The 57,980-nt window shown below is 41.5% G+C and overlaps 5 gene segments (V, D, J or C); all 5 read right to left on the reverse strand.

Annotated features, from left to right (window-relative positions):
• Positions 1-6,519: 6,519 nt before the first annotated feature.
• LOC132869156 (immunoglobulin heavy variable 3-74-like) lies at positions 6,520-16,286 on the reverse strand (the record flags this gene model as incomplete). The annotated part of the segment is given in 3 exon segments: positions 6,520-6,536; positions 15,813-16,103; positions 16,202-16,286. Coding segments are annotated over 3 exon segments (348 nt in total), but the record flags the coding sequence as incomplete, so codon positions are not given.
• Positions 16,287-19,685: 3,399 nt separating this feature from the next.
• LOC132869421 (immunoglobulin heavy variable 5-10-1-like) lies at positions 19,686-20,192 on the reverse strand. The segment is given in 2 exon segments: positions 19,686-20,056; positions 20,141-20,192. Coding segments are annotated over 2 exon segments (423 nt in total).
• A 29,396-nt stretch (positions 20,193-49,588) lies between these two features.
• LOC132869422 (immunoglobulin heavy variable 3-11-like) lies at positions 49,589-50,049 on the reverse strand. The segment is given in 2 exon segments: positions 49,589-49,899; positions 49,998-50,049. Coding segments are annotated over 2 exon segments (351 nt in total).
• Positions 50,050-51,781: 1,732 nt separating this feature from the next.
• LOC132869423 (Ig heavy chain V region 5A-like) lies at positions 51,782-52,250 on the reverse strand. The segment is given in 2 exon segments: positions 51,782-52,101; positions 52,211-52,250. Coding segments are annotated over 2 exon segments (360 nt in total).
• An 808-nt stretch (positions 52,251-53,058) lies between these two features.
• LOC132869424 (Ig heavy chain V region 6.96-like) lies at positions 53,059-53,526 on the reverse strand. The segment is given in 2 exon segments: positions 53,059-53,372; positions 53,475-53,526. Coding segments are annotated over 2 exon segments (366 nt in total).
• Positions 53,527-57,980: the final 4,454 nt, after the last annotated feature.

The following is a 57,980-nucleotide window of genomic DNA, read 5'->3' on the forward strand; positions in this document are numbered from 1 at the left end:
TTGAGTCACCAGTTAACCTAACCTGCATGTCTTTGGATTGTGGGGGAAACCAGAGCACCCAGAGGAAACCCACGCGGACATGGGGAGGACATGCAAACTCCACACAGAAAGGCCCTCGTCGGCCACGGGGCTCGAACCCTGACGTTCTTGCTGTGAGGCGACAGTGCTAACCACTACACCACCGTGCCACCACACAGAATACATGTCACACAAATACCAGGAAGAAATCCAAACACAGCCGGCAAATGGTAAACTGGAAAAAACAGAATCCAGGTTCAGTCACAGTCAAACAATCAGAAAACCAGGGAGAAGTAGCAGAGAAAAACCAAAAGCATGAATGAGACAAAACCTGATGCCGAGTCTTTTTCTCCATGCCGTATTTATACAGAGTAATTGAAAGCAAATTCAGAGCAGGTGTGCTAGCACATCATGTGGAGAACAGGGAAACACGGTGTGGAACACAAATGCATGTGTCAGGACTTGGAAGTTCTGGGCTGGATCATGACAGTACCCCCCCCCCACAGATGCTTCCAGGTGCCCCAGACAGAGTTTCCGCATTCTTATGGTGGACGTCCCTGAGGATTGAAGGATCGAGGGTGAAGTGTGCTGGCACACAACACCTCTCCTTCGGGCTGTAATCCTTCCAGTTGACCAAATACTGTAACCGCTGACCACATTGAAAGACCTCAAGTAGTTTACTGATCATGTAGGCCTTGCCTCCATCTGTGATATGAGGGGGAGGGGCCTCAGTCACACAGAGACACAAAAGGACAGGTGGATGCACTGCATGGACTTGGGCAATGACAATCGAACTCCTGTGGTGTTAATGACCTTAGAAATAGGAAAGGGACCAACAAACCCTGGGGCCAGCTTATGGGAGGAGACCTTCAGGGGGAGATTAGCTGTGGACAACATGATCCTCTGTCCCAGATGGTAAGCAAGAGCTGGCCTGCAATCCTCTTGTACACATGACTGGAGCGTAAAAGGTGACGTCTGGTGTGCACTGACACTCTGCGATAGCGTCAGACAAAGACTTGGGCCGATGGGACAGATGCCTCCTCCTCCTGCTCCGGAAAAAGAGGGGGCTGGTAACTGGGGCAATGCTGGAAAGGGGTCAGCCCAGTGGATGATGAGGGAAGGCTTTTATGAGCATATTCTATCCAAAGGGGAGCCTGGCTCCAGGAGGAAGAACCACCGGATGTCAAGCACTGTAGGGCGACCTCTAATTTTTTATCTGTATGCTCCGTCTGCCCATTACTCTGCAGCTGGTAACCAAAGGAGAGGCTGGGAGTGGCCCCGATAAATTTACAGAATTCATTCCAGAAGTGTGCTGAGAACTGAGGGCCTTTGTCAGATACAATGTCCATGAACCTGGAACACATTGTTGATTCACAGTTCTGCTGTCTCCTTCCGAAGCTGCCTTCAGTGAAGGGATACAAAGTGAGCAGCTTTGGATCAAAGATCGATGATCATCAGGATGCAGGTGTTACACTTGGAGCTGGGTAGGCTGGTGAAGAAGTTCATCACAATGTGGGGCCAGGGATAGCGAGGCACAGGTAAGGGTCTCAGCAGTCCAGCTGCAGGTTAGTTGCTCATCTAGATTCTAGAATAGACATCACAGGCCGCCACAGAAGTCCTGACGTCCTGCTGCATAATTGGCCACCAGAAATGTTGCCAAAGGACAGTGAGAGTCCGAGCCACCCCAGCATAATAGGCTCGAATAGAGCTGTGTCCCCATTGAAGCACCTGGGAGTGCACACAAAGAGGCATATTAAAGCAGTTGGGTGGAATGTTACCTGGTCCCGGATCACTGGACAGAGCATTCTGGATGGCAGGTTCTATAACAAGCTGGGTTGCTGCTACTAGACAATGAGCAGGGATAATGGGTTCAATGGTGCCTTGCTGAGTGTCTGAAGAAAACTGCCTGGAGAGTTCATTTGGCTTTGTGTTCTTATAGCCTGGTCAAAAAGAAAGCACAACATTAAAGCAGGAGAAAAATAATGACCACCTGGCTTGGCATGAGTTGAGCCATTTAGCAGACTTGACAGATTCAAGATGGCAGGCAATGTGAAAAGAATGCATAGGGGTTCACCTTCCCATCCTTGGCTGACCATTGAGACAGGATGGCCCCAACAACCATGCCATCCACTTCAAGGACAAACTGAGTGGCTGCATGAGGGATGATGAGAATGGGCACCATGGTGAACCTGCTCTTTAGTGAAAAAAGGCACTCTCGGCATAGTTTGTTCATGATAAGGGGCACTTCGAGGATGGGAGCTCAGTCAAGGGAGCAGCAGTGGTGCCCTAGTTACTAATAAACCGCCAATAGAAATTGCCAAACCCAAAAAAGTGCTAGAGTTCCTTACGGGAAGAGGGAACGGGCCACTCAGAGACCACCTTGACCACCCTGGGGATATCACAAAGCCCAGGAAGGAAATGGTGCACTTGTGAAACTCGCACTTGTCTGCCTTGGCAAAAAGTTGATTCTCCAAGAGCCATTGCAGGACTTTTCTGACATGGGATCGATGAGTCTCCAGCATGGCAGAAAAGATGACAATATCATTGAGATACCCAAAGGCAAACCAGTTCATAAAATCTCCTCGGACATCTCTGATCAGGGATTGGAAGACAGAGAGGCATTAGTGAACACAAATGGAAGAACTAAATATTCATAGTGGTCAGGAGAAGTGGTGAATGCAGCCTTCCACTCATCCCCTTCTCTTATTTGCACCAGGTTCTCTTATTCAGCATTGCAAAGGTCCAACTTGGCGAAAAACTGAGCCCCTGTAGTAATTTGAAGGCTGTGGACATGAGCGGTAGGGTGTAGTGGCTCTTAACAGTGATAGCATTTTGTCCCCGAGAGGCAACGCAGGGCCTGAGTGACTGAATTTTTTTCTCTCGAACCCCCCACCCCCCACCCCCCACCCCCCGCACCTGCTAGGGAGGACAATGGATGGATAATGACATCCACTAGTGACTCTGATTTTGTCCATCGCCTCTCTCCGGGAACGGGGGGGGGGGGGGGGGGGGGGGACAAACTCCTGGAAGGTGTGGTCTTGGGTATCAGCTTGATGGTGCAATCAGAGGACTGATGGGGGGAAGAGAGGTGGCACAACCTTACTGAACACCAGATGAAGTTCTAGATATTCGGGGGTCACACTGGAAAGATCCAGTGTCTCATCAGGGCTGGTAACAAGAGGGGCCAGGGGAGTCACATCCAAAGACAGGCAGGTCACCAGGCAGCGAATACTCCAGGAGAAGACAGTCCCATCACTCCAGTTGATGTGGGGGTTGTGCAGTCCTAACCACCAGAAACCAAGTACAGTACAATAGGCTAAACCGAGGTGTTCATGGCATAAAAATAAATTGATTCAACATCATGACCTGACAACTTCAAATTTACCGGGTCCATGACATGGGAGATGGGACAGAGTTCAAACCTCTTCAGGGTTCTGGTCACAAGGGGACAATCTAACTCCCGCAATGAGATGCCCAGTTCCTCAGCCCAGGAAGTCTTGATGAAGCTCTGGTCAGCACGAGACTCAATGAGGGCTTGGATAGATTGAATCTTATTCTGAAACATGATTGTGGCAGCGGGGGCATGGCCAAGCATCGGTCTGTGACCAGAGGGCGGAGTCGGGGAAGGTAAGTGGCAGAATCACTGCACCTGAGGTTGATTAATGTGTTTGTGTGTCTTCCCCAGTGACTGCGCCCTATTTAAGGAAGAGAGCAAGAGCAGAGCGGGCTCTCTCCCCAACCTGACCACAACAGATGTGTGTGAGTGAGTGAAAGTTTGAGTGAAAGAAAGCTGAAAAGCTATAATAAACGGGTTTTGTGAACTCAGTTCTGGCCTGCCGTCCTTCTGTGCTCCACCCACCCATCCGAACTGCGACAATGATCTTGACAAGCAACGTTCTTGAACTTAAGATTTCGAAGTTCCAGGCTGGATCGTGACACATTCGAGCAACCTTACTTGATTCTCAATTGCTCAAATGAAGAACAGACTCTTACACAGTGTCTTCGGAACAGTCTTTGTCTGTCATCCAAATGAGCTGACAAAGTACAGTGAAACAGAGAAAAATAAAACTCCAATGACTAACCCCAAGTCATCATGACCAAGCTAGACAGTACACAGCCTGGGTTGGTCACAACTATTATGCGATTATACAGTGGGCAGGGAAGCGGGGGAGTGGTGCAGCCTGAAGAGGTGGGTCTTCAGTCTGCGCTTGAAGGTGGTCAGGGAATTGGCAGTTTTGACCTCAATGGGAAGGTCGTTCCACCAACAGGGAGCAAGGACAGACAGTTGTCTTGAGCAGGCTGGGCAGGAGCAAAGAGGAGGAAGGACCAGGCAACCAGTAGCAGCAGAGCGTAGGGCTGTGGCTGGCAATGTAGAGTCAGATCAGACTCTGGAGGCATGCTGGACCAAATCGCTTGACTGCCTGGTAAGCTAGTGTAACCCAGGTCCCACGTAGCTATGTTGTATATTATCTTGAGTATGTAGTACTATGGGACAGGGCCTGAGTTCGTTGTTGAACTGTTATTAAAATGTATTATTACCCTTTAATTTACCTCTTTTGAGTTTTACCCCAATTTTGATTTCTGAACTTCCTCAGCAAAATTTATAAGGACCACCACACAATGGTACATTGCAATAATCCTTTTACAGGTATTTATTTACAAAATGAAAGAATAAAGTTTGGTCACTCTTTATGAAATAAAATATAAACAAGACTCGAAATGTGATAAATAAAGGTGTACAAAATGAAATATCAGGTTTCTTTAGTTTTCAAACCTCTTCCTTTAAGTTTCAAAAATCTCTTTTATACCGTTATAAAAAAAAGTACAAAATACCTTTTTTATGCTTTTAAGTTACACCAAAATACCTTTTAACTTTCTTTAATCAAAATAAGTACCTTTTTAATAGCTTTTACACAAAATAAATACCATTTAGATACCTTAAATCAAAATAGTTACCTCTCAAATACCTCTTAAACAAAAAATTACCTTTTGAATATGGTTGATATTAACCAAACACAATTGTTAAATCACATACAAACCATCAAAATCACTCAATGTATATCTGTGGGCCCCCACACACACACCCCTTCACTCGTTAATCAAGAAATTTGACCCTGTTGCAGGCCTGATTTGAAGCTGGGGTGCAATGAGGCCTAAAAACTTGAATGGCCGCTTCACTCTGACGTGAGCAGAAAACAAAAAAAAAGCACGTGCAAGTTCAGTTAGTACTCACGATTCCCAGACAAATTGTTAATGGGGATAGCAGTCACCGCTGAGCAGTTAGTACACAGCATCACAGGAATCACAGGAAGCAAACAGCAGAGTCTGTCCCCTGGGAAGACCGGGAAAACTGCTCCGACCTCTCTCTTCACATCTCCTTTCAGCATATTCACTCAGTTGATCCACAATACCAAACGCTATTTCATGGCGAATTAACGTGAAGTCTCTTTTAACTAGGAAGCATTACAATGCTACCGTAACAGTATGATGTCCAGGCACATATACATAGTATGCTAAGCTAACTAGCAGGTCGCTAACTAACATCACAACATCATGTCTTATCACTATAACGGTTAGTTACAGCACAGAACAAAAGGCACATACTTATTTACCTTTTTACGAGTTACAGTCAAGTTATTATCAGGACCACGAGTAGTCGACCTTGTAGATAAAACTTTGAAATACTCTCAGCCAGTGGTTACGTTAGACTTTTTCATTGTCCGTCATTTTGACGGACAGGGTCGTAAAAATTCCGTCATTGTCCATTATTATCTGTCATTTTATTTTAACTTTTAAATGACAATGTATATAGGCTATAAATGCTATATATTTAATAACTTGTGTTTTCATGGACTCATTTTCATTTAAAAATTAATTCACAGAACAAGCTTGTATTATTTAATCATTTATTTATGTATTTATGATGCAAAAAGATGAACAGAGATTCTGACGTTCGGTCACTTGTGAACCCATTTTCCCTCCGCTAAAAACATTGCGGCTGTTGTGCCTTGTACGGGCATATGAACAATGTTATTTTACAACGTAGCAAGACAATTGCAGTTAAAATATGAACAGTCCACTACAACGATTTAAGTGACAATCTAATTTGACCTGTTTGCGTGAGCTCAAACCTTCCTTCTGGCCCGCATGGATTTAAATTGGGAGCTCGCTTGTGCATTATCAAAGTCGTCAATGGAGACTGCTGCCGAGGCAATTGTCATTAAATTTTGCGTCTTTGCCTCGGACAGACGACTTCTCACTGACGTTTTAATTTTATTCTGAAGGCTGAACCCGCGCTCTGCTGCGACACTGGAGACTGGAATAACCAGCGCCACTTCAGCCAACGTTCTGAAGTCGGGAAACATTTCTCCCAGGGAAGTGATCAGAAGCCGGCAAGAGCCTCTGAAGTTGGATTTCCCGACCCTGCTAGTACTCTCTTCATAGGGAGGAAATCCTGCAGCATGCGGTGTTTCTGCACCAGTGGTGCAGCTGCACCCCGCGTCTCGGCTCGGCGGAGCCTGGAACCTGACACGGAAGGTCTTAAATAAAACGAAGTTCTGTTTAAATGTTAGTTTGTCTACCCGTGCTCTCATTAAAATGATAGTTTAGCAGATATTCGAGCAGTGATGTTCCTAAGCTTCCTAAGCTTGCTGGGGAAGAATACAATAAATCGACATTTGTTTCCTTTTAAAAACAAGAAAACAACTAGCCTAAATGAGCGCTATTGTACAGGCAGGGAAACGACACAAACAACCCAATGCATCTCTTTTTTTAATAGCAAAAATGACGCGTCTTCTGCAGAGAAGGGAAACATTAATACACCTCACTGTGCTAGTGGTTAGAAAAGTCAGAGCGCGGTCAGGAGCGCGATGGGCGGAACAGCCTTGCGCAGTGGCTACAATGTATACATGAGTAGGCTATGCACTGAACATCAAGACTGCCGCAACGTCGGCTCAGACTGAAAGTGACGGCAGTGAAGACTATGTATACTGTATATAAGAAAACTCTGCCACAACTTGCCAATCATTTCAATTGTGTGTTTCATTATGTTTTATTATTGTTATTATTAGGCTATTATTGTTATTGGTAACGGTAAACATCCGTCAAAATGACCTTTTGCCTTCAGATTTTTCCGTCATAGCTAAAAAAAATCCATCAATGACGGACAATTGTCGGTTAACGCGACCTATGGTTTTGAGTCACTGTTTATTTCAGTGTTTATAATATACATGTTGAAGGTGTCTGAATTGATGTGTTGAGTGTGTGACTGTTGTTATTGAGACGATGTCTCTGCTCCTAATTCTGAGAGATAATACTTGTGTCTCTTCTCATTTCAGAAAAAAAGTAAGTTTCATGAGTTTAACCTCAGGAGAAGTGAGATACTGCCCTCTATAGGTGCAGAAACATTTACACATTTATTTTTATTTGAAATTAAGAAATGAAAAATGGTTCAATGTGACTAATCTTGGAAGAATGTCATTTTAATGCAATTCTTTGATCAAAACTATTTTTTATATGTTTGAAATGACACAATCAATTAAAACTTCATTGCAGTGAAATTTATTTAAAAGATAGGGAGGAGATTCATCTGATGGAGACTGTGTGTCTTTTCATGGAGCAGAAGCCTCTTTATCAAATACTATAATTTTCAATCAAGTATCAGTGAAATAGGATTGATAAGATTTGTATCTTGTGGACATTGTTATACTGTACACTGTATGAGGTGTTTTTGTAGAGGGATGTTGTTGATTTGTCTCACTGTGGATAACGAGCGCAGTAATACACAGCTGTGTCTTCAGTCTGAAAGTTTTGCCCATGTAAAATCATAGTGTTGCTGGAGGCCTCGGCTGAGAAACGGATCTTGCTCTTGAGTGAATCCTTGCTGACAGTATTACTGGAGCTGCAGTACCCCGATCCATTCCAGCGCGTGTCCTGATGCCTGTCGTATCCAGTAAGTACAGGAACTCGTGGCTGAGTATCCAGTGATCGTACAGGGGACTGAAAATGATTCTCCAGGTTTAACCACCATGACTGCAGGCTGAACCAGTTCAATACATTTAATTCCTGTGAACAACAAACAATTATTCAGGTGCCTTCTTTCGAAAGCAAATATGTCCACAATTATCTGTTTCTCTCAAATTCTCCACATACTTACCAGATGCAGCTGTTAACAGCAGGAGTAGAAATGTTGAGACCATGGTTTGAGTGGAACCTGAACCCAGAACCTCACTTCTCTTGAGTGCACCTCAAATATTTTATAAGGGGTTTGATTTGCATGACAGTGTTGAGGCTTTCATAAAGGCACAGCAGGCTTAAAGACATGAGGCATTTCCTGCAAATGGAAAAACACGTACACATTCACAAAATATAGTTCCTGACTATTTACTGACTAATTCACCAAACAGTGTGGATTCTGCAGCCTGGTTTAATGAGACACTGATTTAATCGATCTGTAAGGTCTTAGCTTCATAACAATGTTGTAGTTAGAGTTTAGGACTTTAATGTAAATCCCAGGAGAACATGTTCTCATATTTATTCCACTCAGTCCTTTGAAGCTCAGCATGTTGGGTAGATGTTGTGTGAATAGAGAAATAGCGCCCCTCACAGACCTTAAAGCTGAAAGAAAAACATCATGTTCAGACATTTCTAATGTGGCTGCAGGATAAATATACAGGAGACACTACAAGACCAAAGGTGGAGGAAACTTGCTAAATTTGACTGTTTGTCAAAAAGGGAAAATAATTTTCACTTCTACTGGTGAGAAACAGCTGCATTATTTTTCTCTGGCTGTTCAATAGCTTCTTGATGGCGGAGAATAGATTTATGGATGATTTACTCAACCTTCCTTTTTCCCCAGAATGCCTTTGGAGGAGAAACGAAAAGTCAGTGGACTAATGACACATTTTCTGATCAAATACAAATTCCACAAAAGGACAGACAACAGAACTGCACTTTTAGTGTTTTGTTGTAATAATTTACTCCACATTATTCGGATGATGCCATGGATCTAAAAATAGCACAAACTTCAAACTTTCTTGCAATGGAACGAAAATTATAACTGAGAGGGCGTGGCAGCGGGGGCGTGGTCAAGCCCCAGTTTGTGATTGGAGGGCGAGGCCGGGGAAGGTCAGTGGCAACATGATCACACCTGTGTCAAATTACTGGTCCGTGTGTGTGTCTTTGTCTTTCAGTGCCACCTGAGGGCTGATGTGGAGGGAGAAAGCACCTCCCTGTGTGCTGTGTTTGGATGTGAAATCATCAAAAAATCTGAAACAAAAATTGCCCTGCAGTGAACCCGCCTGTCCCAGTGCTTCAGTTTTTCACCACCCCGAAAAAAAAAGTGTTACAGATGGTTTACAGAGCTATAAGCACCGAGTTCATGATTGAAGTGAAACTCACAGGATGAAGCTGCCAGCAGCAGCAAAAATGGAAGGAACATCGTTGAACTCAAAGCAGTGCAAAATTCTCCAGAGTCCACAGTGACTGAGGCTGATATTTCTCTATCTGTAGTTGGAAGGGGGGAATTTTGCAGATTTGCATATTGTGATGCTCTTCCATTCAAAACAGCCTGCTGGTTTCTGTCCTTGACAGGTTTTAATCATCAGAATGAAAATTGTTCTTTGGTGCTGAATTTGGTTTGTTTTTATGAAAGACTGAATGTAAGAATGATAATTATTCTCAATGCTTGAGGATATTGGGATCATGAGAATGGAAAAATTCTACTTTTTTTTCAAAGTCATGACAAAATGCTCTCACACTTTCTCACACATGATACACAAACTCTGATTTGCTGGGGTGATTATTCTTATTTAATGATATAACAGTAGAACAAATTCTCGACAGAGATGTGATTATAATTGTGTGTATAAATGTGTAGCAGTGTTAGAGCTGTAACACTGGGGATTCAAATCTACACCACAAACGAATAAAAAATTAACATGAAACCCTGGTGTAATTTGTGGGATTATTATTTTTTTTAGTTCGATGTGGATGGATAAGTTTTGTATCTTGTGGTCATTCTGTTATACTGTACACTGTATGAGGTGTTTTTGTACAGGGATGTTGTTGATTTGTCTCACTGTGTGGATAACGAGCGCAGTAATACACAGCTGTGTCTTCACTCTGCATGTTCTGTCCCCGTAAGGTCACAGTGTTACTGGAAGTGTCTCGAGAAACAACAAACTTGTCTTTCAGTGAATCTTTCTTTTCAATGTTCCCATCATAATAAATGGTGTTGATCCATTCCAAAGGTTTTCCTGCAGGTTGTCGAATCCAAGCTGTTCCATAGTGGTTGCTGCTATCAGTGATCGAAGCTCCAGACACTCTACAGGTGATGGTTAAAGTCTCTCCTGGCTTTATCACCACTGAGTCTGGCTGGATGAGCTCAGTAGCACAGAACACATCTGTGAAAAGAGAAAAAGAAAAGGTTGACATGTTGAACTGAAAGGATCAGATGAACTCATAAAGCTTCGATCAAAACACTCACAGGGGGCGAGAGCCAGCAGCAGCAGTGGAGCTGAAGCAAACATGTTTGTGTTGAACGAGGACTAATGAGAACCGCTTCCTCTCGAGATAAGCACGGTGCTAATATTACAAGAGGAGATGGAGATTTACATAAACATGACAGAGGAGCTGTGTTGAGTGCAGCTCTGCAGATGTTCATCACAGTCAAATCACATGTCTCAATTTAACATCAATTTAATGTGGGAAATAATTAATTTATGATTATTACGAGTAAGATTTTTTTGTATAAAATAATGGTTCATAAATAAATAAATGATGCAATTCTCCCTTTTTATTTTGGTTGTCATGAAAAATAAACTGAATTTTTGCCATAATACATCACAATAATAATAATAATAATAATAATAATAATAATAATAATAATAATAATGAGAAAAACAAGCTTTTATATCATTATCAGCCCTGTTCAGAATTGCATGAAGACAGAGATCAATCTCATGTGTATGAAGATCCTAGTTTATGATTTTTAATGTTTATGATGGCAATGTCAAATCATGAAGTTTCATTTATCGATCCAGAAGAGCAGTGCATCACTGAACCCCTCATTCTAATGGTGCTGGTTCTCAACGAATGAGTAACATTATTTGTTGTCTTGTGGACTCCTGAACACAAATCATTCTGGTGTTGATCGGAGCATGAATTTAAACAGCTAAATTTGTGAGATTATTTTGTCTTTGTGCACTGTGTGAAGTGAACATACTTTCCAGGCAACAAGAGGCACAATTCTCAGCTCCATCACATCTGTAGATGAGGAGATTTACCTCCAACTGATCAGAGCAGTTTAGAGAACTGGAATATGATCATCAATCAAGCTGTTAAAGCCAAACTTTCAATGTCCAAAGACAGACATTATGTTCAAATCATAAACTGTGATGTTCATATCACCTGGCCTTTGGAGAGTCTGAATGCTGCAGTTACACTTCACCTCCTTCACATTAACTATGGATTGGAATGGAATGGATTGACAGATTATTCATGATGGATTAACTGTATATCCAGCCCAGGACAAGAAATAATTTCATGTTGAGGCCAAAGATGAAACATGAGGTTGATTTCCCTTTGTCTTTGAAATACAGAGGGGTCTGAGCCCTGCGAGCTCATTTATACCAGGCGTCCCTGGGGACAAGTGGACTGCAGGGAGATGAAAATGAACAGGGATGTTTTTGTACAGGACTGCAGGGAGTCTGTAGTGCTGTGTGTCTCTGGCACAGTAATACACAGCCATGTCCTCGGTCTGAGAGTTTTGTCCTCTTAAATAAACTGTTCTGCTGGATGTGTCCTGGCTGAAACTGATCTTGCTCTTCACTGTATCTTTGAGATTAGTGCTACCATCACTACACAGATATCCGAGCCATTCCAGAGCTTTCCCAGCAGGTTGTCGTATCCAGTTAATACAATAGCTCGACTCTGAGGTCTTACAAGAGATGGAGAACGACTCTCCAGGTTTCACGAGCACAGAGGCTGACTGAGTGAGCTCCACAGCACCAACACCACCTGAGAACAACAACAATAAAACATCATCAAATCATTTTCCCAACCAGGTATGAAATCTAAACTCATTCAGCCAACATGGAGACTTACAGAATGCAGCTGTGAGCAGCAGCAGCACTGATGAGAGCATCGTTGTATGGGATAAAACTGAAGTGAATTAAACTGTTCAGCTGCTCTCCTCCTCACCACACACACACTCACAATCACCAACCTCATATAAGAGACATCAGTGAAGGATTTGCATCAAATGCATCACATGACCTTGAAGACTCGGGTTTTAAAACTAAACACTTGCATATCTCTGTGACCAACTGATTCAAGTTTCAAAGTGTTTCAAAGTGTTTAATGTCATAGGCACAGTAAGGAACATGTCCTCTTGCACAATGAAATTCTTTGTCTATCGTCCACCATGAGTGCCAAATTACAACAATAAATAGGTGGAAGAAATCATAGAAAGTAAAGGCAATATAGTGCAAAATAAAAAGCAAAAAAAAAAGTATATTACAAAATAAAGGTAATGTATTTACCTTTTTTTTCCTTATTTACCTCAGAGCCAGTCACTGAGGGTGGGGTGCAAGCCAAGTGTGGACAGTTTATGGGTGAGTTTGTGGGGGATGACCCTGTTGAAGGCAGAGCTGTAGTCAACAAAGAGTCTTCTGATGTAGGAGTCTTTGTTTTCCAGGTGGGAGAGGGTATAATGGAGGGCAGCAGCGATGGCATCTGAGCTAGACCTGTTGGGCCTGTAGGCATACTGCAGGGGGTCCGGTATACTGGTTTGAATGTGGGCCAGTACCACTCTCTCAAAGCACTTTGAGATGGATGGAGTGAGTGCGATCGGCCTGAAATCATTCAGGCAGGTGGGTGGGCTCTTCTTGGGAAGAGTGACAATGGTTGTGGTCTTGAAGCAGGAGGGAACAGTGCTCTGGCTGAGGGAAAGGTTGAAGATAGCAGTGAAAACATCAGCCAGCTAACTGGCACATACTCTGAGGGACCGCCCAGGGATGTTGTCTGGTCCTGCTGCCTTCCTGAGGTTGATCTTCCTCAGAGCTTTGTGTACAGTACCTGGCCTGATGAGACTGTTGATGGGAGACTGTTAATGGTGGTGCTGGTGGGGCGTTGGTTGGTGCAGGTGTGTGTGCCTCCTCTCTGTACTGTAGCTGGAGGTCTCAAAGCAGGTGTAGAAAGTGTTGAGGTCATCCGGCAGGCTGTTTGTGGAGCTGATGGTGCTGGTCCTGAAATCTGTGAAGTGCTGCAGGCCTTGCCACATCCGCCCAGGGTTGGCAGTAGAATAGAAGCTGTCCAGCTTCTCTCTGTACTGCCTCTTGGCCACTGTAATGGCTTTCCTGAGTCCATACTTTGCCGCTTTGTCCTCCATTTGATTGCCTGATCTAAATGCAAGAGAGTGAGCATGCAACATGCATCATCGCTGACTGTTTATCCAGGGCTTTTGGTTGGGGAACTTCCTGATCTGTATGGTGTGCAAGATTTTGCAGACCCTTATATTTCTAGACCAGTGGCTCTGACAGTAGTTTCAGCTTCAAGATTTACAGAACAGTGCTTGTTCTAATATGTTTTCATTTCTAAATAATTTACACAGACACACATCATGGATGCTCTACATAAATTGATTTAAAACATGGGGAGGAGATTCATCTGATGGAGAATGTGTGGCTTTTAATGGAACAGAAGCCTCTTTATCATGTACTATAATTTTCAATCCTTTAACTTTTTTATTCAAGGATCAGTGAAATAGGCAATCAGGATTAAATGCTGAATTTAGAATGATAATGATTATCAATGCTTGAGGATATTGGGATCATGATTGTGGAAAAATTCTACTACTCTTCAAAGTCATGACAAAATGCACTCACACTTTCTCACACATGATATGCAAACTCTGACTGGTTGAAGTGATTACTGTTCCCGAATGATATGACAGTATAGCAAGTTCTTTTTCGTGATGTGATTATAATAGTGTGCAGAATGTGAAGCAATAATGGAGATGTCACACAGAGGTTTAAAATCTACGAGACAAACTACTGAAAAATGATTAACATGGAACTCTGTTGTAATTTGTGTGATTATTTATTTTTTAGTTTGACTTGGCTCTACAAGACATTTTCAACAGAAGAAGAATAAGCCTTTATGTGGACACATGCACAATCAAGCACAGTGAAATTCATCCTCTGCATTGAACCCATCTGAAGCAGTGAACATACACGGGGACACACTCACAGCAGTGGGCAGCCATACTACAGCGTGCGGGGAGCAGTTAGGGGTCAGGTACCTTGCTCAAGGGGAATTCAGCCCAAGGCAACCCCATGAAGACATTCTGTTACACTGGACACTGTGTGAAGTGTTTTTATACAGGGATGTTGTTAATTTGTCTCACTGTGGAGAGCGAGCACAATAATACACAGCTGTGTCTTCAGTCTGCAGATTCTGTCCTTGAATTGTTATTGTGTTAGTAGCAGTGTCTCTGGAGGTGCTGAACTTAGTTTTTAGTTTCTCATTGGAATGTCTCCTCCCACCACTATAGAAGTGTCCCATCCACTCCAGAGTTTTTCCTGCAGGTTGTTGCATCCATGACGTACCTTCGCTCATGACTGACTATGAAACCTTGCAGTGGATGGAGAGACTCTGGCCTGGCTGGACTGTCATGGAAGCAGGCTGAGTCAGTTCCTCACCATGCACATCTGTGGAGGAAAACACATGGTGATATCTCATGCAATATACGCTGCACATTTATTGTTATTGTTGTAAATGAATGAATTTGATAAAGCACTCACAGGAAGCAGCTGCCAGCAGGAGCAGTAGAGATGGAGAGAACATGGTGTGTGATGTTTGTACTGGGGTCTTCTCTGTTCTCCAACGTTTAACAGAGACCATCACATAAATAGATCGATATCCAGCCCTGATGCTTGTATTTGCTTATCTGCTGATGATGGGAGGACAACAGATTTAAAATTTATTTAATTCTTGAGGAAGATATTCATCTTATGGAGAATGTGTGGCTTTTTAATGGAACAAATCTTTGCCATGACAGAAAGTTCTTTATCAACTTCAATACCAGGTGAATAATAAACGGAATTATACATACAGAGAAACTTGCAACAAGGATTAGATACTAAATTTAGGGCGATAATTATTATCTGTGCTTGAGGAAATAAATTACATGCCTGCCCACTTCTGCATTTATTTTTCTTTGCAATATTTTCTCACAAACTCTGTTGGTTCTTTTTCTCACAATATAAACACATTAGTCCTTGTAACCACAATGACGTGAACAAGGATGAAGCAGAACACATGTCATGCAGCATCACTTGAGCTCCCAATACACTGCCATGTTCATGTTTCTGGTCTTTTGTGGCTCCCACAAGCTTCATATCTGACCACATGCTCCTGTGACTTTCTTACAGCTGATTCCCATCCTGATGCACACCTCAAGTTTGGGCTTTTCTGGCAATTATTTCTTCTTTTTTTTTCAAAATGAAACATATTTCCAGACACATTGTTGGACATAAGTCCTCTCTCAGTCCTTTTAATCTCTCAGTCATTTTATCCTCAATATGTGGGGCAGATGTTGTTGAAGTAGAGAAAGAGCGCCGCTCAGAGGACTTGAAGCAAAATAAAATGCAGAATGTTCATGAAGATGTTCATAATAAATGACTCTGGGGTTCAGTTTCCTGCTGAGGGAATATTTACAGCTCATGAGGATGTGCTTGTGTAAGTTTTTGTACAGCTCTAGAGTCTGTTGTATCAGTGTGAGTCTCTTGCACAGTAATAAACAGCCGTGTCTTCGGCTTTCAGACTCTTCACTTGGAGGTACAGCATGTTTTTATTGGTGTCTTTAGTGATAGAGAACTGGCCCTGCAGAGACTGAGCGAATCCAGTGCCAGTGCCACTGTCAATGTAGCCGATCCACTCCAGTCCTTGTCCTGGTTTCTGACGGATCCAGTGCATCCAGTAGCTGCCCATTGAGAATCCGGAGACAGTACAGGACAGAGTGACTGACTCTCCAGGTCTCTTCACCACAGAAGCAGAGGAGGTCAGGGACTGTCCATAGGAATCTGGAAGAGAAGAGTATAACTCGGTTATGTTATAATGTTTATCAAGACAGAGTGGCTCTTTTTCCTTCCAATAATCTCATGAAAAATCTGAAACTTACATGAAATGAGTCCAAATAAAATACACTGTCCTAAAATCATCCTTCTCCGAGTTCTGCTTCAGCCAGATTTAAAGTGTATGGGAGTGTTATCTATCACACAGTTCACTGGAAACTAGAAAAGCCAAGAACATGCTGTTTATACCCAACTCTATTTGAATAGGGAGTGTCCATGAGCACTATGGATGGATTAAACCCACAACCACAGGCTGCTCAGTGTAGAGATGAGTGGATGATTAGAAGGTTCTGTGTGGAACTCGACAACAGAATGTTTCACGGTTAGAAAGAGTTGAGAGTAAAACCATTTTTGGAAGCTGAGAACCCTTAATCATCCACAGAACCTTTAAACCATTCAAACATCTCTGAATGGGGAAAAAAAGGATATGATTTTATACAGTGTAACATCATACAGATTCACATTTCATAGGAAAAGTTTAAACAGGGGTTACGGTATTTGTATAAAATTAGACAAATCGATCAACTGCCTTATTTCAATCCTTATGAATTTACCATGAAATCAGGTTCTCCAGAACAAAGAGCCTTATCTACTGATCAACACAACACAGGTTGCTGATATGCTGTATGTAATTCTGTTTTATCTGAGGGTCATGATTCATCGCAGAATGTGAGAAGAACTAGATAGAACTCGACGCCAACGGCGTCGATGGGATGCCTCCGCCCGGTAGATGACATGCCTTATTAAGTTGTGATTTGGGGATGGATATTTGACCTCACAGTAATCTTGACCTGGTGAAATTACTTGTATTAGCCTTGGAGATATTGTGTTCACAAGGTTTTCGGACAGACATTTGACCTCACAGTGACCTTGACCTTAGACCTTTTGATCTCAAAATCTAATCAGTTCATGTTTGTCCCAATGCGCACAAATGGTGAAAGTTTGGTGAAATTCCTTTCAGTAGCCTTTGAGATATCATGTTCACAAGGTTGCGGGATGGACGGACAGACGGACGCACGGAAGGACAGACGGACACACGGACAACCTGAAAACATAATGCCTCCTGCACCTTAAGGTGGCGGAAGCATAACAACCCCCCCCCAAAAAAGCAACAAAATATGGAATAAAAGTATTTGATGGTATGAACGCATCTTTTTTTTATTTTTCAATAATTATTATTATCGCATTTTTCAAAATTGCTACTGTCATTTTGCCAGTTTGTTTACATTCTAAGCAGAAATTATTTTGTTGGACATTTTGTATCAAGTTTTTATTTATCAAATTTTTTATCGAATGCGCACAAATGGTGAAAGTTTGGTGAAATTCCTTTCAGTAGCCTTTGAGATATCATGTTCACAAGGTTGCGGGATGGACGGACAGACGGACGCACGGAAGGACAGACGGACACACGGACAACCTGAAAACATAATGCCTCCTGCACCTTAAGGTGGCGGAGGCATAACAACCCCCCCCCAAAAAAAGCAACAAAATATGGAATAAAAGTATTTGATGGTATGAACGCATCTTTTTTTTATTTTTCAATAATTATTATTATCGCATTTTTCAAAATTGCTACTTTTCAATTTTTCAATTCAATTCAAAATTTTCATTTTGCCAGTTTGTTTACATTCTAAGCAGAAATTATTTTGTTGGACATTTTGTATCAAGTTTTTATTTATCGAATTTGCTAAAAATAAAAATAAAGATAGAACTCGACGCCAACGGTGTCGATGGGGATGCCTCCGCCTGGGAGACTACACGCCTTATTAAGTTGTGATTTGGGGATGGACATTTGACCTCACAGTAATCTTGACCTGCTGAAAGTACTTGTATTAGCCTTGGAGACATTGTGTTCACAAGGTTTTCGGACAGACATTTGGCCTCACAGTGACCTTGACCTTAGACCTTTTGATCTCAAAATCTAATCAGTTCATGTTTGTCCCAATGCGCACAAATGGTGAAAGTTTGGTGAAATTCCTTTCATCAGCCTTTGAGATATCGTGTTCACAAGGTTTCGGGACGGCTGCACGCACGGACGCACGGACAGACGGCCAACCCGAAAACATAATGCCTCCTGCACCTTAAGGTGGCAGAGGCATAAATATGTGGAAGTTAGATGTTGCCTGTTTACCTATGACAATATACAGAGCATGTACAAAGTTATTTGCATGTTTGTATCACATTTAATTACAAATACATCTATAAATGTGACCGGGTGCAGGGGCTAAAGTTTTATGTAACTATTTGCAGACAGAAGTAGTGACAGTGGAAGTTTTTGAGGATTGTCCTTGTAAGCAGTTTATGTTTAAAGAGATAGAACTCGACACTAACGGCGTCGCTGGGGATGCCTCCGCCTGGTAGACTACATGCCTTATTAAGCTGTGATTTGGGGATGGACATTTGACCTCACAGTAATCTTGACCTGGTGAAAGTACTTGTATTAGCCTTGGAGATATTGTGTTCACAAGGTTCTCGGACAGACAGTTGACCTCACAGTGACCTGGACCTTCGACCTTTTGATCTCAAAATCTAATCAGTTCATGTTTGTACTAAAGCGCACAAATGCTGAAAGTTTGGTGAAATTCCTTTCATCAGCCTTTGAGATATCGTGTTCACAAGGTTTCGGGACAGACGGACGGACACAGATGCACGGACAGACGGACAACCCGAAAACATAATGCCTCCTGCAACTTACGGTGGTGGAGGCATAAAAATGGCCTGAAAGTGCAGAGAGCAACTGGTTGAGATGGTGGAGTTTGCACAGACTGCCCTCTAGAGGCACAAAAGTCCTGTTGTCAAAATATCCAGAACTTGAAGGAGAAATTAAAAAAAAAAGGTTCAAATGTTCTTGCTGTCAGTAAAAAGGTCTCCCATGGAGCAGCAATACAAATGAAGGAAGTTTGAATTCCAGATTGGAGCATTTGTAACAGCACGGTTTAAAAGAAAGAAAGCGCTCAGATCCAGTATCAGTGGGAAATTAATTAATTTACAACCGTGTCTTTTTGATGGAGTTTGTTCTTCACTCTCTGTGATGAAGATTCTTTAATGTCATTTAAAGAGCAAAATAAAGAAACTTCCTGAAAGATGAAATGCACTGACACCACAGTTCTGCTGAATTCTTGAATCTGCTTAAAGTGTTGATTTATGTTTTGTGGGATTTTTTTTTTTAAGTTCAACTTGCTGAATAAGTTTTGTATCTTGTGGACATATGAATCTTCCACTAAACCTGGTTGAGACTAGAGGTGTGGATTGGGACTGGGATGACTCTTAGTTTGTTGGGTGAAGAACCATCAGAGCCACAATTCACACACCATGCTGACACTGATGCCCTTTCTACCTCTGGGAGTTTTTCCAGTGTTTCCAGGGGCAAAGTTCATAGATATATGTATATATTTTGAAGAAAAAAAAATCTAGTTCAGGCCCTTCCTACATGTGTTTTAAATCCAGAAGCACGTGGATATTTGGAGCAGTAAACAGATACAGAGAATGTTTTCCTGTCTATCAATTCCAGCTGAAGCAGCTTCAGTTAGTTCAGATACAGTCTGTGTCTGGTTTTTGTACAGCTGCTTCCTCAGCTCCAGTCACTGTGGCTCTTCGGGCGCAGTAATAAACCGCAGTGTCCTCTGTCCTCAGACTCTTGGCCTCTAAGTACTGTGTGCTTGCTGGGACGTTTTCTGTCATGGTGAACTGGTTCTTCACAGACTCTGCATATGTTGCTTGATTTCTGCCTGTATCCATCCTCCCAATCCATTCCAGAGCTTTCCCTGGTTTCTGTCGTATCCAGTCTATGTAGTTGCTCGTCATCGAATATCCACTTATTTTACAAGAAATCTTCACAGTTTCTCCAGGTCTCTTTACCACAGCAGGAGACTGGTCCAGTCTGATCTCAGCACTGCAAAAACCTGCCAGATAAAGCAATCAGAAATAAATCATGAACACATTCAATCATACACTCAGTGGGAAACATATAAAGAAGTCTCAGAGACCTTGTGTTAACATGAGGATAAAAATGCACTGCTGAATGACGCTCAGCCCCATAATCAAACTCTGTGATGGCTGGAAGTTCTTGAATTCAGTTGGGTGATATGAGCTTTAGCTGAGCAACGAGCTGATTTTTATGCAGAGCAAATAAGAACAGGATGGATTTGCATCGACATCCTTTTAACCAATAGAGTCATGTCTATAATATGAAGATCCACGGGCTGATTTTGCATGTGCCGAGGATGAGAGCGATGACACATTTTACAATTTGTCAGTTCAGTTTCATGGTTGTTTTTAATAATTAGTGAACATGCAAGTGGCCGTCAGAGTTCTTGTAATTTAGTAATTTCCTTCACTTCAGAGATGGTTAATTATGAATGAACGTATTTTATTGAACGACTAAAGCACTGTTGATATCAGTGTTTATAATATACATGTTGAAGGTGTCCGAATTGGTATGTTGAGTGTGTCTCCTCTCATCTCATCTCATTATCTCTCGCTGCTTTATCCTGTTCTACAGGGTCGCAGGCAAGCTGGAACCTATCCCAGCTGACTACGGGCGAGAGGTGTGGTACACCCTGGACAAGTCGCCAGGTCATCACAGGGCTGACACATAGACACAGACAACCATTCACACCTATGGTCAATTTAGAGTCACCAGTTAACCTAACCTGCATGTCTTTGGACTGTGGGGGGAAACTGGAGCACCCAGAGGAAACCCATGCGGACACAGGGAGAACATGCAAACTCCGCACAGAAAGGCCCTCGCCAGCCATGGGGCTCGAACCCGGACCTTCTTGCTGTGAGGCAACAGTGCTAACCACTACACCACCGTGCCGGCCATGTTGAGTGTGTTACTGTTGTTATTTAGACGATGTCTCTGCTCCTAATTCCGAGAGATAATACTTGTTTCTTTTCTCATTTCAGAAAAAAAAGCAAGTTTCATGAGTTTAACCTCAGGGGAAGTGAGATACTGCCCTCTATAGGTGCAGAAACATTTACACATTTATTTTCACTGTTCATGAAATATTCTGTGAAGTGAAGAAATGAAAAAAGGTTCAATATGACTAATCTTGAAAGAATATAATTTTAATGCAATTCTTTGATTAAAACTATTGTTTGTGTGTTTGAAATGACACAAACTATGAAAATTTCATTCCAGTGAAATTTACTGAAAACATGGGGAGGAGATTCATCTGATGGAGAATGTGTGGCTTTTCATGGAACAGAAGCCTTTTTATCATATCCTATAATTTTCAATCAGATAGGAAAGGATCAGTGAAACAGGATGGATAAGATTTGTATCTTGTGGACATTCTGTTTTACTGCACACCAGTGGCGGCTGGTAGTCTTTCAAACAGGGGAGGCTGGTCGGTTACGATATTTCCAGATTTTAAAAGAAAAAACACCAATTTTGCCCATACTCTTGCCTCTGATCTGGCTGATTGTTGGCAGGGTCACAAACTGTGAAATAACAGGTTCTTTCGGCCCATTAGCCTACTGTCCAATATACATGATGGTGGTGTTGGGGGGGGGGGGGGTACATTTTAACATTTTATATTTTAAAATTGTGGCATGTTTAAAAATTGATCATTATTGAAAGCAGCTCTTTGTCAGGAACCTCAGCAGTAGAGCTGGGTGCCACACATTTCATTCAATGACACTTTCCCTATATTTTACTTATTTTGACTGAGAAATGTTTTATTGACAATTTTGATAACCCTTCACTTTTAATCCAGGTCTGTAGTATGAAATGTTCTCGGCTGTGTTTTTGTTTAAAAATGTTTTCCAAATTGTAGCTGTGTTTAATTCATATCCAGAAAAATATATATTCCAATATAATATACTCAGCATAAACATTTTAAATAGATTCTATATTTTTGGTCCATCCATGACATATTACTAAAGTAGCCTATTTACTGTTGTTGATGTGGGTCACTTGCTGTTAGCCAATTCACTTTCTCATACCAGGAGAGCTAAAAGGAACGAGTATTATTCCCTACCTTTTTCTTAAGTCAATTTGAGGCGTTGGTCTACCCTCCTCTTTAATTTTTTCCTCGAAAGGAAGACTGGCAAATGGCTTCGCCAAAATTAAATCAGCAATGCTTGGCATCCGTGCGCAGCTTTCTTGCTAGCTGACTAGCCCCCTCAAGTTCAGTCACTCAAATAAACGAAATTTCTGGAACTAAGATAGCAAACTTGACAACACTATATTTACACTTTATTTACAATGAAAATATATACGAACTAAAAAAGCTGGTAGAAACTGTATGTAATGAATGAAATCGAAATGTAAGCTGATCTCTTACAATACACCACAGCACTTCGAATTCGCATGGGACTGAACTGAAATTCACCGCTGCCTGTCTATAGTTGAAGCGAGCTGTCAATCCAAGAAAATATCCGGCCGCTTTCACCAATCACCAGTCTCCTCGCGGAAACTGCCATGTCCCTCCCATGTGAGGCTCGGAGTCCGTAGGCGGGCGTTTTCGCAGTATTTGTCCAATAATCGTCTTGCATTTTGAGATTGAAAAGCGCATAGCTCTCAAATGCCGTTGAAGTCCACTGAGGCTGGGAGTCCGTGGGAGTCCGTAGGCGGGCATTTTCGCAGTATTTGTCCAATAATCGTCTTGCATTTTGAGATTGAAAAGCGCAGAGCTCCCAAATGCCATTGAAGCCCACTGAGGCTGCGCTGCATCGTGCTGTCACGAGGGGGAGAAACTCACGCACACATTAAAGTTATAAGGGCATTTTTAGAGGAGGCTGAGCCTTCCTCGTTGTCTTAGAGCAATCGCCCGTGGTGGGGAATGTGGAGAGGGGTTAGCTGAGATGAGCAACCAGAATCAGGAGGGTAGGGAACGTGGAGAGTTAGCTGAGTTAGCTGAAGTGAGCAGCATGATTCCCATGGAATCATCAAACCCAGCTAATTTTCCAACAGACCATGGTAATTTCCCTGAAAACATTACAGATGCTAATGTGAAGAGGTATATCCTTCAAACTGGCCCATGTAAGCCAAATGGTCCCTTTCCCGTCACTGGCAATTGCAGTTTTTCAACCCATTACTACACATCTGTCACTAAAGCTGGTTTTAAACTTCCATGAAGCTGGTTATGCTACTTGCCCAAGCTTGACTGTGCATATTGCGAGCCTTGCTGGCTTTTTGCTAATCGTCAAGCCCCCTCCTACAATAATGCCTGGGTAAACGGAGTAAGAGATTGGAAACATATCTCCTCCAAAATTGCAGTGCATGAATTTACCCAGATCCATCTCGGTGCGTGTGTAGTCTATGAGCAGTGGAAACTCCATGGTACAATAGATGCTGATATGGAGAGGGATGTTCATAATGCGGCTAACTTTTGGAGGCAAGTGTTAGAGCGCATTGTGAATGTCACACTGACTTTAGCGTCATGTAACATGGTATTTAGGGGACACCGAGAGTCCATTGGGCAGGGGAATGCAGGAAACTTTTTGTCCATCATTGAACTGTTGGCCCGCTATGACCCTGTCCTGAAAGAACTGATCAGCCGGCCTGAGGGATCAGTTAAATATCTGAGCCATGCTATTCAGGATGAGATCATTTATATATTATCACAGAGAGTCAAGATCAACATAGTTCATGAAATAAATGCATCTCCATTTTATTCCATCATTATGGACACAACTCAAGATGTAGCAAAGCGTGATCATCTGAGCCAGGTCTCCAGGTATGTTTTAATTGATCAAGATGAAATGGGTGTTGCTACAGATATCAGGATAGTTGAGGCTTTTCTTGGATTCGAGATAACTGTGAATGCATCCGCTTCTGAACTGGAGGGCCGAATTTTTAGCTGCATTGAAGGGAATGGCTTAGCTCTCTCCAGATGCCATGGACAGGGTTATGATGGCGCAGCGAACATGAGCAGAATTTATTCTGGTGTTCAAGCGAGAATAGCGGACTGGGAGCCCCTTGCTTTGTACGTGCACTGTGCGGCTCATTGTCTGAATTTGGTACTGAATGATTCTGTCAAAACTATCCCAGAGATTAGACAGTTTTATGATGTGGTTGAACAACTGTACAACTTTTTTGCCAACAGTGTTAAGAGATGGGAATTATTTGGCGACTTATTGAGCCCAGAGAGCAAGGACATAACCTTGAAACGCCTCTGCCCAACCTGCCGGTCCTCCCACTCTGATGCACTTGTTGCGTTAAAGTACAGATATGGAGACGTCATTAAAGCTCTCGACAAGCTCTCACTTACAAGCGAGAAAATGAATGAACAAGATGAGGCAGATGCACTTACAAAGGCCATTACTAAATTTCAGTTTGTATTTTTAATCAGCCTTCAGACAAAGATTTTGGAGTGCACTAATGCCATCTCAGGCCTAGAAATTCATATATTTTTTCACCAGCCAGCCGGACTAGTTACCTTCCAAACAGAAAATCAACTAGCCAAAATTTGTTCATGTATGAATTTTACTTCTGTCAAAAATAACGCAAAAGAGAGTAGTTACCATTGTTCATGACTAATGTGCACTTATTTCAAGACCCGAGTATTTTGATACTGTTGTTAAATACATAAATGAGAACAACACAGAGCACCATAATATCAACAAATAATAATATATTGGAAAACTTGGCAATTTGGTGTATGAGTATTGAAAACAAATATACTTACTATCGTGACTATAGCACACAAAATATGTCCAACATGCTTTCTGTATTTAACCATTTATGAGAGAGAAAGCATTAGGAGCTTCATATTGACTAGGAAACAACTTGAAAAAAATTAATTATTCCATAAAAATCGTATCGCAGCCAAGGCCTACCCTGCTCCCACGTTTGCTTATAAGTCCTTTGTTGTTTCTCCTTCTCGTACGCTTTATCGGCGGCCTTTTTCTCCTCTTCAGACCGAGGTCGCTTTGTCCCCGTCTCTGGCGGTTTCTGTACACCTTTCAGAAAATTCCACGTCGCAACGTAGCTTTGGCAGATGTAGATGTAAACAACAAAAAAACACACGTGTTTAAATGGGCGATAATGTGGCCACATCTATTGAATTTGATAACGTGATGTGGCAGTGGGGGCGTGGCCAAGCGTCGGTCTGTGAATGGAGGGCGGAGTCAGGGAAGGTAAGTGGTGGAATCATTGCACCCGTGTTTGTGTGTCTTCCCCAGTGACCGCGCCCTTTAAAAGGAGAGGAGAGCAGAGAAAAGGAGCTCTCCCCGACCAGAACACGTGTGCATGTTTGCGCACGCGTGGCTGGGAAATGATAAAAGGCTGAAAAGCTAGCAATAAACAGTTCATTGAGAATTCAGTTCTGGCCTGCCGTGCTTCTGTGCTCCACCCACCAGGTCCAATACTACACATGATTACCGCGATATTCAACGAGATGCGTTATATGCATGCGCAGTAGTGAAAAAAACGACAGCCTGACTCGTACACGATATGATTCGGAATTCTTCGGTAATTTCCGTTCTGCCGATAAGCACATCGATTAACACAGACACGGCACATGTTTTATATGTGGCGGCTTTAGTTGATGGTGTGCCTGAATCTTCGCTTCATATATATTTTTTTTATTTTCAACTAGCCAGATGGGCTGGCTAGTGACAGGAATTACCCGCCAAATGACAAATTAAGTCGCCTCGGGCGACTGGACCACCGCGAATTTCAAGCCCTGCATCTCAAAGTTACTGCAGGAGAAGACCACTGATGTCCTCAAAGCGTCTGCATTATTGCAGAATGCTGTACGAACTCTACAGGAGTACAGGGAGCAATTTGATGAGGCAAAGGCTTCCACTCTGGCATTGGCTGTGAAATGGGGCAGTCAAACGCAATTTGTAGCCAACAGGTTGAAAAAAGTGAAGCGCCACTTTGATCACCTTAGCGAAGACAGTCGGCTTTCCGATGCAGAACATTATTTTCGGGTGAATGTGTTCTATGCACGTCTTGATGTAATCATTCAGCAGCTGTCACAAAGGTTTGTCAGTTTAAATCGGACTGCTCATTTGCATCCAAATACGCTCCAGCATGCCAAGGACAAGGAGCTATACGAAGTGGCCCGTCGACTGTGTGATCACTATAGAGGATGTGCAGTCATGTGACCTGTCCGTGTTTAATCCGCCTACTCCGCCATATTGGACGGCTTCAGGATTGTTTACCTTGCGCGAGTGTAATGGATCCAGGGAGTAATCCCCAAGAAAATTCGGAAAATACCCCATCTACATCGCGCAATTACTTGTCTAAGTTTGTTCAGCATTTTGAAGGTGACATTAGGCAGCGTTACGTGGAAAAGTGTTCCAGGTTGGGGATTGCAGATCCGTACAACTTGCCGCAATCCTTGTTCAGGGAAATTCGGAGCTGCGGTGCCGGCGATTTGCCCGATCTGGACTACCACGACATTTACAATTTTCTCGTTAATCGTGAATCGTGTTACACTGGCAAAGCCCTCAAAGCTTACAAGAGCCTGGAAGCTTATAAATATTTTGTTGCGGGATGGATATCTCAACTATACCTCTGGAAGGTTCCGAAGAAGGAAGTCTACTTGATAACCTCATGGGTAAGTGGCATTAAGACATTTATCATAAAGAGACTATGCAGGACATTTTATCGCTTATTTAGTAATTTTAATACAGAATTTACTCTGATGAAATTATTCAGACACTCCAACGCCCCCCCTAAAGAAAAAAATCGGATCTGCGCGATTCAGCCGTGAAAAAGGCGCATCCGCCATTTTCATCCCTGTTTAAACTCATAGGTTAACCGACTTTAACTGGCTAATGAGGCTCGGTGGTCGGTCAAGATTTTTTTTTAGTTTTTGCCATCCCTACTATGGATTGACCTTTCAAAGGCATATATGAGCCAAAGAGATAAAACATTGTCATAGACTAGGCCAGGGTAGTAGGGCTAGGCATAGCCATTTTAAACATTAGAGACTGTCTAGTTTCTAAGTATGCAGTTATCATTCAATCCGAAAATCAACTTAACAGATGTACTAGGAGTATTGAATTAGAAGATTACACCTACCTGATATGAAGTGTTCACTACAAATTCGGCTGGTAGAACTGGGGTACCAGTTTTCTCTTCGCACAGCGGACACCCATTTTGCGCGTCTCTCCTCGTCTGCGGGGAATCTATAAAATGACAGGCCCTCCTTTTGGCCCTGTCTATTGGTACAACCAAATGCTGAACAAGATATAACCATTCTCGAAAGATCTACTCCCACACACTTGATAATTAGAACGGGTTCGTCTAAGTTCTATGCGCGACCTTGCTGTCCAAAAAGGCAGATAAACAAATATCACATGACCTCATGATGTCATGTGCACGCTCTCTATAGTCGGGATATTGACTCCAGCTTTCCTGGTCAACTAGTGTCATTTAGGGCTTGTTTCAAGGAGCAGATAGCGAGACACACATCTGTGCTTAGCCTGGCCAGGTTGCTGGTAGTAGATCATCCAGCAGTAACTTCTACATTTAGTGAGGTGTGCACGGCCTTCTTGTTTTTTCTCACTCTCCCTATCTCAGTTGCGACAGCAGAGTGATCTTTCTCCAAATTAAAATTGATAAAAAATTATCTCAGGAGCGCAATGGGTCAAGAGAGACTCTGTGGATTGGCCATTTTATCAATTGAGAATGAGCGAGCAAGAGCGCTTAACATCCCTCAAATAGTCAACGATTTTGCGGAGCGCAAGGCACGTCGAATGCCTGTTTAATGACGAACGCAGGTTTCAGTGTCGGCTTTGTAGTTGAAGACGTGCTTACACAATGAGAGTGTATCATTCATGATTGCTGGATTTTTGTTGTTGTTGTTGTTTCATGTCTATTTGGAACATAATAACAAATGAATGGAAAATACAGGCTATGAAGGCCTATAAAAATAAAAAAGAAAATAATAATAATAAAAAAAAACTTTGAGCAAGTTCTGTTCTCATATAGCCTGATTATATGCTGCAGGCCTTCTGTTTATTTGAAATTTCGCCATGGCTAGGTCCAAAGGCTACGTTCTTAAAAACTCTGGGCTCACGCTAGCCGCTCGCACGTCCGCAAATTGCGAAGTTTTATTCCAATTTGCGAAAAAAAAATCATCTGTATTCGCATTTTATGCGAAAGTCATTTAAAGTTTAAGCAAAATCCATCAAACAATTGCGATTTCTCAAGATAAACAGTACCTTTCAGGGCCTGAATTTGGGTGTGGGATTGCGGGTATCGCGCATATATATTTTTTTTAATTCCCACACCTTTAACGATTCCAATGCGAGAGATTCCCACACACATTACTGCATTGCCTGACAACGTCAATCTAATAATGGATCAGTGTGAATGCGCGACTACCTTCTGTTCTCAAGTTTACTTGAATTGAACCATCCTTTTCCTGACTGACCCCCCTCTTATCTCCCCCCGTAGCCTACTCAGAAAAAAAACATCAGACACAGACAGTTCACACACACACACACAGATACAGCGCGCGCACTCTTCCTCTCTTGGACTTTAGCTGTAAAACAAACCTGGACCGCTGGCTAAAACGTACAAGTGCAGTGGCAGAAGTTTCCCCTGCTAAGAGGAAAACTCCTGAATCCGATGGTGGTAATAGCAGTGTGAGTGATACCGTTGAGAATACACAGGACGAGACAGCTAACGTTAACGTCGACGTTGTGAAGGGGATTAGATCAGAGCATGGCTATAAGAAAAAAGTATTTACAAGGAAAAGCAAAGGACACTGATGCTGACAAAAGGGATGACCACTAGGAGAAAGAGTAGGAAAGACTACATATGTACAAGAATCCTGCACTCAGCAAAGATGAATTGTTCAGTGTTGAGAACAATTTGATTTTTTTTTTAATTAAAGATGGCATATGACACAGGAGACAGGGCTATATGGTATAAGAGAATCCTGAAAAGTCAACAAAGACTGTTGTCATGTTAACGTTCTATATGTGGACTGAAACAAAGTTTGTAAATTCATTTAGTGTTAAAGGTCCCATGGCATGGTGGTTTGTTGATGCTTTAAACGGGCTCGTGGAGGTTTCCGGATGTTATATCCGCAGCCTTTCTCGAAATGAACCCTCGGCACGTAGATATAGCCTCCTGGGAGAAAGCCCCATTTCAGCGCTTTTCCCAGTGCGTTGTTTTGCTAATGAGAAGCAGGAGGCGGGGAAGGGTAGAGGGTGGGGGTGGGTCTTATCATTAATATTCATGACATGTAAACGTGTTACCTCTGATTGGCTAACAGCACTGTGACACTACCTCCAGTGGGTCAGAACAAGCGGATGTGGGTGTCTTACTATGGTGAGAGAGAAGGAACAAACCGCGAAGGGAAAAATACCGCGCGCTGACGTCATTAAGGTGCGACGCGAGGAAATAAAATAAATTCAACAAATGTTTGGGTTTTTACTGAACAAACAAACAAATAAAATGAACGAGTGACTTAAAAAAAGAATGTGGGTGTCTTTGTAAAAACTGTTTTGATTGGCTATTATAACAGAGCATGCTGCATGCTTTTTGGTTTTGTAGCGCAGAGTACCTGGCTAACTGCAGGAAGCGGTTAGCTGCACAGCTAATGTAGCCATTGCAAGGCTAACGTGGCACCGATTTTAAAACACGGCAAAACATAAGCTCATAAGTTACAGTCAATTTCCAGACTAAACTCAGTTTAACAGAGCATGCTGCATGCTTTTTGGTTTTGTAGCGCAGAGTACCTGGCTAACTGCAGGAAGCAGTTAGCTGCACAGCTAATGTAGCCATTGCAAGGCTAACATGGCACCGATTTTAAAACAACTTTTGAGCTGGGCGGGCAATCCATACAGTGGGTGGGAATCCGGGGGGGGCATGGGGATCATCTCCCTTGCTGACGTAGGCAAGGGAAGAGTTTATCAACGCGCCGTTTTGATGCGCCATTCTCAAATGTTGGGCATAGTTTGGTTTACACATTATGAAATTTCTAGCCACTGGGGTGACTTAAGAAGGTCAGAGGAACTCATTTTAACGTTAAAAAACCTCAGAAAGTGAAAATTTCATGCCATGGGACCTTTAAGAACAGTTTGATAGTGTTTTCTTATTTTAATTGTAGACATTAAACAGAGGACAGGGATGATCAGATCAAACATGAGAATAGAAAAATGATATAAAAGCTGATAAAAAAGATGATATAAAAATGTTATCAAAGGAAAAAGCAAAGGTCACTGATTAAAGAGATGGTCACAAAAAGAAGAGACAAATAACACAAACATAGTTAAGAGAATCCTGAAAAGTCAGCAGACTGGTTTAAGTTAGATTTTAAGTTAGACTTGTTGTGTCAATAAATTCATTGAGTGCTATTAAGAACAGACTGATTTTTTTTCTTTTTTTATAATTAAACAAAGCAGTGACACTTAAAGAATAGTGCATGAAGATGAGGAAGAAGCAGCTGTGTAAAGCAACACCAAGGAGGTTGTAAAATTAGCTTAACTAAAAGGCACACAACCTTCTAAACTCTTCCTAGAGCCTTACTCGCACTGCTAGAAAAAGGCTATTGGTGTTTGATGGCATAATACAGTCAGTCAGCAATGTCATGCTCTAAAGGATCTCTTTCATTTTGTGGTGGTTTTCTACCCTCCACCCAAAACTGAACAGTCCATATCTTAGACGGCTGGTGGGAATAATACTTGCATTTATCCACCCGGCCTTTGTCTGACAATGCTATCCAAATTTGGAGATATCAAAATGAAAAGTCTACTAAAAATGATACCTCAAATGGTGACAAAAGGTTACATACTGTAGAGATCTTCAATCTGAGTAGTAGCAGAAGGTAAGACCTAAGCTATTTAAGCCCACAAGTAGCGTTCCCCACAAACTGTATAAATCCCCCCCATTTGAGTCACTGAGGGGGGAATTTCCCCCCATTCTGAAAATGAAATTCAGGCCCTGCCTTTCATGTCCATCTTCGATGTTTTGATTTATAACCAACGCCCCCGAGTTTCGAAGCTTCTTATTGGTTGACCGCAAATTACGTCTTCCAATAGCATCGGACCTTACATATAAAATGATCAATTTCCGAGTTGCGCTGATAATGTCAGCAATTCTCGCTCATTAGTGAACAAGATTATAGCGAGGTTTGTTTAAAATAAATTATCCGACGTAAAGTATGACAAAAACTTATCTAAAAAGTGAGAACATATTAGAATATTCTGTTAGCTTTCTCAGTTAGGGATAAAAACACGATATAACCATTCTAAAGATGTATTTTCTACATAATATCAACCCTGACAGAACTTTGGAAGAACTCACAGATGAACCAGGATATATCGACCAAGTGTACCTTGTTTTCAGAGCGTTTTGACGCACATGGTTCAAAGTTTTGACTGCAAGTGTTTCATTTGAGAAATTAATGGTGAATATCATTATATTTGGGTTATGAGATTAATTTATAAGAAACAAACATTGATTTTAACTCCCTGAGCTCCCTTCATCCTACCCATAAAGACACCCCCTCCCCCTAAACACACACACACACGGATCCCAATTATACACACACACACACACACACACACACATACACAGGCCAGTCAGCATACTGGCCTATGCATAGATAGCAAAGAATGCAAAGCACATCACACCAGATGTTAGATATAATTATAATGAAAAATATGGACTCCGTAAACCAGATTAAGCGGTTAAATTAAACACACAATTTCATTACATATATACAGTTGATGAAATGATCAAAATAAGAGGATTCACCAACAAACTACAATAACAATTCATTTTTCAATATTATGTCAGTGCAAGAAACATTTAGAAGTATAACATATCTTGCTAAAAATTACTTTGCTAAAAAGAAAATTGTTCTTTTAGCATTTCTTGCTAAGCGAAATTGCAAATTGCTAAAGAAAAATTTGAGTCTTTAGCACTTTTTGCTAAAACAATTTGGGTCCAAGAGTGAGCACAGAAACTGCTTTTTGTTAGATATAGCCTGAGTAGGCCTATATGCCACAAGCCTTCTAATTTGTTTGCAATTTCACCATGTGAGGGGGGGGGCCTGATTGGTGTTTTGCCCCGGGGCCTTGTGTGCAGTTGTTCCGCCACTGATTATTATTATCAGTACTTGAGTAAATTGGGATCATGAACAGGGAAAAAAAAATCTACATCTCTTCAAAATCATGACAAAATGGTCTTACACTTTCTCACACAAGCTCTGATTTGTTGAGGTGATTATTGTTCCCTAATGAGACTACAGTATCACAAGTTCTTGTTCGTGAAGTGATTAGATTAGTGTGTATAATGTGAAGGAACGTTAGAGATGTCATCCTGGGTTTCAAATCTACACTACAAACTACTTGAAAACTAATTAACATGCAACACTGTTGTAATTTGTGGGATTATTTATTTTTTAGTTTGACTTGCATCAACAAGACATTCTGTCATACTGTACACTGAATGAGGTGTTTTTGTACAGGGATGTTGTTGATTTGTCTCACTGTGTGGTTCACGAGCGCAGTAATACACAGCTGTGTCTTCAGTCTGCAGATTCCGTCCTCGAATTGTTATTGTGTTAGTAGCAGTGTCTCTGGAAATGCTGAACTTATTTTTCAGTTTCTCACTGTAATCTGTACTCCCACCACTGCTCATTTTTCCAAACCACTCCAGAGTTTTTCCTGCAGGTTGTCGAATCCAATGTGTATGATAGCTCATAACTGAGTATGAAACCTTGCAGTTGATGGAGAGACTCTGGCCTGGCTGGACTGTCATGGAAGCAGGCTGAGTCAGTTCCTCACCATGCACATCTGTGGAGGAAAACACATGGTGGTATCTCACACAATATACGCTGCACATTTATTGTCATTGTAGTAAATGAATGAATTTGATAAAGCACTCACAGGAAGCAGCTGCTAGCAGGAGCAGTAGAGATGGAGAGAACATGGTGTGTGTTGTTTGTACTGGGATCTTCTCTGTTCTCCAAAGTTTAACAGAGACCATCACCCACATAAATAGAGCGATATCCAGCCTTGATGCATGTATTTGCTTATCTGCTGATGATGGGAGGAGAATGGATTTCAAATTGATTTAAATCATGAGGAGGAGATTCATCTTATGGAGAATGTGAGGCTTTTGAATGGAACAAATATTTTCCATGACAGAAAGTTCTTTACCAACTTCCATTATTTATAAATCAGTAATAGAGGAAATTATACATGTAGAGAAACTCACAACAAAGATTAGATCCTAAATTTCAGGTGATAATTATTATCTGTGCTTGAGGACATAAATCCCCTCCTGCCCACTTCTGCATTTATTTTTCTTTGCAATATTTTCTCACAAACTCTGTTGGTTCTTTTCCTCACAATATCAACACTTGAATCCTTGAAACCACAGTGACGTGAACAAGGATGAAGCAGAAAACGTGTCACACAGCATCACCTGAGCTCCCAATACGCTGCCATGTTCATGTTTCTGGTCTTGTGTGGCTCATCCATACAGTTTTAAATACAATACCTACAATTCAAAATAATTAGTTTTTATTGCCCTTATTTAATTCCTGGGCTCCCATTGGTAACAGGGAGTGATGTTGCATCCCATTCCAACTTTCCGACAGATTATTAGACTCTAATAGAATAGATGAGCCAAAATAATTGGGGATCTTTTATAATGGGCCCTGAATCGTGACCAGTATGAAAAGGTGGGCCTCAAAGCAGAAAAGGTTGAGAACCCCTGATTTAGACGATGTCTCTGCCCCTAATTCTGAGAGATAATCATTGTGGGTTTTTTTCTCATTTCAGAACAAAAAGAAAGGTTCATGAGTTTAACCTCAGGAGAAGTGAGATACTGCCCTCTATAGGTGCAAAAACATTTACACATTTATTTTTACAGTTCATGAAGGATTCCGGGGCGGCACGGTGGTGTAGTGGTTAGCGCTGTCGCCTCACAGCAAGAAGGTCCTGGGTTCGAGCCCCGGGGCCGGCGAGGGCCTTTCTGTGTGGAGTTTGCATGTTCTCCCCGTGTCCGCGTGGGTTTCCTCCGGGTGCTCCGGTTTCCCCCACAGTCCAAAGACATGCAGGTTAGGTTAACTGGTGACTCTAAATTGAGCGTAGGTGTGAATGTGAGTGTGAATGGTTGTCTGTGTCTATGTGTCAGCCCTGTGATGACCTGGCGACTTGTCCAGGGTGTACCCCGCCTTTCGCCCGTAGTCAGCTGGGATAGGCTCCAGCTTGCCTGCGACCCTGTAGAAGGATAAAGCGGCTAGAGATAATGAGATGAGATGAAGGATTCTGTGAAATGAAGAAATAATAAAAGGTTCAAAATGACTAATCTTGAAAGAATATCATTATTATGCAGTTCATTGATCAAACTTACTTTTTGTGTGTTTGAAATGACACAAACTATTAAAACTTCATTCCAGTGAAATTTATTGAGAACATGGGGAGGAGATTCATCTGATGGAGAATGTGTGGCTTTTAATGAAACAGAAACCTCTTTATTAAATACTATAATTTTCAATCAAATACTAAAGTATCAGTGAAACAGGATGGATAAGTTTTGTATCTTGTGGACATTCGGTTATACTGTACACTGTATGAGGTGTTTTTGTACAGGGATGTTGTTGCTTTGTCTCACTGTGGTCTTCGAGCGCAGTAATACACAGCTGTGTCTTCAGTCTGCATGTTCTGCCCTGTTAATGTTACTGTGCTGCTGGACGTGTCTCTGGAAACCTGAAACCGGCTTTTCAGTTTCTCACTGTAGTAAGTGTTACCACTACCACATACATATCCGATCCACTCCAGAGTTTTTCCTGCAGGTTGTCGGATCCAGCCTGTACAGTAGCTGCTATCAGTTACTGAATATCCAGACACTTTACAGGTCAGAGTCAGTGACTGACCAGGGGTTAATACTGTGGATCCGGTCTGGATCAGCTCAACACAGTGAACACCTGGGAAAGAAAAGTTATTTTAATGTTGGAAAAGCAAAAAGCTCTCAGGAAGAAAAAGTGTATTAAATGTCAAATGTAAAAACACTTACAGTGTACGGCTGCCAGCAGCAGCAGCAGGAGGGATGTAGAGATCATGGTGTGTGTTGAAGCAGAAGAAGTAAAAGCTCTTGGTCTTCACTGCCTAAATATATAACAGGGAAGGACATTTGCATGGAGACATTCCTTATCTTCAGGGAAATTTGATGGTTTCTTCGATATGAGAAAATCTCCCATCTCTCAAACATCTCTAATCTGTGAGTTTTAAAAATAATAATTTGGACCAAATATTTGAACAATTAAAAAAATGAAAACAGTTGTTCAGGGGTGAGCTTATGGACTATTACCTGTTTTCAGGTGAATTTATATGAAGCAATCACATAAGAATATCACCACATTTGGGAATGAATAAAACACAACAGTTATAGAGTGTGCAGTTCTAGAAAAATAATCAACGATGGGGGAAATTGAAAAAAAAAAAAACTCAAAGAAATCCATGATAAGATTCACTCTTTATTTAGAGATTTGCAAATGACTGCATTCCATTTTCTCTCAGCATTCATTCATTTCTTGATGTGAGGAATTATTCTGACACACTGTCCTCCCAAAGTACAAATCACACAAAAGGACAAACATCAGAGCCATAAATTTAGTGTCTGTTTGTGAAACTTTGTTTATCATGTTTGGTATTTGGAGGAAACATGGCATGAACCCAATAGAGAATTATACATTTGAAACACTGAGAAAATTAGAAATGATAATTGCAACTGTCTTTAAGTGTGTGTATTTGTTTTCCACACATCATTCTTATTCTGCCATCAGTGAGACCTCATGATATAATTCAATACTCATCTTTAATATATTCAGTGTCAAGCGACTTATAGATGTTGCCTTGTTTCTGTTTGAGTGGAGGACAAACCTAATGTTAACACGAATAATTAAATGTCGTTCAATAAACTGAACTTTTTTTAACAAGTTCAAACCTTCTTGAAAAGCGTGCATGTGATATTCATGATGTAGAATGAAGAAATCTTCAACACTAATTAATATAAATATTGCTGCTCGGAAATGTTTCGCTGAAATGAACGAGGTTTTTGTTGTCAGAAATGTTTTGGGTAAATGAATTGAATCAGAAGAAGATAAAAAGTAAAAGTGTGACTGAGATGGTTTATTAGTTGCATTGAGAGGATGTTTCCAACACGTCTCAAAGATTTTGTCAGGGGAATCCACTATTCTGTGTCACTGTGTGCATTACGAGCGCAGTAATACACAGCTGTGTCTTCAGTCTGCAGATTCTGTCCTCGAATTGTTATTGTGTTAGTAGCAGTGTCTCTGGAGATGCTGAACTTAGTTTTCAGTTTCTCACTGTAATAGAGACTCCCACCACCACTGATGTGTCCAATCCACTCCAGAGTTTTTCCTGCAGGTTGTCGGATCCAATCTGTATAATAGCTTGTAATTGAGTATGAAACCTTGTAGTGGATGGAGAGACTCTGGCCTGGCTGGACTGTCATGGAAGCAGGCTGAGCAGGCCCGGCGCCATGGGGGGGCGAAAGGGGGCGTCGCCCCCTCGTGGCTACAGCTCCGCCCCCTCAACGGAGACTCAGATCACTTAATTGTTTTCTTATGAAAATATAATGTATTATAGACGTATTAATAATTTGCATTTTCAAATACAAAATATTAAGTGGTTGCGCATTGCACAAAAATACATTTCACATAAATCACTACTAAAACTGGCATGGTAGAACAAATCTGATTGGTTGTTATGATTCTTACGTTGCAATCGTAGAATTCAATGCTATTAAGGTAGGATTATTTCAAAAGGCCTGAATTTAATACTAACCCTGTTTTAGACATATGTATCAATCCTAACTACTGGGGACTACTAGTTATTGTGGGTGTATGTGTGAAATGCTGACACAGCCGCGCACACACAGACCTGTGATAAGGACAAGGGTCGTGCGGGCGGGGGTTTTACATGTACACTTACAAGTGCACTGTCTCTGCAATATCCTGCAATATGCAGTCAGTTTACGGGAGTAGTCTTTCCCCTTCCGAATTAAACGAATTCAATCACAATATTGTGAATCATTTTCTTTCTTTGTCGGCTAAGTTTATCTCCATTTATGTTGGTGTATGTGTTCATATATGGTCCGCTTTGTGCGCAAATAGCGTAAGAATATGTGTCATTGACGTCACCCCCCATGCAGCGGGGGTGAAAATTCATCACTTCAGAGTGTTTAGTCCCCTACACGCCTAAACTGGGATCGCGGATTAAGTGGTTAGCGTTGACTCGGTGCGAGTCAGGAAGGCTATTACTGGTGCGGCCGCGGGGTCTGTTGATTTTTTTAAATTATGATTTTGGCCGCCGAGCCAAGTACCTTAGACTTGCATTGACGTTTTGTTTTCATGCCACGGAGCTATTTGTATGTATTTTAAATGTAAAGGACTTGCCTGTAGGTTTGTGTGTGTTGTTTTATGTTTGGCATCTTTCCGGTTGTAACGCGTGTCTGTGAGAAAATTGGAGGGGAGGGTTAACAGGTGGGCACGGGAGTTGATAAAACTGCCCTGGTAATATGCCACATGATTTTCCCGGACTAAAGCAACCTTCGGGGCCATGGTTTTGTGGTTGGCGCAGTTAATTGTTTGAAACACGTTGTCAGACCGCCATCACTACTACACACTATATGAAAAAATATTTGCCCCCTTGCGATTTCTAATTGCCCCCTTAGTAAACTGTTCCTGGCACCGGGCCTGAGGCTGAGTCAGTTCCTCACCATGCATATCTGTGGAGGAAAACACATGGTGACATCTCCCACAATATACGCTGCACATTTATTGTTATTGTCGTCAATAAATTAATTTGATAAAGCACTCACAGGAAGCAGCTGCCAGCAGGAGCAGTAGAGATGGAGAGAACATGGTGTGTGTTGTTTGTACTGGGGTCTTCTCTGTTCTCCAAAGTTTAACAGAGACCATCACACCACATAAATAGAGCGATATCCAGCCCTGACGCTTATATTTGCTTATCTGATGATGATGGGAGGAGAACGGATTTCAAATTTATTTAAATTGAGGAGGAGATTCATCTTATGGAGAATGTCTGGCTTTTTAATAGAACAAATCTTTTCCATGATAGAAAGCTCTTTACCAACTTCCATTATTTATCAATCAGTAATAGAGGGAATTATACATATAGAGAAATTCACAACAAGGATTAGATACTAAACTTAGGGAGATGATTATTATTTGTGTTTCAGGACATAAATTCCCCTCCTGCCCACTTCTGCATTTATTTTTGTTTTGTAATATTTTCTCACAAACTCTGTTGGTTCTATTCGCCACAATATAAACACATTAGTTTTTTAACCATAGTGAGAGAGTATGGGACAACGGAAAACTCACTGCCCATACAAAAGTGCAGGTGTACAGAGCCTGTGTCATCATCACACTCCTGTATGGTAGTGAAACCTGGACACCATACTCATACCAAGAGCGGTGGCTAAACAGCTTCCACCTTCGCTGCCTGAGGCGTATACTGGGTATCACCTGAAGGGATAGGATCACCAACACAGCAGTCCTGGAGAGAGCGCAGCTTCCCAGCATGTACTCTCTTCTGAGGCAGCGACGTCTCCGCTGGCTGGGCCATGTCCGGCGGATGGACGATGGATGAATCCCGAAGGAGATCCTCTATGCAGAGCTGTCATCTGGCAAGAGACAAACTGGTCGCCCCCAGATTCGCTACAAGGACGTCTGTAAGCAAGACCTCAAGTGCTTCAACATCAGCCCTGTCACTTGGGAAAATGTAGCTCAGGACCGCCTTCAGTGGCAGCAGGCACTCCGTAGGGGGCTGCTAGAATATGAAACCACCCTGGCTTGTCACCAGGAAGCAAAGAGGACAAGGAGGAACCAACAACAGGACACCATCACACCACCAACATTAACGGAACCGATCTACGCATGTGATATCTGCAGCCGAGTCTGCCTCTCACGGATTGGTCTTCTCAGCCAAAGCAGATGCTGCACAAAAACCTAACTCCAGGCACAAGAAATCCATGGTCTTCCGAGACTGCGATGCCGATGAGTGACAAGAACAAGGATGAAGCAGAAAATATGTCACGCAGCATCACATGAGCTCCCAATACACTGCCATGTTCATGTTTCTGGTCTTTTGTGGCTCCCACAAGCTTCATATCTGACCACATGCTCCTGTGACTTTATTAGAGCTGATTCCCATCCTAATGCACACCTCAAGATTGTACTTTTCTGATAACTTTTTTTTTCAAAATCAAACTAATTCCAGTCACATTGTTGGACATCAGTTCTCTCTCAGTCATTTTAATCTCTGTCCTTTTAACCTCAACATGTTGGGCAGATGTTGTTGAAGTAGAGAAAGAGCGCCTCTCAGAGGACTTGAAGGAAAATGAAAAGCAAAATGTTCATGCATTTCTAATGTTGCTGCAGATCTCTCGAACCCCATTTCTGGAAAATTTGGGATATTTTCCAAAATGCAATAAAAACAAAAATCTGTGGTTCGTTAATGAATGTGAGTGTTTATTTAATTGACAAAAGTACAAAGAAAAGATTTTCAATAGTTTTACTGACCAACTTCATGATATTTTGTGAATATGAACAAAGTTAGAATTTGACGCCTGCAACACACTCAAACTAGTTGGGACAGAGGCAAAATAAGACTAAAATGTTGATACGATATTCAAGTCCCACTGTTTTGGAAGATTCCACAATTCGCAGGTATTGTATCTGACCAGGTGGGTGGAGCACAGAAGCACGGCAGGCTAGAACTGAGTTCACAAAAACTCTTATTCTTTAGCTTTTCAGCTTTCTACACTCTCCCAGCCACACACAAGTGTTCTGGTTGGGGAGAGAGCACCTTTTCTCTGCTCTCTCTCCTTTTAAAGGGCGCGGTCACTGGGGAAGACACACAAACACAGGTTAATTCCCAACAGGTGTAATGATTCCACCACTGACCTTCCCTGACTCTGCCCTCCATTCACAGACTGATGCTTGGCCACGCCCCCGCTGCCACAGCAGGTTAATTGGAGAGATGTAAAAATTCTACTTTTCTTCAAAGTCATGACAAAATGCTCTCACACTTTCTTACACATGATACACAAAAGCCCTATTTGTACGGGATAAGTATTACCTATGGACCTCTGGTAATTCGCAATTACCCCCGCACCTCTGTGTTATTGTGTGGCGCATTCGGACGGGATAAGCAAAAGTCTGTAATTCACTGAATTTACAGACATTGTGACCGGATGTGTCGTAAGTTCACAGCATCCTGTTTCGTCTTGTAGACAGGAGTTTCTGCTTATCTGGTTCAAATACAGGATAGGCCTACTACCACTTGCCCCTGAAATGCTGTTTCTCAAAATTTCGCCCGTATCCTCCATTATTCACTACAGAAAAGTACAAGAGACATGCGTTTAATAATTACAAACACAGACATGCGCATTCACACGGGACTTGTATTACCACTGGACGTCTGTGTTTTGCCAAAACACAGTAGGTAATTCGCGGCGGAATTATTACTTGGCAAATTACGGACATGGCGCATTCGCATGGGACTAAGAACTCAGACATTCTCTGTAATTACCAGAGAATTACCAGAGGTCCACAGGTAATACTTATCCCGTGCAAATAGGGCAAAACTCTAATTTGTTGGGGTGATTATTGTTATTTAATGATCTAACAGTAGAACAAGTTCTTGTCAGTGATGTGATAATAGCGTGTATAAATGTGCAGCAGTGTGAGAGATGTAGCACTGTGGTTTCAAATCTATGCCACAAACGAATAAAAAATTAACATGAAACTCCGTTGTAATTTGTGGGATTATTTATTTTTTAGTTTGCTATGGATGGACAAGTTTTGTAGCTTGTGGTCATTCTGTTATACTGTACACTGTCTGAGGTGTTTTTGTACAGGGATGTTGTTGATTTGTCTCACTGTGTGGATAACGAGCGCAGTAATACACAGCTGTGTCTTCACTCTGCATGTTCTGTCCCTGTAAGGTCACAGTGTTACTGGGAGTGTCGTGAGAGATGACAAATTTGTCTTTCAGTGAATCTTTCTTGTAAATATCCCCATTATATTAAATAATATTGATCCATTCCAAAGGTTTTCCTGCAGGGTGTCGAATCCAAGCTGTTCCAAAGTGGCTGCTGCTATCAGTGATCGAAGCTCCAGACACTCTACAGGTGAGGGTTAAAGTCTCTCCTGGCTTTATCACCACTGAGTCTGGCTGGATGAGCTCAGTAGCACAGAACACATCTGTGAAAAGAGAAAAAGAAAAGGTTGACATGTTGAACTGAAAGGATCAGATGAACTCATAAAACTTCGATCCAAACACTCACAGGGGGCGAGAGCCAGCAGCAGCAGTGGAGCTGAAGCAAACATGTTCGTGTTGAAGGAGGACGAATGAGAACCGCTTCCTCTCGAGATAAGCACGGTGCTAATATTACAAGAGGAGATGGAGATTTGCATAAACATGACAGAGGAGCTGTGTTGAGTGCAGCTCTGCAGATGTTCATCACAGTCACATCACATGTCTTGATTTAACATTAATTTAATGTGGGAAATAATTAATTTATGATTATTACTAGTAAGATTTTTTGTTGAAAATAATGGTTCATAAATAAATAAATAATGCAATTGTCCCTTCTTATATTGGTTGTCGTGAAAATTAAACTGAATTTTTGCCATAATACATCAAAATAATAATAATAATAATAATAATAATAATAATAATGAGAAAAACAAGCTTTTATATCATTATCAGCCCTGGTCAGAATGCACTCTTGAAAACTGCACGAAGACAGAGATCAATCTCATGTGTATGAAGATCCTAGTTTCTGTTTTTTAATGTTTATGATGGCAATGTCAAATCTTGAAGTTTCATTTATTGATCCAGAAGAGCAGTGCATCACTGAACCCCTCATTCTAATGGTGCTGGTTCTCAACTAATGAGCACCGTTATTTGTTGTCTTGTGGACTCCTGAACACAAATCATTCTGGTGTTGCTCAGAGCATGAATTTAAACAGCTAAATTTGTGAAATTATTTTGTCATTGTGCACTGAGTGAAGTGAACATACAGTTAGGTCTATAAATATTTGGACAGAGACAACATTTTTCTAATTTTGGTTCTGTACATTACCACAATGTATTTTGAACAAAACAATTCAGATGCAGTTGAAGTTCAGACTTTCAGCTTTAATTCAGTGGGTTGAACAAAATGATTGCATAAAAATGTGAGGAACTAAAGCATTTTTTAAACACAATCCCTTCATTTCAGGGGCTCAAAAGTAATTGGACAAATTAAATAATTGCAAATAAAATGTTCATTTCTAATACTTGGTTGAAAACCCTTTGTTGGCAATGACTGCCTGAAGTCTTGAACTCATAGACATCACCAGACGCTGTGTTTCCTCCTTTTTAGTGCTCTGCCAGGCCTTTACTGCAGCGGTTTTCAGTTGTTGTTTGTTTGTGGGCCTTTCTGTCTGAAGTTTAGTCTTTAACAAGTGAAATGCATGCTCAATTGGGTTGAGATCAGTGACTGACTTGGCCATTCAAGAATATTCCACTTCTTTGCTTTAATAAACTCCTGGGTTGCTTTGGCTTTATGTTTTGGGTCATTGTCCATCTGTATTATGAAATGCCGACCAATCAGTTTGGCTGCATTTGGCTGGATTTGAGCACGCAGTATGTCTCTGAATACCTCAGAATTCATCCGGCTGCTTCTGTCCTGTGTCACATCATCAATAAACACTAGTGACCCAGTGCCACTGGCAGCCATGCATGCCCAAGCCATCACACTGCCTCCGCCGTGTTTAACAGATGATGTGGTATGCTTTGGATCATGAGCTGTACCACGCCTTCACCATACTTTTTTCTTGCCATCATTCTGGTAAAGGTTGATCTTGGTTTCATCTGTCCAAAGAATGTTCTTCCAGAACTGTGCTGGATTTTTTAGATGTTTTTTAGCAAAGTCCAATCTAGCCTTTTTATTCTTGAGGCTTATGAGTGGCTTGCACTGTGCAGTGAACCCTCTATATTTACTTTCATGCAGTCTTCTCTTTATGGTAGATTTGGATATTGATACGCCGACCTCCTGGTGAGTGTTGTTCACTTGGTTGACTGTTGTGAAGGGGTTTCTCTTCACCATGGAAATTATTCTGCAATCATCCACCACTGTTGTCTTCTGTGGGCGTCCAGGTCTTTTTGCATTGATGAGTTCACCAGTGCTTTCTTTCTTTCTTTCTTTCTTTCTTTCTTTCTTTCTTTCTTTCTTTCTTTCTCAGGATGTACCAAACTGTAGATTTTGCCACTTCTAATATTGTAGCAATTTCTCGGATGTTTGTTTTCTGTTTTCGCAGCTTAAGGATGACTTGTTTCACATGCATGGAGAGCTCCTTTGACCGTATGTTTTCTTCACAGCAAAATTAGTTAGTTAGTTAGTTAGTTAGTTAGTTAGTTAGTTAGTTAGTTAGTTAGTTAGTTAGTTAGTTAGTTAAAACTTTATTTTTCGAGGGTGGCATAAAATATCACATGATAATATACATATGGCCCTCAAATCTTCCAAATGCAAGCACCACACCTCAAATCAATTCCAGGCCTTTTATCTGCTTAATTGAGAATGACATAACAAAGGAATTGCCCACACCTGCCCATGAAATAGCCTTTGAATCAATTGTCCAATTACTTTTGGTCCCTTTAAAAATGAGGTGGCACATGTTAAAGTGCCATTCCACCACTGGATGTATTCTTTGGCATAAAATACAATATATTTTATGAAAACATGACTAGACAGAGAAATCTTTTAGCTTCAAAATGATATCTCATCTCATTATCTCTAGCCGCTTTATCCTTCTACAGGGTCGCAGGCAAGCTGGAGCCTATCCCAGCTGACTACGGGCAAAAAGTGGGGTACACCCTGGACAAGTCGCCAGGTCATCACAGGGCTGACACATAGACACAGACAACCATTCACACTCACATTCACACCTACGGTCAATTTAGAGTCACCAGTTAACCTAACCTGCATGTCTTTGGACTGTGGGGGAAACCGGAGCACCCGGAGGAAACCCACGTGGACATGGGGAGAACATGCAAACTCCACACAGAAAGGCCCTCGCCGGCCCCGGGGCTCAAACCCAGGACCTTCTTGCTGTGAGGCGACAGCGCTAACCACTACACCACCGTGCTGCCTTCAAAATGATATATCAAACATAATTTTTTGACAACGACAAGTATATTAATTTTGCGACCAAAGTCACCTACCCTTTTAATTTCCGCGTGGTAGTGAAATGTGATGTCATCGGCAGGTTCCCCTTCTTGTGTACCACGTGTTGGTCTATTTTTAGACCAGGAAACCCCCAAAGTGAGAGAGTCATTTCTCCTCGTATATGGGGGCCAAAAAAATTGCGAAAAATTTTGAGTTAATCTTTCAGTTAGCTAGATTTATTGGTATTAGCTAGATTTATTGGTATTATTTTTATCGCGTTCTATCCGCCATTGCTGATAATATGTGCCACGTTACACGTCACGTGGTACACAAGAAGGGGAACCTGCTGATGACATCATGCGCGGAAATAAAAAGGGTAGGTGACTTTGGTCGCAAAATTAATATACTTGTCGTTGTCAAAAAATTATGTTTGATATATCATTTTGAAGCTAAAAGATTTCTCTATCTAGTGATACCATTTATATATGTTGTCAAAATAAATTGTATTTTATGCCAAAGAATACATCCAATGGTGGAATGGCACTTTAAGGAGCTGAAACTCCTAAACCCTTCATCCAGTTTAAATGTGGATACCCTCAAATGAAAGCTGAAAGTCTGGACTTTATGTCCATGTCCATTATATAACTATAACTTGAATATGTTTCAGTAAACAAGTAAAAAAACAAAATTTGTGTCAGTGTCCAAATATATATGGACTTAACTGTACTTTCCAAGCAACAAGAGGCACAAATTCTGAGCTCCATCACATCTGTAGACGAGGAGATTTACCTCCAACTGATCAGAGCAGTTTAAAGAACTGGAATATGATCATCATTAAAGCTGTTAAAGCCAAACTTTCAATGTCCAAAGACAGACATTATGTTCAAATCATAAACTGTGATATTCATATCACCTGGCCTTTGGAGAGTCTGAATGCTGCAGTCACACTTTACCTTCATTAACTATGGATTGGAATGGAATGGATTGACAGATTATTCATGATGGATTAACTGCATATCCAGCTCAGGACAAGAAATTATTTCATGTTGAGGCCAAAGATGAAATATAATGTTGATTTCCCTTTGTCTTTGAAATACAGAGGGGTCTGAGCCCTGCGAGCTCATTTATACCAGGCGTCCCTGGGGACAAGTGGACTGCAGGGAGATGAACATGAACAGGCATGTTTTTGTACAGGGCTGCAGGGAGTCTGTAGTGCTGTGTGTCTCTGGCACAGTAATACACAGCCGTGTCCTCGGTCTGAGAGTTTTGTCCTCTTAAATAAACTGTTCTGCTGGATGTGTCCTGGCTGAAACTGATCTTGCTCTTCACTGTATCTTTGAGATTCGTGCTACCACCACTACACAGATATCCCAGCCATTCAAGAGCTTTCCCAGCAGGTTGTCGTATCCAGGTAATACAATAGCTCGAATCTGAGGTCTTACAAGAGATGGAGAACGACTCTCCAGGTTTCACGAGCACAGAGGCTGACTGACTGAGCTCCACAGCACCAACACCACCTGAGAATAACAACAATAAAACATAATCAAATCATTTGCCCAACCAGGTATGAAATCTAAACTCATTCAGCCAACATGGAGACTTACAGAATGCAGCTGTGAGCAGCAGCAGCACTGATGAGAGCATCATTGTTTGGGATAAAACTGAAGTGAATTAAACTCTTCAGCTGCTCTCCTCCTCACCACACACTCACACTCACCAACCTCATATAAGAGACATCAGTGAAGGATTTGCATCAAATGCATCACATGACCTCGAAGACTTGGGTTTTAAAACTAAACACTTGCATATCTCTGTGACCAACTGATTCAAGTTTCAAAGTGTTTCAAAGTGTTTATTGTCATAGGCACAGTAAGGAACATGTCCTCTTGCACAATGAAATTCTTAGTTTGCCGTCCACCATGAGTGCCAAATTAGAACAATAAATAGGTGGAAGAAATTTTACAAAGTCAAGCCAATATAGTGCAAAATAAAAAGAAAAAAAAAGGTATATTACAAAATAAAGGTAATGAATTTACCTTTTTTTTTTCCTTATTTACCTCAGAGCCAGTCACTGAGGGTGGGGTGCAAACCAAGTGTGGACAGTTTATGGGTGAGTTTGTGGGGGATGACCCTGTTGAAGGCAGAGCTGTAGTCAACAAAGAGTCTTCTGATGTAGGAGTCTTTGTTTTCCAGGTGGGAGAGGGTATAACGGAGGGCAGCAGCAATGGCGTCTGAGGTGGACCTGTTGGGCCTGTAGGCATACTGCAGGGGGTCCGGTATACTGCTTTGAATGTGGGCCAGTACCACTCAATCAAATAATTTTGAGATGATTGGAGTGAGTGCTTTCGGCCTGTAATCATTCAGGCAGGTGGGTGGGCTCTTCTTGGGAAGAGCGACGATGGTTGTGGTCTTGAAGCAGGAGGGAACGGTGCTCTGGCTGAGGGAAAGGTTGAAGATAGCGGTGAAAACATCAGCCAGCTCATTGGCACATACTTTGAGGGACCGCCCAGGGATGTTGTCTGGTCCTGCTGCCTTCCTGGGGTTGATCTTCCCCAGAGCTTTGTGTACCTGGCCTGATGAGACTATTGATGGTGGTGGTGGTTGGGTGGGGTCGGGGGGGTTGGTTGGTGCAGGTGTGTGTGCCTCCTCTCTGTGCTGTAGCTGGAGGTCTTAAAGCAGGTGTAGAAAGTGTTGAGTTCATCCGGCAGGCTGTCTGTGGAGCTGATGGTGCTGGTGGTGGTCCTGAAGCCTGTGAAGTGCTGCAGGCCATGCCACATCCGCCCGGGGTCAGCAGTAGAATAGAAGCTGTCCAGCTTCTCTCTGTACTGCCTCTTGGCCGCTGTAATGGCTTTCCTCAGTCCATACTTTGCCGCTTTGTACTCCATTTCATTGCCTGATCTAAATGCAAGAGAGTGAGCATGCAGCATGCGTCATGCCTGACTGTTTATCCAGGGCTTTTGGTTGGGGAGCTTCCTGATCTGTATGGTGGGCACAATGTTGCAGACTCTCACATTTTTAGAACAGCGGCTCTGACAGTAGTTTCGGCTACAAGGTTGACAGAACAATGCTTGGTCGAATATGTTTTCATTTCGAAATAATTTACACAGACACTTATATCATGGATGCTCCACATAAATTTATTTAAAACATGGGGAGGAGATTCATCTGATGGAGAATGTGTGGCTTTTCATGGAGCAGAAGCCTCTTTATCATGTGCTATAATTTCAATCAAATATTCAAGGATCAGTGATATAGGCAATAAGGATTAAATACTGAATTTAGAATGATACTTATTATCAGTGCTTGAGGATATTGGGATCATGATCGTGGAAAAATTCTACTTCTCTTCAAAGTCATGACAAAATGCTCTCACACTTTTTCACACATGATACACAAACTCTAATTGGTTGAGGTGATTATTGCTGCTGAATGATACTATAGTACAACAAGTTCTTGTTAGTGATGTGATTATAATAGTGTGCAGAATGTGAAGCAATAATGAAGATGTCACACAGGGGTTTACAATCTATGCTCCAAACTACTGAAAAAATAATTAACATGGAACTTTGTTGTAATTTGTGGGATAATTTATTTTTTAGTTTGACTTGGATCTATAACACATTTTCAACAGAAGAAGAATAAGAATAAGCCTTTATTTGTCACATGCACACTCAAGCACAGTGAAATTCATCCTCTGCATTTAACCCATCTGAAGCTGTGAACACACACACACACACACACACACACACACACACACACACACACACACACACACACAGCAGTGGGCAGCCATACTACAATGCGCGGGGAGCAGTTAGGGGTTAGGTACGGTACCTTGCTCAAGGGGAATTCAGCCCAAGGCCACCCCATGAAGACATTCTGTTACAATGGACACTGCATGAGGTGTTTTTGTACAGGGATGTTGTTTATTTGTCTCACTGTGGAGAGCGAGCACAATAATACACAGCTGTGTATTCAGTCTGCAGATTCTGTCCTCGAATTGTTATTGTGTTAGTAGCAGTGTCTCTGGAGGTGCTGAACGTAGTTTTTAGTTTCTCATTGGAATATAGACTCCCACCACTATAGATGTGTCCAATCCACTCCAGAGTTTTTCCTGCAGGTTGTCACATCCATGATGTACCTTCGCTCGTGACTGACTATGAAACCTTGCAGTGGATGGAGAGACTCTGGCCTGGCTGGACTGTCATGGAAGCAGGCTGAGTCAGTTCCTCACCATGCACATCTGTGGAGGAAAACACATGGTGATATCTCATGCAATATATGCTACACATTTATTGTCATTGTAGTAAATGAATGAATTTGATAAAACACTCACAGGAAGCAGCTGCCAGCAGGAGCAGTAGAGATGGAGAGAACATGGTGTGTGTTGTTTGTACTGGGGTCTTCTCTGTTCTCCAAAGTTTAACAGAGACCATCAGACCACATAAATAGAGTGATATCCAGCCCTCACATTTATATTAGCTTTTCTGCTGATGATGGGAGGACAACGGATTTAAAAGTTACTTAAATCATGAGGAGGAGATACATCGAATGGAGAATGTGTGGCTTTTTAATGGAACAAATCTTTTCCATAACAGAAAGTTCTTTACCAACTTCAGTACCAGATCAATAATAGAGGGAATTGTACATACAGAGAAACTTGCAAGGATTAGATACTATATTTAGGGTGATAATTATTATCTGTGCTTGAGGACATAAATTCCCCTCCTGCCCATGTCTGCATTAATTTTTATTTTATAATATTTGCTCACAAATTCTGTTCGTTCTTTTTCCCACAATATAAACACATTAGTCCTTGAAACCACAGTGATGTGAACAAGGATGAAGCAGAAAACGTGTAAAGCAGTATCACATGAGCCCCCAATACCCTGCCACGTTCATGTTTCTAGTCTATTGTGGCTCCCACAAGCTTCATATCTGACCACATGCTCCTGAGACTTTATTAGAGCTGATTCCCCTCCTGATGCACACCTCATGATTGGACTTTTCTGACAATTCTTTCTTTCTTTTTTTTTTTAAATGAAACATATTTCCAGACACATTGTTGGACATCAGTCTTCTCTCAGTCATTTTAACCTCAACATGTGGGGCAGATGTTGTCAAAGTAGAGAAAGAGCGCCACTCAGAGGACTTGAAGCAAAATGAAAAGCAGAATATTCATGAAGACGTTCATGATAAATGACTCTGGGGTTCAGTTTCCTGCTGAGGGAATATTTACAGCTCATGAGGATGTGCTTGTGTCAGTTTTTGTACAGCTCTGGAGTCTGTTGTGTCAGTGTGAGTCTCGTGCACAGTAATAAACAGCCGTGTCTTCAGCTTTCAGACTCTTCACTTGGAGGTACAGCATGTTTTTATTGGTGTCTTTAGTGATAGAGAACTGGCCCTGCAGAGACTGAGCGAATCCAGTGCCAGTGCCAGTATCAATGTAGCCGATCCACTCCAGTCCTTGTCCTGGTTTCTGACGGATCCAGCTCATGTAGTAGCTGCCCATTGAGAATCCGGAGACAGTACAGGACAGAGTGACTGACTCTCCAGGTCTCTTCACCACAGAAGCAGAGGAGGTCAGGGACTGTCCATAAGAATCTGGAACAGAAGAGTATAACTCGGTCATGTTATAATGTTTATCAAGACAGAATGGCTCTTTTTCCTTCCAATAATCTCATGAAAAATCTGAAACTTACATGAAATGAGTCCAAATAAAATACACTGTCCTAAAATCATCCTTCTCTGAATTCTGCTTCAGCCAGATTGAAAGTGTGTGGGAGTGTTATCTATCACACAGCTCACTGGAAACTAGAAGAGCCAAGAACATGCTGTTTATACCCGACTCTATTTGAATAGGGAGTGTCCATGAGCACTATGGATGGATTAAACCCACAACCACAGGCTGCTCAGTGTAGAGATGAGTGGATGATTAGAAGGTTCTATGTGGAACCCCACAACAGAATGTTTCACGGTTCGAAAGAGTTGAGAGTAAAACCATTTTTAGAAGCTGAGAACCCTTAATCATCCACAGAACCTTTAAACCATTTGAATGTCTCTGAATGGAAAAAAAGGATATGATTTTATACATTGCAACATCATACAGATTCACATTTCATAGGAAAAGTTTAAACAGGGGTTTATTTGTATAAAATTAGACTATTGATCAACTTCCTCATTTCAATCCTTATGAATTTACCATGAAAACAGGTTCTCCAGGACAAAGAGCCTTATCAACACAGCACAGGTCGCTGATATGCTGGATGTAATTCTGTTTAATCTGAGGGTCATGATTCACAGCAGGATGTGAGAAGAAAAATGGCCTGAATGTGCAGAGAGCAACAGGTTGAGATGGTTGAGTTTGCACAGACTGCCCTCTAGAGACACAAAAGTCTCATCTTATCTCATTATCTCTCATCTCATCTCATTATCTGTAGCCGCTTTATCCTGTTCGACAGGGTCGCAGGCAAGCTGGAGCCTATCCCAGCTGACTACGGGCGAAAGGCGGGGTACACCCTGGATAAGTCACCAGGTCATCACAGGGCTGACACATAGACACAGACAACCATTCACACTCACATTCACACCTACGGTCAATTTAGAGTCACCAGTTGACCTAACCTGCATGTCTTTGGACTGTGGGGGAAACCGGAGCACCCGGAGGAAACCCACGCGGACACGGGGAGAACATGCAAACTCCGCACAGAAAGGCCCTCGCCGGCCACAGGGCTCGAACCCGGACCTTCTTGCTGTGAGGCGACAGCGCTAACCACTACACCACCGTGCCGCCCATATCCAGAACTGGAAGGAGAAATTTTAAAGAAAAAGGTTCAAATGTTCTTGCTGTCAGTAAAAAGGCCTCCCATGGGGAGGCGATACAAATGAAGGAAGTCTGAATTCCAGACTGGAGCATTTGTATTGGCATGGTTTAAAAGAGCGAAAGCAGTCAGATACAGTATCAGTGGGAAATTAAGTCATTTATCACCCTGTCTTTATGATGGAGTTTGCTCTTCACTCTCTGTGATGAAACTTCTCTGATGTCATTTAAAGAGCAAAATAAAGAAACATCCTGAAAGATGAATGAAATGCACTGATACCACAGTTATGTTGAATTCTTGAATCTGATTAAGGCGTTGATTAATTAATCAAATAATTAATTAAACTGCAGGTCTGTTTACTATAGAAAGGCAACACACAGGTTAATATTAATTATAAATTGTAATCGTTTATCATTCCATAGGAACAACTGACACATGATTTGGATGGTGGATGTTTCACACAGATTTCAAAAATAAGAAAGAAAATAGTGAGATTTCATGTAATGTTCCTTTTTCCAGATGTTCTTCTCAGCATTGAGGAAAGTCATACAGTTCAGTTTTTGTCTCAATGTTTCCTTTGTTCTTCAACACTGATGATGAAAATGTGAGATAAACTTTTGACAACAGCATGCATGTGTTTTTGTATTGACACCTCAACAGAAGCATCAGTGTGTGTTGCGAGCGCAGTAATACACAGCTGTGTCTTCAGTCTGCAGATTCTGTCCTCTCAGAGTCACCGTGCTGCTGGAGCCGTCTTTAGAAATACTGAACTTGTTTTTTAGAGAATCTTTAGAACCAATTGCTCCACCACCCCAGATGTCGTTTATCCATTCCAGAGTTTTTCCCGCAGGTTGTTGGATCCAAGCCGTGGCGTAGCTGTCATCAGTAACAGAGTAGCCGGATACTTTACAGTTGAGGGTTAAAGAATCTCCTGGCTTTAACATCACTGAGGTGACCTGAGTGAGTTCTACTGCACAGTCCACATCTGAAAAAAATAAGAGATGTCACAATTTCAGTCAGAAATGTCTGTACAGTATGTTATAACTGCAATAATTTGCTCTGAGCTCTGAGTACATGACTGAAGTGAAACTCACAGGATAAAGCTGCCAGCAGCAGCAAAAATGGAAGGAACATCGTTGAACTAAAAGCAGTGCTAAATTCTCCAGAGCCCACAGTGACTGAGGCTGATATTTTTCCATATGTAGTTGGAAGGGGGGAAATTTTGCATCAACATTTGCATATTGTTATGCTCTTCCATTCAAAACAGCCTGCTGGTTTCTGTCTTCGACAGGTTTTAATCATCAGAATGATAAAAAAATGTTCTTTGGTGCTGAATTTGGTTTGTTTGTATTAAAGACTGAATATGGAAGTGAAATTTAGTCCTGTAAATGATTTTAAATCTCCTTACTCATGGAAACTGGAAGTCCAGATCATCACAAACTTGTCTCATGGGACATTATTTTGTTAAAATCTTGAATAAATTTGCTGATCTGAGCAGAAATGTCCATCAATGTCAATCATTTCTCACTAAAAGACAACAGCAATGTTTTGGGAGGCACATCACATTAGAATGAAAAACTCCTTCATTCATTTACAGTAAACACTTTATCCTGGTCAGGGTTGCAGTGGATCTGGAGACTATTCCAGGTAATACTGGGTGTGGTGAGTGGATGTGTACGGGATGAGACATCATTCTATCACAGGCCACTACACACATATTCTTATGTTCACTCCCAAATATATGGGATTTTTAAAGTCAATAAACACACACACACACACAACATGCAGTAAAACTCACTCAGTAATAACATGTAAGTCATACAAGAGACAATCTAAAAGTTTTGGTTCTTTGACCTCCATGAATACACTGCTGATGAAAGTGCAAGATTGTTATGTGACTACAGCAAAAATGTTCTTTTTTACTGCTGTCTCAGGAGAAGTATCACTGTGTGTGTCGAGCGCAGTAATACTCTACAGTGTCTTCTGTCCTCATGCTGTTCATGTGCAGATACACCTGCTTCTTACTGTTGTCTCTGGAGATGGTGAAGCGGCCATTAACTGCACTGGAGAAAAACTTCCTATCACTATCATCCTCGATAGTTGCAACAAATCCCAGCCCTTTTTCAGGAGCCTGTCTGATCCAAGCCATCCAGGAGCTCCCAAAGTTAAATCCAGAAGTTGTGAAGGTCAGTTTATGAGACTGATCAGGTTTGATGATCACTGAATCAGACTCAATCAGTGTCTGACTGCAGGAATCTGAAATACAAGGACACACAAAGACAGGTTTTACAGTTAAAATGAAAGAAATAAAGAAGGGAAAAGATGTTATATTTTAATTGTGAAATTGAGAAGAATAACATTGAATGAACATTGCGAGAGCAAAGTAACTCAAAACTCTGCCTTGTCCCATCTCAAAGAATTCAAATGATTCCTGTTGCTGTAAATGAACATAAACTGCTGGTGTGTTGTTGAGCTGAATGTCTCGGCATAAATGGTTCAAACGCAGGATTTCATTTGCATGTCAAGCCCACGGGAGACGTAAAAAAGATTCACAGAGGAACAGCCATGAAGATAAAAAATTGACAGTAAAACTCCAGCTGTGCTTCCTGCTGTCAAGTCCATAACTGTTCTTTACTCATTAGATCTCATGTCCTTTTCATGCATCACTGTGTATCACTGTAACACCCAGAAGAACATGAATTTTTCTGATCACTGATCATCACTGAACAACACAAACTTTACAGATTTCATTTTTCAGCTGTCTCTAATCCAGATTATCAGAGAGAAACTGAATGGAGTTCCAGAAAAAATTCAGTTCACAAATCATCACTGACTCATTCAGTCAGGAGCTCATGCCAACTTGTCTGTTGTTAAAGCTTTGTCAGGTCTATAATATGAAGATCCACGGGCTGATTTTGCATGTGCCGAGGATGAGAGCGATGACACATTTTACAGTTTGTCAGTTCAGTTTAGTGGTTGTTTTTAATAATTGGTGAACATGCAAGTGACCTTCAAAGTTCTTGTAATTTCGTAATTTCCTTCATTTTCGAGATGGTTGTTAATTATTAATGAACATATTTGATAGAATGAAGAAATGTTTTTAGTCACTGTCTATTTCAGTGTTTATAATATTGTTGAAGGTGTCTGAATTGATATGTTGAGTGTGTTACTGTTGTTATTGAGACGATGTCTCTGCTCCTAATCCTGAGAGATAAGACTTGTCTTTTCTCATTTCAGAAAAAAAAGCAAGTTTCATGAGTTTACCCTCAGGAGAAGTGAGATACTGCCCTCTATAGGTGCAGAAACATTTACACATTTATTTTCACTCTTCATGAAATATTCTGTGAAATGAATGAAAGGTTCAATCTGACGAATCTTTTATAATTTGAATACAGGTCTTTGATTAAAACTTCATTCCAATTAAATTTATTCAAAACATGGGGAGGAGATTCATCTGATGGAGAATGTGTGGCTTTTAATGGAATAGAAGCCTCTTTATCAAATGCGATAATTTTCCAGCGCGTGTCCTGATGCCTGTCATATCCAGTTAGTACAGGAACTCGTGGCTGAGTATCCAGTGATCTTACAGGGGACTGAAAATGATTCTCCAGGCTTAACCACCATGACTGCAGGCTGAACCAGTTCAATACATTTAATTCCTGTGAACAACAAACAATTATTCAGGTGCCTTCTTTCTAAAGGAAATATGTCCACAATTATCTGTTTCTCTCCAAAATTCTCCACATACTTACCAGATGCAGCTGTTAACAGCAGGAGTACAAATGTTGAGAACATGGTTTGCGTGGAACCTGAACCTGGAACCTCACTTCTCTTGAGTGCACCTCAAATATTTTATAGGGGGTTTGATTTGCATGACAGTGTTGAGGCTTTCATAAAGGCACAGCAGGCTTAGAGACATGAGGCATTTCCTGCAAATGGAAAAACACGTACACATTCACAAAATATAAGAGTTCCTGACGATTTACTGACTAATTCACCAAACAGTGTGGATTCTGCAGCCTGGTTTAATGAGACACTGATATAATCGATCTGTAAGGTCTTAGCTTCAGAACAATGTTGTAGTTAGAGTTTATAACTTTAATGTAAATCCCAGGAGAACATGTTCTCATATTTATTCCACTCTCTCAGTCCTTCGAAGCTCAGCATGTTGGGTAGATGTTGTGTGAATAGAGAAAGAGCGCCCCTCACAGGCCTTAAAGCTGAAAGAAAAACATCATGTTCAGACATTTCTAATGTGGCTGCAGGATAAATATACAGGAGAAACTACAAGACCAAAGGTGGAGGAAACTTTCTAAATTTGACTGTTTGTCAAAAAAGGAAAATAATTTTCACTTCTACTGGTGAGAAACATCTGCATTATTTTTCTCTGGCTGTTCAATAGCTTCTTGTTGGCGGAGAATAGATTTATGGATGATTTACTCAACCCTTCTTTTTCCCTAGAATGCCTTTGGAGGAGAAACTAAAAGTTGGTGGACTAATGACACATTTTCTGATCAAATACAAATTACACAAAAGGACAGACAACAAAACTACACTTTTAGTGTTTTGTTGTAATAATTTACTCCACATTATTCGGATGATGCCATGGATCTAAAAATAGCACAAACCATTCAAACTTTCTTGCAATGGAAAGAAAATTATGACTGAGAGGGCGTGGCAGTGGGGGCGTGGTCGAGCCCCAGTTTGTGACTGGAGGGCGAGGCCGGGGAAGGTCAGTGGCAAAATGATCACACCTGTGTCAAATTACTGGTCCGTGCATACGTGTGTCTTTGTCTTTCAGTGCCAGCTGAGGGTTGATGTGGAGGGAGAAAGCGCCTCCCTGTGTGCTGTGTTTGGATGTGAAATCAGCAGAAAAGCTGAAATAAAAATTGCCCCGCAGTGAATCCGCCTGTCCCAGTGCTTCACTGTTTCCGCCCCCCCCCCCCCCCCCCAAAAAAAAAGTGTTACAGATGGTTTGCAGAGCTATAAGCACCGAGTTCATGATTGAAGTGAAACTCACAGGATGAAGCTGCCAGCAGCAACAAAAATGGAAGGAACATCGTTGAACTAAAAACAGTGCTAAATTCTCCAGCGCCCACAGTGACTGAGGCTGATATTTTTCTATATGTAGTTGGAAGGGGGAACATTTTGCATAAACATTTGCATATTATGATGCTCTTCCATTCAAAACAGCCTGCTGGTTTCTGTCCTCGACAGGTTTTAATCATCAAAATGAAAAATGTTCTTTGGTGCTGAATTTGGTTTGTTTTAATGAAAAACTGAATGTAAGAATGATAATTATTCTCAGTGCTTGAGGATATTGGGATCATGAGAATGGAAAAATTCTACTTTTTTTCAAAGTCATGACAAAATGCTCTCACACTTTCTCACACATGATACACAAACTCTGATTTGTTGGGGTGATTATTGTTATTTAATGATCGAACAGTAGAACAAGTTTTTGTCATTGATGTGATTATAATAGTGTGTATAAAGGTGTAGCAGTGTTAGACATAGGCGGTTTTAAACGGGGGCCAGGGGGGGCCAGTGCCCCTGTAAAATTGCTCCTGGCCCCTGTTGTGGCCCCTGTGCTGAACAGATAATAAGCTTTATTAATTTCGACATGCGCTGGCTCGAAGATCGGAACTGACATGACAGAGTGTTCTACACGGACTCCTTAAAGCGCTACACGCACACTGTTACCTGCAGCAGCGCGAATTGTAAACTTCAGACGTGAGAGATAACAGCTGCAGCCCTGCAAGAACTAGGCTATTGCAAAGAGGCGAAGGTAAGGAAAATTATTCAATTTTGTAACATCAGTGTTTGCACATATCCGTGTTTTACTGTTGTTGTTCACTACAATAATAAATCCATTTTATTGCGCTTTCTTAAAAGTGCGTTGCACAGCAATAAGTAGCCTAACTTAATATTTTTGGGAAATGGGTAAAATAACCGAAAGTGTTTAACCTGCTTGTAAAACTCGAATGGCCTTGTGATATGTAGAGGCTACATTCCTCTCCGTTTACTTCTTAGTATAGACCTACTGTAGGCTATCATCATGAAAAGGAGCAAGAAGGACATTATGTCCTTTTTTGCCCCTGTTGGCAAAAAGCAACATAGAGAGAGTAAGGAAGATGAAGATTATGAAAGAGGAGAGAGAGCCAGAGGTGGAGAGAGAGCCAGAGGTGGTGGTTGGAGAGGTGGAAAGTGAGGCATCTGAAAGGCAATCTGAGAGTGAGGATGAAGACATTCAGGATCAGATTGAGGGACAGAATGAGGGACAACACAACGAGTCATTGGGACAACCAGATTCACCATGCATATCAAGTACAGCACCATCAGGTTTGTGATGTTGAACAAATGCATGTGTGTGAGCAGTGTCAACCTACAATTCATATAGCCTACCCTGAAAGTGTGAAGTCTGAATAATAATTAATAAATATAAAATACAAATAATAGATATAATAATAAATTAATAAATGAATAATGATAAATAAATGTTGTTCTCAGTCGCACTCTCATATTTACTGTATTCATCTTTCTCCAGATATCAGCAAGTGCTTGGACGACACTCCAGTGCAGCCACATCTGAAGAAAAGGTTCATTGTATGCAAAAATAGAAATCTTATTTTACAAAAAAGAGAAACATGGTTTTAAGATTTATTGAGCACAATTTATTTTATGTTTAGGCTATTGAGACAGAATGTTTATCTCATTGTATTTATGCTCAATGCATTTTGTTTTGGTTTTAAATAAACTAAACTAAACATTTTGAATGCTTAAATATTGCCATGTTTTGTCCATATGTGCCCCCCTGAAAAAACACTGGCCCCACCTCGGCCCCCCTAGTAATTTTGGTCTAGA

This window comes from Neoarius graeffei, chromosome 20, assembly GCF_027579695.1.
Source record: "Neoarius graeffei isolate fNeoGra1 chromosome 20, fNeoGra1.pri, whole genome shotgun sequence".
NCBI classification, from domain to species: Eukaryota; Metazoa; Chordata; class Actinopteri; order Siluriformes; family Ariidae; genus Neoarius; species Neoarius graeffei.